This window comes from Zalophus californianus, chromosome 8 (assembly GCF_009762305.2).
Source record: "Zalophus californianus isolate mZalCal1 chromosome 8, mZalCal1.pri.v2, whole genome shotgun sequence".
NCBI classification, from domain to species: Eukaryota; Metazoa; Chordata; class Mammalia; order Carnivora; family Otariidae; genus Zalophus; species Zalophus californianus.
The window spans coordinates 43888596-43960684 of NC_045602.1; the positions used below are offsets into that span (position 1 = coordinate 43888596).

The following is a 72089-nucleotide window of genomic DNA, read 5'->3' on the forward strand; positions in this document are numbered from 1 at the left end:
GATTTTGACTTCTACTACTTAAAAATGGATTCATTTTTCTTATAAAAATATATGAAATACTGTATCTTAATGTCTATTTAGTCAAACCAAAGATAATACCTACACAGCCTTCAAAAGAAAAAAAATTGAATCTGAAAAATTTTCACTGTATTAGTTTTCTTGGTATTTTTAATGACGTTTGATCATGTTAACACAACTCCACTGTGTGTTATTTATGACATGTCAAAATGGCTTAACTCTTAAAATAATATTTTCACTTGTTTGCCCTGAATATGGTCTCTCTTGGTGAATGTCTCACCTTATTTAGGCACCAGAAAAAAAAAAAAAATTGCTGTTGTTAGGTGGAATTATCTGTAAAATGTCAGTTAGATTAAGTTTATTGGCTGTGTTGTTTAGGTCTTCTATATCCTTACTTATTTTCTGTCCTTAAAAGTTATCTGATTATTTAAATTACCCTATATCATACTGGCTGATTTGTGCTAGTTTGTACCTTTAGAGGAATTGGTCTTATTCATCTATGTTGTTATATTTATGTTTGTAGAATAATTCATAGAATTTCTTTATTATCCTTTTAATGTCTGCATTCTATAGTGAGGTCTCTAACACTACTTCTATATTATTTGTGGCTTTTTTTTTTGTCAGTCATGCTAAACGTTTGTCAATTTTATTGATACTTTCAGAGAACTAGTTCTCTGAACTAACAGAAATATCTGTTTCTATTTTATCTATTTTCATTAATTTCTCTTGATTTTTATTATTTCCTTTCTTCTATTTGTTTTTTCCTCCTTTCTATTCTAAGTTCTTGGGATGGAAGCTTAGAATATTGATTCAAACATTCCTCTTTTCAAAGGTATGCATTTAGCAGTTTGAATTTTCTTCTCAGTGCTGCTTTAGCTGCATACCATGATATGTTTTTTTTTTTAATTTTCATTCAGTTCCATGTACTTTAGAATATCTATTGAGACTTCCACCTAGCATCATGATTATTGAGAAGTGTGTGGGTTTTTTTTTTTTTTAAGTTTACAAATATTTACACATTTTCCTGTTATCTTTATTGGCTTCTAGTTCAATTCATAGTTGCTGGGGACATACTCTATATGACTTCTTTTTCTTTTTAATTATTCAAGTTTTTTTTAATGGCCCAGAATATTGTCTATTTTGATGTATGTTTTGTCACCACTTGAAAAGAATATTCTATTGAGTAATTATGTTTAATTATTGATATTTTGGTACACAAGCCTAACATTTTATTTTTGTTTTCTATTCTCTCTGTGTTTTATTTCAGTGTTTTCTTTTTTATGCCTTCCTTTCAATTACTTAAACACTTTTTTTAATTCTATTTATATTTCCATATAGTGTTTTTGGGTGTATCTTTCAATCAACTTTTATAGTGGTTGATATAGGTTTTATATGATATATACATAAAATAAGTCCAATGGTGTCATAATCTTACAGGTAGAGTGAAATACAGAAAGCTTACCTCCCTCATTTCTCCATACCCTCCTACATTTATATTTTCTTCAGTATTTTCTTTACGTATATTTAAGCAACATCAGACGGTTTTTGCTTCAAACATCAAACATGATATATAACACCCAAGAGAAGGTAAGCCTACTATATTTAACCCATATTTTTGCTTACTGTGTTCTTTCTTCATTCTATATTTTCTAAAGTTCCTTCTTTTATTATTTACATTCTTTTTAAAGAATATCCTTTAGCCATTCTTTTACAGTAAGTCTCCTGATGACAAATCTTCATTTTTCTTCATCTGAAAATTTCTTGTTTACCTCTTCATTCCTGAAGGTTATTTTCTCTGGGTATAGGTTTCTGACAGGTCTTTTCTTTCAACACCTCAAAATTATGCAATTTCCTTTTGGTTTCCATGGTTTCTAATGAGAAACCTGTTTTACAAATACTTTTCCTTTTTAGGCAAGTTGTCATTTCTCTCTTACTGCTTTAAAGAAATTTTTTTTAGGTTTTATTTATTTATTTGACAGAGAGATAGAGAGCACAAGTAGGCAGAGTGGCAGGCAGAGGAAGAGGGAGAAGCAGGCTCCCCGCTGAGCAGGGAGCCTGATGTGGGGCTTGATCCCAGGACCCCAGGATCATGATCTGAGCCAAAGGCAGCCGCTTAACTAACTGAGCCACCCAGGCACCCTATGCTTTAAAGAATTTTTATCTTTGGCTTTCAGTTGTTTGACTTTGATATGTCTTAGTATGGATTTCTTTGTGTATATCCTGTTTGAGGTTTACTAATATTTTTAAAAAATCTGTAGATTTATATATCTTGCCAAATTTGGAGTTTCAGTAATGATTTCTTTGAGTACCTTTTAAGCCCAACATCTTTCTCCTCTTTTTCTTTGATTCCAATGATACATCCATGTTAGAGTTTTTGTTATAGTCCCACAGGGCCCTGAGGCTCTATCAGTTTTTATCTGGCTACTTTCTCTCACTTTTTCAATTTGTTAATTTCTATTATTCTATTCTCCAGTTAACTGATCTTTTTTTCCTATTTCTCCTTTCTGCTGCTGTGTTCATCTACTAAACTTTTCATTTGGGCTACTGTATTTTCAAGTTTTATAATTTCCATATAGTTCTTCTTTTTGTCTTCAATTTGTTGATTTTTAAATTTCTTGAAGGGAACTTTTTATTCTTTTAAAATTTGTTTCAAGCCTGTTTGTGGTTTTTCATTGAGGTCTTTATACCATAATGATTTAATATTTTTTGTCAGATAATTCTGTCGTCTTGGTGTTTATTGATTTTTTTCTGGTCAATTTGAGATCTTGCTGGTTCTTGGCATGGTGAGTAGTTTTTCAATTGAATCCTGATCATTTTTGTATTATGTCATGAAACTTTGGATCTTATTTATACCTTCTGTTTTAGCTGACTTTTTCTGACACCATTCTGGCAGTGGAAGGGGATGGCTACCCCATTACTTACAAGAGGAGATAGAAGCCCAGATTCTCCACTTGGATGCTGTGGACATCTGAGGGAAGGGGGTTCTTCATTACTCTTGATTGGGGGTGAGAGTTCTGGCTTCCTATGTGCCCTCCACTGACACTGTAGTTGGGTTAACCTCATAACTGCTGGGTCATGAGAAAAGTCCTGACTCTCCACTAGGCCTTCTCTGACACTACTTAAATGGGGAGGAGTATGGTCCTGTTACTGCTCTGTGTGGAAGCCTAGGCTTCCCACGTGGTTTCCACTGCCACTGGATTGAGTGAGCAGTATTAGTGTCCAGAAGGAATGAAGGTCCTTGCTTCCTACTCATCCTTCTCACCACCCAGAATAGTTGGGGCATATTTTATTACAGTCTTCCAAGAACAGAAGTCTAGGATTCCCCCTTGATCTTTGTTGTCATGGGTACAGGTGGGACCACAATTTTTTTCTGTGATATTTGGCTGGAGTAGAGAATACTAAGGGTTTTCTTCCTTGCCAGACTACCACTTTCCTGGTCCTTGACTAAAGAGTTCAGGCTTTTGTTGTTTTTATTGTCATTGTTGTTTTTCCTCTTTGGTCTGTTCCCATTAGTTTTTCTGGGTTGCTAGCTTCTTTGGCTCCAAGTCTGGGTTATGTGTGGTAAAAAGAAATTTCAGAGAACTCACCACTGTGTCATTCCTGGGGTTCCAAGTTTCCTAGAAAGTCTGCCTTCTCCTCACTTTTCAGAGTCTTCTTTCTTGGTTTTATGTGTAATATTGAGAGTTTTTGTTGTATCTAGGAAAACAGGGAAATATATTCAATTTTCCCAAAAACAGAAGTTACAGATTGAATGTTGTGCATAATTATATTGTTTTGCCAATATTGGCTTATTATTTATAGCTCTTTTAAAATTATTGTGTAGGTTACCATAGAATTGCAATATATATCTTAAGTAGTAACAGTCTACCTTAAAATAATATTATACCACTTCATCTATAGAATAAATGCTTTATTAACAATTGACTCCCAGTTTCCTCTATCCTTTTTGCCACCATTATTTTAATATTTCACTTTTACATATGCTATAAATATACTGGCCATTGATAATCTTTTTATTTAGGCAGAAATGTTTTAGAGCAATTAAAATACCAAAAGAATATTGGATTCACCTTCAATTATTTCACTTTGAGCACTCTTCCATTTCTTTGTGTAGGTGAAATCTGCTCTTTGGTGTCACATTCTCTCTGCCTGGAGAAATTCCACTTAACATTTCTCAGAAGAGATGCTGGCAATGAATTTTTTTCTGTTATCGTTTATCTAAAAAATTAGTATTTCTCCTTTATATTTTGAAGATATATTTGCTGGTAGAGAGGTTTTGTTTTGTTTTGATTTCACTTTAAATACATTGCTTCATTGCCTTCTTATTTACATAATAATTTTTAACAAAAAGCCTATTGTAATATTTATCTTTTTTCCTCTATATTAACGTATCTTTTATTTCTGATTACTTTGCAGATTTTTTCTTTATTTTTAGTTTTCAACAGTTTTATTAGGATTTATCTAGTGGGGTGTGTGTGTGTGTGTGTGTGTGTGTGTGTGTGTATGGATTGATGTGGATGGGGAAGATTTATCTTGTTTAGTTTTATAAAAGATTCTTGAATCTGTTGTTTGATATCTTTCCTTAATTTTAGAAAATTATTTGCTCTTATCTGCTCAAACATCTTTTTTTGCTCTGTCTTGCTCTTCCTTCTGGGATTCCAATTACACATGTGTTAGACCAAATGAAACCGTCTCATATATCTTGGAAACTTCAGTTTTCTTCATTCATTTTTCTCTCCAATTTCCACTGTATCTGTTGACCTAGAATGATATTCACTGATTCTTTTTCTCAACTGTCAAGTCTGTTGATGAACTACTGAAAGCATTCTTCATCTCTGTTACTGTGTTTTTATGTCTACCATTTATGGTGACATTTATGTTTGATTCTTTATCATAATTTCTGCTGAAATTCCCTACCTGTTCATTCATATTATAGACATTTCCCAGCAGAGCCTTTAACATCTTAATCATAATTATTTATACTTCCTGTCTGATTATTCTAATATCACTGTAATATTTGAATCTTACTCTGTTAGCAATTTTGTCCCTTGACAAGATTTTTATTTTTCCTTATTCATTTGTATGTTTCATGATTTTAGTTTGAAAGAGGTATACCTTTTGTAGGGCAATAGAGACTGAGTTAAATCTTACTTATGCTTGGAAATAGGCTTTCCTCTTCTTTTTCTAGTTCTTTGCATGGAGGATTGAGTAAATTTAGTCAAGAATTGAACTGAGCTTATTGTTTTTGTTACTATGGTTTTACTCGGAACATCACTAGTCTTCAAATTTTTCTAGCATTGCCTTCTGTTTAGAGTGGCGCTAGAGAACTGTTTATAATATCTGCTCAATTCTGCATTTAAATTTCCTCTTTGTTCCTGTATCACAATGAGGGTATTGCTTCCTGCTTTTGCTCCTTCCCAAGCAGTATTTTGGACTGCTCTTACTTGTTCTTTCAAGAAGGGGGGGAAATGGGGGTAGGGTCACATGAAGGAGAAGGTCTTCTCTGTTGTTCTGATTCAGCCTTAGTCTTAGGTAGATGTTATGTCCCTGAATCTCAGGGATAATCTTTCTCAGTGATCCTTTCCTGTCCCCAGTGGTAGAGGATCATTAATGATATGGCCCAAGGATGTATTCTTGCCCCTTCCCCAAGGGAAGAGGAATTTTTTTGTTTCCTTTTGCCGGTTTTGATAGCTATTTATCTGTACTCAGAATGTGACAGAGTGCATTGTTCTTTCCTCAGTTGATTATGAATTTTCTTCTTTGGAGAGTTAGAGAAGTATCCAGGCAAGACTTCAAGCTTTCCCAATAGCAGCTGCTATTCCCCTTTCCCAGGTCTTCACCATAAGAGATATTCTTTCTAGTCTCTTGTCCTGCCCCCAGTATCTCTCATGATAACTTAGTGATGTCAGTGGAGAGGAGTCCATGAATTGGAATGAATTTCTCTTGTGTTTTCAATTTCCAGAATTTGCCTACTTTCATGCTAGCCCACAATCAACATTCAGATATTGATTTACATTTATTAAAAGTTCATAATGGCTCATATGGTAATTTGTGTCTTCCTTAGATAAGCAATCACTCATATTTACTCTCTCTTTGGAAAAGTATCTTTCTCATGTTTTGCATTAGTTGATTTCCTTGTGATTTCAGCTGTGATATGTTCAAGAAGGTTGTGATTTTTATAGATCTGTTTTTTATTTTATTATAAGGGTGTGAGTGGTGGTCTTTTCAACTTTCCATATCCCAAAACAAAGTTGAAAGTTACAGTGACATTTTAAAGTAAATTGTGTAATGGCATCTGTAACTCTAAGATATAAAGATATACTTTTGCCAAAATTTGGAAATTAGTAACTTAATATGAGGATGAAGATAATTCAGCCCTTAGTTTCTGAAATGTTATGTGAAGTTAATGAATATGAAACAGTATGTTTTAGTTCTTTCCAGAGTGATCACATTCATCTTTCTGTATTAAAAGAATGCTTCATATATCAAAGCTCTAAGACAGTCTCCAAAAAGGAAACTTACACTATACATGGCAGCTAAAACTCCCCCCATGTCTTACTGAAGAACAGGGAAAAAGGGATCAAGGAGGTGTTGGCAGCCATTAGAAAAATAATCTGACTCTAAGTGTTAACTAAATTCCTGAAATTAAATGAACTATCTTTAAGTTATATAGAGTGGTAAATGATGGAGTTATTAATTCCCAGAATCTTCTCTACTTGGGGACTTTAATTTACAACTCTCTTTTACAAAATACTTCCCTAAACTTCAGGGATTATTTTATCCATAGGCATAAGTAGAAAACCCACCTTTGGCTTATTTTCACAGCCCTGGCTGTTTTAGGACTTCTAACAGAAGTACCGTTTCTATTCTAGCAAGAGAGATATAATACAATTGTATTCTCAAGTATTTCTATAAACAAGTAGATTGTTTTTAAAGGAGGATAGCATGAATTACATTTCCAGTAAAACACTGGTCAATCCCAGATTTTAAGTAACAGTCAACATTATAAATATGTTCTTTCAAAATCAGTCTGCACTTATCCTTGAAAAATTCTTGCCCTCAGTGTATTCCAGAAATTATTACAAGAAAACAGAGAAGGAAAAGGGTGAAGGAAGATTGCTGAAACCTTGACTTTCATTTTGCTTTAACTTTGAGAGAAGCAGCTATTTTTATCTTGCTGATTTATTTATGAGACATAAGAAAGAAGCCTGTAGTGGAACATTTCTCCTGAACTGGATTTGAGCATCAAGGAAAACCATAAGGGACGCTTTGGTTAAAATAAGAACCGACCCTACTAGTACCTTGATTGTGAAACACAGCTTTTGTGACTGATGTTGTTGTTTGAAAGGGTTTCCTTTCTTGATTAGCTTTCATTCTCACCTGTTCTATACTACTTGGTCCCTGCTGAGCTGACCCTGAGAATAAAGGTGTTTTTGTAAAATTTTCAATTCTGTTCCCTGCCAGTTGGAGTTCAAAGTTTGTCTGAACTCCATGGAGCTTTCTTGATTCACATGCAACTTTTGGGCCTTTGAAATTTACCCAGTAAGAAAAGAACAAGGTTTGTGGCCAGTATCAGATGAAAATCCTAGGACAATTGTGAGATCTTGTAAAGCCCATTATGTATGGCATGTATCACAAATGTGACAGGAAGGACCGCAGCTGACATTCATGGCTCCTGGAGGTTGCTCTGTTCACAGTCCAGCATATATTAAAGAAAAATGCATCTCTTATTTACATGTCTTTACTGATGGGTTCTTTATATGGCCAAATATTCTGATAGATTTTTAATAGATTATTTTTTATTTAGTAAAACACCTCAAGGAGTTTCAAAATATGTAAATAATGGCCTTGCCTAGAGATAAAGAACTCTTAATAGGTTAACAAAGATATGTAGTTTTTTTTCCTAACATCTGAGGGAAAAGAATAGAAGGAATATAATACTATGGTGAGAGACTGGGCCTGAGGAGTTAATACATAAAGAGGTAACAGTCTGAGGTACTGTTAATGAAGAGAGAAATCTAGTATTAAATTTAGGGTATTTCTTTATCATGTACTGTTACACAATTTCCAACCCCTACTACCCCAAACTTTCAATGATTATCTGCCATACAATATTATGTGTTGTAATATTTGATGTTAGAGATGGGTGGATGAAGGAAAGAAAGACCATACTAATAGAAATATACAGCATAATGGTGAGTCAGTAGATGCAGGAGCTAAGTAAAGAGGCAGACTTAAAGGCTTCTGCTTTCACCTCTGGTTTTCTTCCTTGACTAACAGAAAAAGACCATTGAATGAATTGCTGATGCTTATGCTCAGAATCATGCTGTACACTAAGCATTGTGGCAAATTAAGATGTCTCTTAGGGGTGTCTAGGTGGCTCAGTCATTTAAGCGTCTGACTCTTGATTTTGGCTCAGATCATGACATCAGGGTCCTGAAATTGAGTCCTGGGTGGCTCCAGGCTCAGTGGGGAGTCTCTCCCTCTCTCATTATTCCTCCATCTCCTCTATCTCTCTCAAATAAATAAATAAATCTTTTAAAATAATAAAAATGTCTTTTAAAATGCTTGGTATTTAAATGAAAAGTGAGAAAAGAGATAACAAATATAGGGATTAAATGGGTCAAATTAGAAACTTGCTGGGCAAATAAGGCAGCATGAAGTTTGGACATGCTCAAACCTTTACTGATTTACAAGTGTGGTAGATATTAGTGCTGTTCACCAATATTTTCAGTTGTCTTTCTTATAGGAACAAAGGGAGATTGCAATGTCCCATTTTCGTGATGTCGATGTTATCTAAATGACTTAATTTGGTTAACAAAATTTGAGAAGTAAAATGTGTAATATGTAGGCACAAGCACTCTCTACCTGTTTCCATGAGCCAGGAACAAACATTTATATAAAAATGCCATCTTGATTCTTCATAAGGAGGATGGGTAACCTGGAAAAATGCCTAGACTCTCAACATATTTTAGGTAAGCAAGAAATCAGTCTTGGTTGTTTTAAACCACCAATATTTTGAGATTGTTTTCAAACAAATCCTAACTAATGCCATTGCCTTCACTCACATTGTGTTTAGTGATGTCTTAAAGTAGTTGTATGATACACTTACCCTATCTTAGACTTTAACAGACTCCTTTCTTGAGCATTTGTAAAACTTGTTTGAGAACTTTATTATTGGCAAGAGTATCACTTACATGTACTTAATCCTATCTCCCCAAACATCAAGCCATTAACATTATATAAGGCATAGATCAATTCTTCAGTTAATGGTGGATTAATGCAAGTGTGTTGCAATTATTCTGAGATATGTCTCAAGTGATCTATTACTAATTATTATTAAATACACATGTTCATGAGTGGAATAACATTTTCCAAATTAAAGTAAATTCAAATTTACTATATAACGGAAATTTTATTTCTTGCATTCTAATACTGAATTAAGGTGAAATGTATAAACATAATTTTAGTTCAGAGAAACCTGTCTATACCTACTGAACCACGTTGTACTCAGGACTGCCATCTTATCTTGTATGTATCATGATGAAAACAAGTATTCCTGTGTTCTGTCACTGGTCACAGAATACCAGAAGTGAAAGAGACCTTGTACAATTTACTTACTGATTTTATATTTTTTTTCTCAACTGTGTTTTATAGTCATGTCAAAGCCATAGAATAGGCAAAATTAAATTCTTATTGGGCAAGTATCAAGCCCACTTTTTCCACTCCACATAAAACACTTTCATTTGTGTTCACATGTATATCATCTGTTTACAATTTAATCTGAGCAGATGATTTTATAGTCAGGGGGAAATTCTACAACACAATGAAAACCCATGATAGGTCATCCTCTTCTTTACTGGTTAAACAAGCTCAAAAAAGTGAAGAATTGCTTAAACAGACAGTAAATTTTATAACTTGGACTTTAACTTTCTTAAACACTATTTAGTATTCTTTTATCTAAATAATATTTAGTTCAATAACATACAGCAAACTCGTTTTGCCTTTTTTTCCCTTTTCTCTTTTCACCTGCCATGGATGTATCAAAACCAGGCTATTTACAACGATGATTATTTTAATAATCATTTCTCTTTTAATAAGTGCTCTACTTTATCCCCATAGTTTCAGGTAAAAGAAAACTTAATTATTTTTTTTTTTTGACCTATGACCAAATTTCAGAAAACATTCAGAGGCAATGTAATGACATAGAAAGAACCAGGGCTTTAGAATGCACATAACTGAGTGGCCAGCTGAAATGTTAATTAAGATTAAAAAAAAAAAAAGGATCATTCAGAATCATTTTCTTCATTAAAAGGTGAGGAAAGGGGTGCCTGGGTGGCTCAGTCGGTTAAGCGTCTGCCTTCGGCTCAGGTCATGATCCCAGGGTCCTGGGATCGAGCCCCACAATGGGCTTCCTGCTGTGCATGGAGCCTGCTTCTCCTTCCCCCTCTCCCTGCTGCTCCCCCTGCTTGTGCTCTCTCTCTGTCATATAAATAAAAATCTTAAAAAAAAAAGTGAGGAGAATAATATCTATCACACATATGAATCACACAGGTCATCCAGCAGAGTGCCTTAAACATAGTAGACAACTCACAAATACCAAATCCCTCCTCTTGAAGTTTACCTTTGAAGGTATCAGCCAATAAATATATCAGACCATTTATTCAAAGGCAGAGTAGCATAGTGCTTAGGAAAAGTGGGCATAGGGCCAGCCTACCTGGGTTCGAATATGGCTTCAATATAGGCTTACCATTAGACTGTGGTCAAATTATTTAACTTCCTGTGCCTTAATTTCTTTACCTGTAGAACAGGGACGATAAATAAAATTGTCTACTTCATGTAATTGTTATGACAATTAAATCAATGTATACATTTAGAAAACTTTTCAAAAGTACCTGACATAGGTTATTTGGCCAATAAATTATGTGTTATTTTGTTGTTGTTAAGCATTCACAATGTGCACAGCCCTACCCTGTGATCTGGAGCAATAGGGAAGATGCAGATTTACTTAACTAACCATGTCAAAATGATTTTAAAGATAATGTACAAATTTCTTATAAGGATAGGCTGCTTTAAAGCTCTTTTGATACCTCGAAAATACCTCATGATAAGCTGGCATCTTTTTTCTAATCTATTGATTGCAATAAATATATTAAAATTCTAATGTTAAGTTATGATGGGTACAACTGTAATAAAACTGGTTTTATTTTAAAACATTTTGTTACTCAGCTTCGAAGGAATTCAAAATCTGCATTAGTATGAATTTACTTAAATTAGCCTTATTTGACACTTCTCTATATTTTGATAGACTTCACTGCAGAAAGAAACCCCAATTATTGAAGTTATATTGTGACTTAACACACAAACACACCCAAGAGATGAGGATTTGGCAGTGTGTTATCCATTCAGGTTAAATGATTTTGGGTTCCACTCCAGTAAAATTCTGCTTGAAGCATAACTGTGTTGCCAGTGTTCTCTCATATGATGAAAAATGAGTATACCAGCCAACTCTGATCTGAAAACTAAATTAGAAATGAACCTTGGAGAAAAAATCCCTCACTTCTAGAGAAAAAGAAGATCTTAAAAATGAATTAAAGCCTAGAAACCAAACATTGATAAGGGCCTTGTATCTATCAAAGCAAGTACTATTGAAATTATTCATTCATCTGAGTTTAAAATGTAATGTTAGTACTTTCAACCTAAAGGCCAGTTTCTTCCTTGATGTCTTGAAAATTTTCATTGGAAGCAGTGATAGCATTCAATTATAGGGATACTTTCCAAGAGAGCACTAACAATGTAACCCTCATTTTTCCAAAATCATGTAACATTTTTATCAGAAAATCATAGCTATTTGCTTCAGAATTTTTATTAACAAATAACGGAAAGAATGGTTCAGATTTAGAGTTTGATCTGTTTCCAAGTGTTAACTGTTGGAATCAGTGAAATCAAGCAGGAAAGAAGGAAGGAAAGAGGAGGAAAGAACAGTCATTAGAGTAAGTGGTAAACATAGAAAAGAAAATAGGCCAAAATGAATTGTCAAACAGCAGAAGGTAAGGGTTAGTGAAGGACAGGGACATAGCAATTTAACTATGGTTGTGAATGGATCCAAATTTTGATTTATCACCAATGCCAGATAAAGATAAGGACTCCCATAAATAGTATCCCTGTTATCTTTCAATAGCTTGCCAGGCCTCTTCAAATGAGAAGAGGGGAAAAAAAAAAAAGTAGACAAATAGATTATTCCTCACGGGATCAGAGAAGTGTAATCTGACAGAAAGTTCATGTATAAACTGTTGGGTATCAAGTTGAGATCAGGCCAGAGAACAAAGAGCAAACTGCTCTCCAGGTATCCCAAATATTGAGCAATGGACCTGGATACTGAGACCATGGAGAAATCATCAATTTTGGAGAAGTATTAATGGTTAACAAATCTTGAGTACCCACTTTGACCGTACAGTGCCGTTAGCATTTGATCTGTAATGTAGAGAAAAATTTGTACTTTGATGGAAAACCATGCATTGTCTAGAATACACCCTTTAGAGTTTCCTGGTTCTGATTTTATGGGGGGCCATTTTACAACTCTCTAAATTGTAGATAATTGATAACAATGAAAAATAGTTTCTGCCTACAGACATGTACCTTTTTTTTTATAGCAGTGGTTCACCAACTTCCTTAAGGTGGAAATTGCTAGTTTGACCTCCTTTTGTATATTCATTTCATGATTCCAGATCTATAAATATTTCTCTTCTTTGTATTCTCCTATAAATTGGTTATAACATCTTACCTATTCCCTCTTTTAAGTAATGAGTTAAATAATATACTTAACACATGTTCACTTTTTATGTACATGGGAGTTGTTTTTACTTTTTTTTTTTAATTAGCCTGAGATGAAAGGAAACAAACATATTCTTTTTGGATCCCATCATTCTATAGGTAAGTAAACTGAGTCCCAAAGTGATAAAATGACTTTTGTGAAGTTGCATAGTTATTTATTGGCAGAGCTAAGACCAGAACCAAGTCCTGTCCCCATACTTTTGCAGTCCTGTCCCCTACCACACTCAAAGCCGCATGAATTAGCTTTTTTCTTTTTTTAAGCTAAGACTTTACTTTTAAAGCAGTTTTAGGTTCACAGCAAAATTGAGAGAAAGGCACAGAGATTTCCCATACACTCCCTGACCCCACACATGCACAGCCTCCCCCACTATCAACATCCCCCACGAGAGGGTACATTTGTTACAATCGATGAGCCTGTATTGACGCATAATCACTCAGAGTCCACAGTTTACATTAGGGTTCACTCTTGGTGTTGTACATTTTATGGGTTTGGACAAAATATATAATGGCATGTAACTATCATTGAGGGAATCGTACAGAGTATTTTCACTGCCCTAAAAATTTTCTTTTTAGAAAATGCCTAGTCATCTCTGCTGACATACACACACAACCCCTGGCAACCACTGATCTTTTTACTGTTTCCATAGTTTTGCCTTTTCCAGAATGTTGTATAGTTGCAATCGTACAGTATATAGCCTTTTTGTATTGGCTTCTTGAATTCACTTTTAGTTAGCTTTCTAAAGAGAGAGCAGTTTATAGCCCAGAGAATGGGTGGATAATAATAACATTTCAGGCAACTATACACTGGTGTGTTTGGGAGCACAGGATTTTGAAAGAGAAAAGAACCTTCCTAGCCTTCTTTTTATGTCTGAAATAAATCTTTCAAGGTGATACCTAATTCACTTATATGTAAACGTAGCTCTGCGTGTAGAGAAAATGGCAAGACCTGAGAATTAACTGACAGTCTGGGAATCACTGGGAACTAATAATTATGCTGGCTTCCCCTCATGATTCCAAAGTGCAAACATGCTTTAAACAGATTGCCAGTTCCCCCAGGGAAGAGAGAAGGAAATGGCTGGATTAAAGTCAGAAAGCAGGGAGCCAAAAAAATCTAGTATTCATCACCATCCCCATCAATGAATATTTATCGAGCTCCCACAGAGAACCTAGTATCAAGGCTCAGGAATTCAGAGAAGTAAATACAATTTAGAGCAGTAAAAGTTCTCTCTATCCAAGGCTGCCACATGGCACTGGGGAAGAACCCTGGATGCCAAAGGAAGGAGAGGAAAGAGCCAGGAAAAAACAGACTCTCTCTTCCCTCTTCCTCACCTTTTAGAAAGGAATGAACCTGTCCTGTAGGCTTAATTTCTCATTTTTGTTTAATTACCTGAAACTAAAGTTGTGGTCCATTTTTCATCTTCAATGTTTATATTCACTATAGCTAGCTTGGTGTCTTTTTAAAACTTCCAAGTGCCTTCAGACTCTCCGGTTTGGTGGTATTTTGACCTGTAATGTGAAGAATAACAAAATCGTTATGATGGTAGATATTCCTGACAAAGAATTCCTTAATGTAGGGTCCTAACTTTCCAAAAAATGACACTTAATTGGAAGACTTTCATGCCTAAGCAAGATGGTGTTACTTTGTAAAAGGGTGGTATTTTGAAACTTACATGAAAATTCTATCTTTGAATTATTAGTGTGTGGTTTCTAGTACTATAATTAGAAGGGATCATTAGATTACTTTTGTGCAGGCAGCCATGCTTATGAAAGCCTACCAATTCTTTCATTGGTAATAACTGCAAACAGTTGTTTGCAGTTATTTCATAAAACATCAGGCTCTGTGGCTTCTCCTCCAGGGTTGCCTAGTATAACAAGGTAAATCCAGTTCATGCTGATGCTGGAAACTCCTGGCACAACTAGTGTCCCCCTTCTGTCTGGACAAGGTAGATCTGGTACTCTCTGGAGAACACAGCCTTCTCAAGTGATGCCCACCCTCCCTTCTCCAGTATGCCTATCAACTGTCATGGCCCTCAGCTGATTTCTGCTGGAGTATGACCATTATCATTCATCTCCCCCGGCCTAGCCATTGGACCTAGGTGGGGGAGAAGGTTTACTTTGATATTATTCATTCTTGGCAATTCTATGTTCTCAGTGGAAGAACACAGTCAATTTTAGGAGAAAGAACTTGCTTTTAGTTTCATGTTTGAAACCAGGTAACTAGAATTAAACCATTTTTCACAAGATAATTTTCCATGGAAATGCTGCCCCAGAGTGAAATATGCATCATTGGTGTATCTCATTTATATCCTCAAATGGGTGAGTAAAGAACATGCTGTTGCTGTGTGTCCCACATCTTTTTTTCTTTTCTCTCTACTCCTGTTTGCTCTTATTCTGGCTTCATTCTCATTTTCTGTGTTCTTTCTCCACACCAGAGTTTCTCAACCTTGGAACTATTGACAGTTAGAACTGGATAATTCTTCACTATAGGAGACTATGCTGTTCATTATAAGGTATTTAGTAGCATACCTGCCTTCTTTCCACTAGGAGCAAGTTGCACCCCCCAAAGTTGTGACAACCAACCAAAGTGTGTCTTAGATGTTGCCAAATTTCCCCTAGGGGTGAAATCTCTCCCAGTTGAGAATCACTAAACTAACCGTGGGTATATTTCTTCCAACTCTGCCATAACCAGCTGTGTAATCATGGCCATGGAACTCCACCACCGTGGGCAACAGTTTTAACATTTTAATATTTGTAGAATTTTCTACATGGCATCCCTCTTCATTCTTTAAGTCCATTTTCCTGCCCAGGCCTTAAAGCTTACCAGTGGACCCAGTTCATTTTTCCTTTAATGCCTCTACAGTATAATATATTTTATATACTCAACCTGCATTCTAGCCAAAGTTAAATCTGCTTTTCCACTAACATAATTTTGCCAGCTTTTCTCAAAATTGCAATAATATGTATTACAGAAACACTCACTGCATTTTGGATAATAAAGGAATGAGTGAAATTATGAAATGCTGAATTGTTGAATTAAGGAAAGAATATATCAATAATTTTAATGGCTTGAGTTACCTCCAAGTTACTGCCCACTCTCTAAAACTAATTTTTCTTCAGTTTGTTCTACTTAGATCCAGAGATTGAGTGAAAAGATTTTTAAATTATCACCTCAGTTTTTCCTACATTATTTTGTCCAAATATCAAGGCAACCGTATTGATAACTATAGCAGATGTCATCTTACTTTTGATCTCCATTATATATATGGCCTATGCTTCCCCAGGTTATTGCATTTTGATTATATAATAAAGAATCTGGATCAAATAATAACAAAAAGAAAAAAAAAACACATCTTGTTAAAAACTTACTAGTGAAAACACTGAAAGCGTTTTAGAAAGTGCCACCTCTAATTCACTAAATTATTACCGCTGTCCAGCTTTATATACATCCTGATTCTTCTCCCTCCCCTGCCCCCAGGGTTAAATCTTTCCCTACAAAATACATTTCTGAAGAGTTTATGGAGAAGCAATTGGTTCCACTGGGGCTTTTTAGCTCTAGAGGCAAGCATCATTTCTAGCTGGCCAAAATTGTCTGTCCTGTACAACCTCCTGAGATTTTTGTAAATATATCCTTAGCTGACATATCATTTAAGCCAGAAGAGTCATCACAAATTTTTAGTGAATCCATAGTTTAATAAATAAAACTTTCTTTCACAAGCATCAAATATAGGTTTGAACTAGATTATTTAAAATTGGCTTTCTTCCTTGGGACCCTGTGGTTTTATCATTTTAAGCTCCAATGAGTTTCAAAGTTGAATGATCAGATCCTGCTCTGAAGGTCTTAAAATTCTGGTACTTAGGTACCCATGAATAAACATCTAGTACTTCTCAGTCATGTAAAAAGCTGTAGATAACAAAAGGAATGGGCTCTCTTCCTAGGGGCAGGGAGATTAACTCATCTTGACTGAGAATAATGGGAAGGAAAACAAGATCAATGCTTAGATGTATATGAAAAAAAAAAGTCACAATCATGGCATAGGCTAGATTTGCTTAGCCAGGACCTTTGCCTCATGTGTTATAGTGCAAAGTCAGTAGGGAAAGATTGCCTTTGAAAGGACTGCCTCTCCACTGTTGAAGACCTTGTTTACCTCAACCAAGTGTTCCTACTTAGAAAATATGGTTGTCATCCTCATCAGTACTATTTGAGTTGTGTTAATGGTTTGAAGCATGAAAACATAGTATTTTTGAAATGTAACTTGTGGGTGATCTAATGCAATCATCTTTATAGTCTAGGAATATTTAATGGAGGAAAGTGACCCATAAACTATCTGTCCAGCAATATACTGGTGTTTTTTTTTTTTTTAATTTAATGTAAATTTCTCCTAAATTTGGCAAAAAGAATGATGAAGGTCACAGTGTGGAATTTTGACTGTTTGGTTAATGTCTATTAACTATTCAAAATCTTTTCTTATTTCCCTTATGAGCCAAAGACAAACAAGACATTATTGAAACATAAGCCTTTCCTAAAGTTCTATTATAAATGGATACTATGAATCCAATCTGGTCTTCTGTTTTTCCTTGAATAAGAATTCTGCCTTTGTACTTACTGCTTCCTTTGCTTAGAATTCTCTTCCTCTAGAATCTTCATTGATGGCTCCCTTATTTTCTTCAGGTCTCTGTTCAAATTCATTTTATCCCTGAAGCCTTCTCTGTCCGCTATACATAAAATAACATTCATGCCATTTCTGGCATTTCCTATCTCCTTATTCTGTTTTATTTTTCTCCAAAAAAATATACTGTATTACTTATTTGCTTGTTTTCTTCTATCTTGCCCTAAAAGAATATAGACTCCTTGAGAGCAGGGGCTTTGTTTTGTTTTCTTTTGTATCAATGGCACCTTGAAGAAGGACGGACACATCAGAGGTACTTACTATGTATTTGCTGAGGGAGTTAACCAGGTCATCAATTATCAAGTCAAACTAGAGTTGTCTCTTTTAAGGAACCAATCAGAACTGAAGAAGAATATCTAGTTAATTTAGATCTCTTATGTTTTAAGACTTTCCACCAGATCCCCAAACTTTAAATTAGAAGCCAAATTCTTCTAATACCTTATGATGAATTTACAAAGCATATTTCTTTATTTTCATCAAATATTAAGAAAACCAAGAAATTTCACATAAAAATAAGGATTTCTGGATTATTTTGAATATCTGAATCCCACTTTCTATAGTTGGAGCCAAATTGTGGCATGTTCACATACGTAAGTTTTATGCTCTGTTGATCACCACAACCTGCAGACTTCCTACTGTTTCTTATATCTGGTCATTTCTAGTTATGTTATCTGCTTGGCTACTGAAAGCATTTAAAATTGCAATTTTTGCTATATGAACTCCTGAGTGCTTTGCCTAACCACTTACGGGAATTAATGACTAATCATGGAAAAGGTGAATCATCACAACTAGAGTTACTACTAATGGTCACCAACACACTTTTAATACACAACTCAGAAAACAAAAAGCACTAAAGCAGAGAACTGTTGGAGTGGTTTGGGCAAGGTGGTAGACCAGGCTTGTTTGGCAGTGATCATATGAGTGGAGTCTGCTAGGCACTATTTAATAATTCTGTAACACATCTGTAGCATCACCATCTTCCCTCATTTAGCCCCTCTTTAAAGTTTACACACCCAAACTCCCAATCCTGAATAGAGCTAGCATACTGCTCTTGAAATGTTAACTCACAGTCTTCAGCTATGATTATTCCTGTGAATTATATAGCACAGTGAAAGGAGACATGACACAGGTTAAAAGGACACAGAGTAAGAAGGCAGTAAGGGAAATTTCAAACTTCTCAATTTGGTCAAGTTAAACTCTGCCTTGGATGCTACACCTGTGAAAGAATAACTGGCACTTATTGAGAGCTCCATACACATAATTCTAGATGCTTTACACATATTGTTTTATCTTTGCAACAACCCAATAAACAGTTAAGTAACTAGGTCAAGACCTACAGCCAGGAAATTGTGAACCAGGATTTAAACTCAAATATTCCATGGGACACCTGGATGGCTCAGTTTGCTGTCTGCCTTCGGCTCAGGTGGTGATCTTGAGGTCCTGGGATCGAGCCCTGCGCCGGGCTCCCAGCTCAGTGGGGAGTCTGCTTCTCCCTCTCCCTCTGCACCCTTCCCCTACTCGTGCTCTTTCTCTCTCTCTCTCATACGTAAATAAAAAAAAATTCTTAAATTAAAAATAATCCCAGATATTCCAGCGTTAGAGACCATTTTGCCACCACATGCCAGAGCATTGTCTCCATAAAACTCATTAATCTATGTAAAGTTCTTTTTTTAAAAGATTTTATTTATTTATTTGAGAGAGTGTGTAAGGGAGAGAGAGATCAGGGGCAGCGGGGAGGGGTAGAGGGAGAAGCAGACCCCACTGGGCAGGGAGCCCTATGCAGGACTCAGTCCTAGGACCCTGGAATCATGACCTAAGCCAAAGGCAGATGCTTAACTGACTGTGCCATGCAGGCACCCTATAAAGTTCTTTTTAAATTAAAAAAATTATTTTATAAACTTGACTACCCAGTGTTCTCCTACAAATGGACGTTGAGAGTTTGCTTCTAGCAGTGGAGTGCAGCTACTCTTACACACTGAGGGAAGAATGATCTTCCTCTACTGGGAAGGCCTCTTCCTGTTTGACTGAATGCTCAGCTTTGGGAGGGAAGCACATGAAATGGTGTCTACACAAACTGAACAAACCTTTTAGAACTTCTTTAAAAAGGAAGAGAGTTTTATTCAAGCCCAAGTTAGGACAGCTGCCCAGGATACATAGTCTTCACAAAGAAGAGAGGGCTCTATAAGGGAACATTTGGTATAGGGTTATATACATTTTTTACATTGAAAGTTACAAATTATTAGACAATATTTCAGAAATATAAATTATAGAGCTTAAGTTTCTAGTGTATGCAGGGCTTTATGACTTAAATCTTATAGAAACCAGGGAAGTTTCTTACTTTTTCTTATCTTTTTGTTCAGAATGCTCCTTTTTGGTCATTTTCTTTAATGAAGCGGATGTATAATATGTGTTCAGGGCAGAAATGGAGCCCATGCTTTGAGGTTTTGTTGAGTCATTTTTACCTTGGTAAATGTTAAAGTATAGCTTCCCTAGGAACCTAGGAGCAGAGCCCACAAACATTAAAAGTTGAAAATCAGTGGTGAGAGAAAAGGGAACATTTGCCTAGCCAGACAGGTCATCCATATCAACCCCGATAATCAGTGAGGTGAAGGATGTCACAGTCAGATAGCCCTTACATCTCTTATGTAAAGTTCTTAGCATAGCTCCTGACAGGTAAATTGTCAATATAGGCTAGTTATTATGTAACCTAGAACTTTGAAATCCTAGTGGCTTTCTTTTTCCTTTCATTTTCCTTTTTCTTTCCTTCTTTCTTTTTTTTTTTTTTCAATATAGTCTCCTTTGCTCCATTTACAACATTCCCAACACAATACTCTTGTTAAAATTCAAGACTCCTCCATTGGCATTTCCTGAGCCAGTTGTTGAACCTGAGTCTCTTTCCATCTGCTTCTAGCTTCTATAACTGAGTTTCTGTTTTATTTTGGTCTGCTTTCTAAATTCTTCATCCAACAACCTGTCTAATACCCCCAGCAACACCTGCATCCCTGAATTAATCTTGCTAGGCCCTTCCCAATTTCTGGAGTCCTGCCCCTGTTACTTTGTGTTCCACTTGGTAAGTGGAATTCTGTAACTGGTCCAAGCACTGTTCTGTAATAAAATATGCAAGCTCAGGATGCTATTAATGAAGCTAATGCAAAAACCCAGGGATTCTACCTCCCAGCTGCTGTCTGAATCAGTGGTTAAAACAATCTAAAATAACCAAATCTAATTTTCCTACTCACATGCTTATATATCACAAACAAGTATTTTAGAATGATGTGGGTTTTAGATATTCTCCATCAACAGAATATTAGACAACAGGAACATACATATTTATTGTATAAAGAAGATTCTTTAAGTTATTCTATCATCTCCTAACTATACCATTATATATTTTGTACTTCATTTTTGTCACATAAAACTAAATTTATAAAAACTAAAAATTTATAAAAAACAAAACTAAGGCACCTCTAGGAAAAAAAATGGCAAAATACTTTCTCCATTAATCACCTAGCTCTGACATCAGCAGGTGATTTCTCAGTTCCACTGGCTTTAAGTGAGCTTGAGGAGTGAGTTGTCACAAAAGACTCCTCGGGTTGCTTCCATATCTTGGCAAATATATTCCATATCTTGTAAATATTGCTGCAGTAAACATAGAGGTGCATATATCATTTTGAGTTAATGTTTTCATTTTCTTTGGGTGGATACCCAGTGGTGGTATTACTGGAGTATATGGCATTTCCATTTTTAATTTTCTGAGGAACCGGCATACTGTTTTCCACGTTGGTTGTGTGCATTTATTCCCACCAACAGTGAATAAGGGTTCCCTTTTCTCCACATCCTTGCCAAAACTTATTACTTCTTGTCTTTTTTATTCTAGCCATTCTAACTGGTATGAGGTGATATCTCATTGTGGTTTTGATTTGCATTTCACTGATGATCGGTGATATTGAGCACATTTTCATGTGTCTTTTGGCCATCTGTATGTCTTCTTTGGAAAAAGGTCTATTTAGGTCTCAGCCTATTTTTTAATCAGATTGATCATTTTTTTATGTTGAGTTGTATAAGTTATTTGTATATTTTGGATATTAACCCCTTATAGATATATCATTTGCAAAAATCTTCTCTCATTCAGTAGGTTGCCTTTTCATTTTGTTGATGGTTTTCTTTGCTGTGCAAAAGCTTTTTATTTTGGCATAGTCCCAATAGTTTATATTTGCCTTTGTTTCTCTTGCATAAGACATATCCATAAATATGTTGCTAAGGGTAATGTCCAAGAGATTACTGTCTATGTTTTCTTTTAGGAGTTTTATGATTTCGTGTCTCTCATTTAGGTCTTTAATCCATTTAGAGTTTATTTTTGTATATGGTGTAAGAAAGTGGTCTAGTTTCATTCTTTTGCATGTTAATTGTACTTTATTTAAAAAACTATACCAAAAAGAAGAAAAGACATAAATGATAGATAGCAGGAAGTAAACAAAATGTAGTATGGGCTGGTAGTGCTGAGAAATAACAAGTTGGTATTATAACAACAGGGGGAAAAAAGTCTCCTCAGTATGTACTGTTAAGTCTTCTCAAACCAAAGCCAGATCTCAATTGATGATCTAAACAGTTTGGGGGAACTTCGTAATGTAGGAATATAATCTTTACACTGTGGGGACTAAATTGTTAAATAGTAAAATCTCAGGCAGTTTTCAAGAAGGAATATTTTATCCACTAGCATTGCAACCAGGGCAATAGGCAGTATTTTAGAATTGGACACAAAAAGAAATGAGCTAAGACACAGACATAGACGTGGAGGGTTAGCACAGTAGTGGATTGTGGAGGGAGAAAATCAGTGAAAACCAATGGCAAAAGCCAAATGTATTCAGATGTTGTAATGTGAGAACAGCTCCCAGATGAGCATTCAAGAAGTAAAAAGTCTAACGATTTTTCAGAACAGATTGAGGAAGTTCAGTCAAAGGTCAGTTTTGTCCCATGAATTGTTCACTGTTCTAATTCTCAGAGGCTGTGGGACAATATCAGAAGGATACAGAGGCAGCAAAACTAGGGTCACAGCATTAAGACAGTTGAGATTAAAGAAGAGGAATGGTGAGACGGAGGCTTAGGCTTTACAAATTCACAGTGAAGAACTTACAGTTTTTAAGGATCACTCATAATATACAAATAATATTTCTCAGTTCTTAATAGCTTGAGAATGGTTTTGAATCTGGAGACACATTTTCTTTCGGTTCTTTTCCTTTTTTATCTAAGAAGGTATGTGGATAAGGAGGGAGTTAATGATATTTGGATCAGGATTTCTTAGAATTTTAACCAAGAACTAGAGTTGAAATAATTTTGAAGTTTGAAATTTACCTGTGACAGCCATGACTGTGGATCATTCAAATCTTCCATCAGGAGAAAATCTGCTGTGAGAATTGTTGCTGACAGATGACACCTGCCACAATTTTAGGATCCAACAGAACGTTTTTGATAAAGCTACCCTAACCTTAACTGCTCCCAACCAATGACTGCACACGGTAAGGAGGCTAGAGATGGGCAGTCCCTGCCCAGAGCAGGTCTCCCCTGATGAGAAGCTTTGTTTTGGGGGCTCTCGATAAACCTGGCCAAGACTTTGTCTCCATCCATGGTCCTCCCTCTTTTCCTTCTCTTTTCCAGGGCCAGACTGCATTGTCATCCAAAGGCTCTGCTTGAATGCTCCTGCTTCTTTCGTCATTACAGTCAGAAATGTTTCCCCCAATAAATCTCCTGAACTTTAAATCTGTCTTAACATCTTACCTTTTGGGAGACCCAAACTGACACATTAACTCATTTATAAAAATACTGAAAACAGATCTGAGGAACTGTGTTTAATAAACGGATATGTCTGTGCTCCACATCTGAAACCTTCGAGGTCATGGCACCTCTATCTACGAGGAGGCAGGAAGAAACCACATTGATCCAGAGAGGTCTCAAAAACTTCCTTGGTCTTTTCTTAGAAAAAAGGAGACACAATAACTCACATCCATATAAGTAGATGTATCTAGGACCCTCTTGTAACAGCCTGGATTATCTACAGAGTGATTCCAATTAATTTGGAACAAGTCAGTGATGATTGATTGCATTTTTAATCTTCTCTCTTTTTTCTTTATATCTACTGGTTAAACACAGGTATTAGAATATTATTTTTGCTTTATTTGTCTATAAGTAAATTAGTGATTGTTTTAGATATCTTCACAAACATCTTCATATTAATTTCCTTTTTATAAGGCCAATTCCTTTTGTTCTTTTAGTGGTGAAAATTCTTTATGTTCAAAAATTCACTTAAATATTGTGTCAGAAAATTTGGCAAGGAAAGGCACTCTACTTCCTACATGCAATTAAAAGTATGTTATACCCCAAAGTCTGAAACTACAAATAATAAATCCTAGTAGTAAACATTATAATTTCTTGATACTTCAGTAAACAAGTCAGACATTATCAAAAAGAGCTTACACAGTCAATGAACAAACATATTAACAGCATTAATTGTGATGATTAATATATATTATAGTTAGTAGAGTGGGCCTGGATGCTTATCTAACCATTTGGAGGGGATATAAAAAAGTCTTAGTTTTAAGGAGGATATATTTGGAATTGAGATGGCATCTTAGAACCAAAGACAAATACCAGGCAATACACTATGAACATACCCCAGTATTGCACCATATCAGATAACTAATGTCATGTTCTGGGAGATTCCAATTACCTTTAGACCCATTATTACTGCTACTCTTAATGCTTCATCAGGAATACATTTTTTTCCCCTTCAAGTTTATTTTCAATTTTGTTACTGTATTCTTCAGTTCCCTTTATTGAGCACCAACCAGGTATGAAGTCTTGTGGATATCAACAACAACTAAATGAATAAGATACAGTTTCTGACCTCTGAGATCTAATATTATGATTTTTAAATATATCATAGAGTATACGTCCCCTGTGAAAAAGCAAATAGTTCTATAACTACAGACAAAGGAGATGTGTTATTGCCTCTTTAACCAAAGTGACAGTATAATGTATTATTTAGATTGAGACACTTTTGAGAATGAAAGGAAGAGCCATTAATTATTATTCTGGGTCAAAGGGCATTCCCTGGGACTGACCAGATAATTCAGGATATTTAATCATCCATCTGAAACCAAATTTTCTGGAATGCATCTTTTTCTCCAAAGTATCATATGTACTCTGCTCAGTATCCACAGTTCTTAAGGTTGGCAGATTCACCTCAAACTGAGATAGGAGAAGATCAGGCCTAGGTATTGGTGCTTAAGTAGTATCCTCCTGAAAGTATGGGGAGAAGTTAAACTCATCTGTCTTGTTAGTATCACTTCTATGAAGTGTCTAACATATGTGACTGACATATGTTGGACATGTGATTTGTTATTTTGTCACATCAGTGATTTCATTACATGAGTGATTAGTTATTTTATTCCTATTCTATATTATTTTATTAGATACATATTCAGTGGTGAGACACCAAAAGGTAACCTACCAGCAATTTCAATATGGTTAAAATTTATTTACTTATTACTTTCATTCTCAAAGAATAGAGATAATAAATCTTTGGGCTGATCTACACTTGTCGCCAATTGAGAGATCCAGTGTGATCAATTTCCCCTCAGAGACCTAAGTAACAGCATGAATGAAAAAGCACCTTTTATGACAATTTCAACCCTCACCAAAATGCCTCTCACTTGAATTCCACCAGACTTTACAGTATTCTTTTGTACCTTTTAAAACTTATCTTCATGTGTTTCTTCCCAATTTAAATACAAGCTCACTTAGGTCAGTAATAGGACTCAGGGCTCACATAAAATCTTTCCTCTCTAAATAGTATTTTTGCTCCACATGTGGACATTTAATTCTTTCCTTGACTATAAATAGTCAAAGTTTATAACTTACCATAGCTGTTCATAAATTGAAGCTTTGGTCTGAGTTGCATCATTCATATTATTTCTCAGAACTAAGTCCACATAAAGTCAATTTTTACATTCAGATGAGCAAGAAGGGTTTCTTTCCACATGCTGAATAGTTACTTTACTGCTGTGGTTCTATGCCTTAATTACAACTGAATGTGTAAGATGAATATTATCTTAAGTTCCCTAATAGCAACCATGATAGCACAAACACTGGGTGAATTGTGGCAGCCCTGAAAGTGTACACTTGGCTCTCTTTTCAAAAAACAATTTATTATTCAACTGCAATGTAGTTAGCTGACAGCTTGTAGCCGTGAGTGCATTTAGGATCCACCTCAGCTTCTGGGTTACGGCCATGTATTTCTGGGGCAGCTCCCAGACAGTGCGGTAGTGTATCTTGGATCTTTCTGTCTACATTGAAATTCTTCTAATAGGCAATCTCTTTTCTGGAGGCCCCCAGTTGAGTTGGCTAAGACATTGTGAGATCCGTATTACTCCTGCCCAACCCTGCTTTCTCCCTTCTGTTATCTTTCACAGGCATTAATCTCCAATAAATCTCTCCACTCTCAACTTCATCTCAGCACGTGTTTTCTAATAGCCCCAACTAAAACACAAACTATCTGTGTCTTATGTCTGGTGCCATCAGTTCTTGATAAATTATTTCAGTGTCTACTATGTAATCGTTTTTCAATAAGCATGCTCTTGGATTATTTATCCCTAAGCTTTTTTGGACCATAATCCTCACAGGGAGTTTTATGAAGGCTGTAGGCCATCTGTCTTAGAAAGCCCTCACATAAAAATGAAAATTGATATGCATTGTTAGGGGTTCATGGCGTCATGTTTTAAAGTTGGCCAGTGGGCCTCATGCAATAAGAATCGTTCTCTAGGGTACCTGGGTGGCTCAGTCTTAAGCATCCGCCTTCATCTCAGGTCATGATCTCAGGGTCCTGGGATAGAGCCCTGCATCAGTCTCCCTGCTCAGCAGTGAGTCTATTTCTCCCTCTTCCTCTAGCATTCTACCTGTTTGAGCTTGCTCTCTCTCATTCTCTCTCTCTCAAATATAAATAAATAATCTTAAAAAATATCAGTCTCTAAAAGGAAACTTCAGATTTTATGTGGTTTGGAATACAGAGGAGTTGAGGGCTTCTCACTTGGTAACCATGCCTTTAGAGTTTAAATTGCCTGGTGTGTTAAGTATCTGTTCAATATCCTATTTGTTGGTCAGAAATTTTCAGTGGCTCCATATTGTGCACATATAGGAAAAATTATTTTTTCTTGTCAGCCATAATTTACTTTATATAAGGCCAGCCAGTGTTTCTTGCCTGTCACACCCTTTATGTTACTCTTCTTCAGTCATGCCAGACTCCTCACAAGTCCCTTTCCATACTTGGAATTCCCCAACTTCTAAATCTTTTCTCATACTAATACCTATTCATGGACTTCAGTTTATACCACCTCCTCCCATTTCTATCTATCAATTCCTATTCATTTTTTTAGAAGAATTTCTTTTCTTTTTTTAAGATTTTATTTATTTATTTGAAAGAGAGAACAAGCAGGAGGCAGGGGCAGAGGGAGAGTGAGGAGCAGACTTCCCGCTGAGCAGGGAGCCTGATGCGGGGCTTGATCCCAGGACCCTGAGATCATGACCTGAGCTGAAGGCAGATGCTTATCTGACTGAGCCACCCAGGTGCCTGTCCTATTAATTTTTTTTTTTTAAGATCAAATGCAATCCATCCTTCTTCCTATGGCTTTCCTAGAATTTACACATCAATATGATATTCTCCCAATTTATCCAGTTTTTGTATATTAAAAAAGAAAAAAGTGGAAGGCATCTCACCCAGTGTTCATCTCCACAAATAGGTTATATTGAATTTCTTTTGCCAGTATTTACTATTTCCCTATCCCCCAGAAAAAGGAGAAGGTCAAGAACACAGAATTGGAGTACATTAGCTGCTTAGGACCGCAAACAAATGACATACCTCTACTTCTTCTATTACTTTTTTTCCTGCTAGTGTTTTCTCAGTAATTTTGACTATGAAATGGTCTTTTTTAACAACAAGCCAAGGAAAAGTAAGAAGAATTGCACACTAGGCACCTCATGGAAAAATAATTTTATTATATAGGGAGACATTACCATACATAAAGGCATATATGTTGTTACATTTTGCTTCACTGTTTTTCATTTTGCCTACAAGGAAGTAATCTTACTGAAGAAAGGATTCCAGAAAATCACTTTAAGTTTTTATAACATAACGAAAGAAGTTTCAGAAAGAAGTAGAGGTATGCCCATAACCCCGTCTCATAATAAATTCATGTACAAGATAGTGTAAAACTAGGTCCATTTTATTGACTATTCCATGTCAAGAGGAAACTGTGTAATCGATATTTGGGGCTCAATGAGAATGAACTTATCATATCCTCTCCTAAGTACAGTTTTATTAAGATATTAAAGGAAGAAAAAGTGAAGGTTCTGGATAGGGAAAGAATGGGCAAGCAGAAAGAATGGAGAGAAGAAGAGTGGGAAGGAGGAAAAGAAAGAAAATAAGGGATAAAGGGAAATTCTAGCTGTGAAAATAGGTGGATGAAAATGAGAGCAGAGTGAGAAGAATGCAAATATTGATGACTATACATTTTTCCTAATTAATGTAGATATTCTTATATTCTAAATCCAAAAGAGCTGAAAATTTCATCAAGTTCCACTCAGGCAATAGAGGACCAAGAAAAACTTTCACGTCAAGAGCAATCAAAAAAGCTTAATAAGAAAAAGAACATGTTTAAAATCACTAGAGAGTTTCTAAGGTGGTAGGAATGCACAGGATAAAGATCTCAAAGAATAGAGAAGTCAGGTGACTTAATCTTGGAATTTGGGCTCTTTTCTTTCTGGGTAACTGGCAATTATGTAAGCAAAAGTGGTGGTTGAAAAGCTGAAATGCTGAATTAACTTTCAATAATCCCAGGACTAGAGAGCTAAATTGTAGTTAAAGAGAGACCCTGGTAAACACCTCAAGCTTTTAGTTAGAACCAAATGTGCTGTCTTCCAGGACTTATGGTAAAACAAAATAAACAACCCAGGAAAGAATGAGCACATCTCTGTAAAATCTTAACTCTTGGAAAGTATAAGTGATCTGCCCTAGAAAAACTGCCTGCCAGAAGTAACATTTAATTCTCAATGGAAAATAAACTCATGTAGTATTTTGCTTACAGTTTTTAAAAGAAAATGTCCAACATTTAATCAACAATAACCAGGCCTAGCAAAAGAAAATAAGTAACCAACTGCAAAAGAAATAATATAATACAAGCAGACCAAGAGTGTGGAACATTCTTAAAACATTAAATGTATACCTACCATAGGACTCTACCATTCCACTCCTATAGATGAATTTGCATTTTCTAGAATTTTATGTGAATGGAATTCTATAGTATGTACTCTTTTTCATTTGACTACTTTTACTCAGTATTAATTATTTTGAGACTCTTTTATACCACTAAGTGTGTGTAATCCATTTCTTTTATTGATGAGTTTAATGTTTCACATTTTTTTATACATTTGTGCATGTATTAATATACCACACTTGTTTATACATTAAACTGCTAAGAGGCATTTGATGGTTTCCAGGTTTTATCTATTATAAATAAAGCTGCTATGAATATCTGTGGAAAAATATTCATAGAGTATAAACTTTCATTCTCTTGGATAAATAGTTAGGAGTGGCATGGCTAGATCATCAGGATATCTATTCTCTCCACTTTTAGTCAACATAGTATTGGAAGTCCTAGCTACCATAATAAGGCAAGAAAAGGAAATTAAAGCATACATATCAGAAAGAAAGAAATTGAACTGTTCTTAATTGCAATGACATGATGGTCTATATAGAAAAATCCCAAAGAATCTACAAAAAACTCCTAGAAAAAATAAGTTCAGAAGTTTGTAGTATACCAAATCATCATAGAAACTTGTGTTTCAGGGCACCTGGGTGGCTCAGTCATTAAGCATCTGCTTTCAGCTCAGGTCATGATCCCAGGGTTCTGGGATTGAGCCCGGAGTCGAGCTCCCTGCTCAGCAAGAAGCATGCTTCCTCTCACCCTCCCCCTGCTTGTGTTCCCTCTCTCGCTGTTTCTCTCTGTCAAATAAATAAATCTTTAGAAAAAAGAAAGAAAATAAAAGAAAACTTGTGTTTCTACATACTAGTAATAAACACTGGAAACCAAAATTAAAAATAAAGTATGATTTACCAAAAAAATAAAATCCAAGAAATCTAAGAAGATGTAAGCTGAAAACTTCAAAAGGCCTTATTATGGTGGCTAGGATTTCCAGTATTATTTTGACTACAAGTGAAGTTCTCTGTCTCTAGTTTCTGGCAGGTTTTTTTTTTTTTAAGATTTTATTTATTTATTTGAGAGAGAGAGAGAGCATGAGCAGGGGGAGGAGCAGAGGGAGAGAGAGAAGCAGACTCCTGCTGAGCAGGGAGCCCAATGTGGGGCTCAATCCCAGGACTCTAGGATCATGACCTGAGCTGAAGGCAATGCTTAATGGACTGAACCACCCAGGCACCCCAGTTTCTGACAGTTTTTATCAGGAGTGGATATTGAATTTAGCCAAATGCTTTCTTCTGTATCAATTGACAGGACCATGTGATTTTTTTGTCTTTATTGTGTTAATGGGATGCTGTGCAATTGATTGATTTTTAACAAATGATCTAATCTTTAATCACTAAATTATATATATATATATATATATATATATATATATTTAAAGAGTTTATTTATTCATTTGAGAGAGAGAGACCGAGAGAGAGCACAGAGGGAGGAGAAGTAGACTCCCCGCTGAGTAGGAAACCCAGTATAGGGCTCTATCCCAGGACCCAGAGATCATGATCTGAGCCAAAGGCAGATGTTTAACCATCTGAGCCACCCTTGTGTCCCTATTTGTTAATATTTTGTTGAAGAGTTTTTATCTATATTTACAAGTGATCTTGTTCTATAGTGGCTTTTGTTTGTTGTAGTGTCATTGACTGGTTTAATGACTAGTGTAATACGGGCCTCATAAAATGATTTCAGAAGTATGAGAAATGTTTTTTCTGCTAGTTTCTACAAAAGATTATTTAGAATTAGTGTTAATCCTTTTTTAAACATTTAGTAGAATTCTTTGAAATCATCTGGGCCTAGAGATCTTTTTCAGGAGTTTTTGTTTTTTTTGTTTTGTTTTGTTTTACTAATGAATTAAATGTTTTAATAGTTACAAGGACATTTAAATTATGTATTTCATATTGACTGAGCTAGTTTATGCATTTACAGGAATTGGTTTATTTCATCCACATTGTCTAATTTATCCTTAGAGAGTTGTTCATAATATTCCCTTATTATCCTTTTGATGTCTGAAGTGTCTATGGTAATATTTTGTATTACATTTTTGATATTAGTTATTTATGTCTTCTTGCTCTCTCTTTTTTTCTTTGTCAGTTATGCTAGAAGTTTTCCAATTTTATCTATTCTTTCAAATAAGCAGCTTTTTGTTTCATTGATTTCATATATTATTTTTCAATTTCATTAAATTCTACATTTATTTCATTTCATATTTTTTCCTTGATTTGAGTTTTTATTACTCTTTTCCTAATTTCTTTTTTTAAATTTTATTATGTTATGTTAATCACCATACATTACATCATTAGTTTTTGATATAGTTAGAGCTTAGATAATTAATTTAAGACCTATTTTTTTCTACTGTAGGCATTTGGTACTACAGACTTTTTTCTCAGTACTGTTTTAAGTGTGTCCCACAAATTTTTATATATTTCCATTTGTATTGACTTCAGTGTAATTGTTTTATGTTGCTGTAGACTTCCACTTTCATCAGTGGATTATTTAAAAGTATATTGTTTACTTTCCAGATGTTGGAGATTTCTGGTAGATCTTTCTATTTTTATTTAATCTGACAATTTCTGCCTTTTAATGGGAATGTTTAGATAATTATATTTAATATGATTATTATTTTTTAAAGATTTTATTTATTTATTTGACAGAGAGAGGGAACACAGCAGGGGCAGTGGGAGAGGGAGAAGCAGGCTTCCCGTGGAGCAGGGAACCCAATGTAGGGCTCAATCCCAGGACCCTGGGATCATGACCTGAGCTGAAGGCAGACACTTAAAGACTGAGCCACCCAGGTGCCCCTAATATGATTATTGATATGCTCAGGTTTAAATCTGTCATTGTTCTATTTATTTTCCATTTATCCCATCTGTCTTTTCCTTCCTTTTTCCTATTTCCTTTCCTTCTTTTGATTGAACACTATTATCGTAATTTTCTTTATAGGATTACTAGGTATAATTCTTTATTATTTTAGCAGTTGCTCTAAGGTTTAGAATATACATCTTTAACTTATAGGTATAGTAACTTATTATACTTTCCTCCTGGTCTTTGTGCTATTGTTTTCATACAGTTGTGTGTATATATATATATATATATATATATATATATCTTATAAACTACACAGCAAATTATTATTATTATTTTAAAAGAGATTTTAAATGTAAGAAAAATATCTCACGTTTTTACTCATGTAGTTACTATCTCTCATGTTCATCATTTCTTCTGCAATATCTAGAATGCCATTAATTGCAACCAGTGGATTTTTACCTTTGATTTTACAATTTTCATATTCAGAAATTCAAATTTTTATATTTTTATATTGTCCATGTCTCTATTTAGTTTTTAACACATAAAATGTAGTTGTAGTAATTGTTCTAATTTCCTTTTCTACTAATTGTAACATCTCTATTAGTTCTGGTATGGTTTCAGTTGATCAATTTGTCTACCATGTTGGGTCATATTTTTCTGCCTTTTTGTGTACTTTAAATTTTTTTATTGGATGCTAGATATGAATTTTATCTTGTAGGTATGGATTTTTTTGTATTTCTATAAATGTACTTAGGTTTTGATTTAGGATACAATTAAGTTATTTGGAATCCATTTGATCTTTTCAGGTTTCTTTTTAAAGTTTTGTTAAGTGAGAACAGAGCAGCATTTAATCTAGCATTAATTATTCCCCATTACTGAGGCAAGTATCTTCTGAGCATTCTACCCAATGATCCATTGATTGTGATGTTTTCCAGCCTGGCTTACAGGAACAGGAAATATTCCTATCTTTCTGACTTCTGATTAATGTTTCCTCTAATCAGTTGGCCTGGATCTTTCCTTAGCTTCTTATTATTTCTTTATATGTATGCACTGATCAGTATTTAAATGAGTTACTTTGTCCTACCCAGGGTCTCAGTTTAAAAGTCCCCTGAGAGAAGTTCCATAGTCTGTGAACTCTCTCAAGATAGTAATCTGTGACAATTGAAAACCTCACCCTATTTGTTTTGCATACCTTAGGAATCATTCTCTTTAATGACCCGGTGTCTAGTGTCTTGGTAATTATTTTTTCATATTTAGATTTTTTTTTTGTTACATGCAATAGAGTAAATCTTGTCCCTGTTGTTTCATCTTGAAAAGAAATCAGAGTCCTTTGCTTTAATTATTCTTACCCATACCTCATACCATATAAAGAAATCAATGTTTTTTGTTGATTTTTAAAAAAAATTTTCGCCTTGTATTGTCTATATTAATTAGTATACTTATTTTTTAAAAGATTGAGACACTCTGTGGACATAGAAAAAGAAGCTATGAAATCCACATCAGTGTAGAACTTCTAATATAATAGAGAAGACATAGAGAATAACAAAAGTGGTATGACCCGTTTTCTGACTTATTTAACAAATATGAATAAAATACCTTTAAAAGAAGTGCTTTGGAATAACAGAAACTAGATAAATAAGGTCACTGTTTTCTAGAAACAGCTTATTTAAATAAATAACAGCTATATGAAAGACTTTTTAGGTGAGGGGTAAGCAAAATGTTAGCTTTCAAAGAAAAGAAATGCCATTATAGTTGAATTGATCAAGGAAATAGACATTTAATAGAAGAGGTGGGTAGATAAGAAGCCATGAGCAAAAACGTGTCTGAGGAGGAATTAAGGTGATTTGGGGTCAGAAATGGATGTAATATCATATCAAAGATTTTGGACTAGAAATTATGCAAATAAATGTGTAAATAAATGGATCGATCAGAAGCACATATACAAAAATTAAAGGGTTTTATCTCAAATGTAATGGTTGGAGTTTTACAAGCTTAATCCAGTTGAGCTTCAGTGGGAAGCTGATTTGATATAGGATTGATAAAAAGAGGAGATTTTGACAGAGAACAACAGAAAGGGCATTCGGGAAATGAGAGTTAGAATTCACAAATGATGATGTAGAATTACAAAACCAAAAATAGTTACAGAGTTTGGACGCCTGGGTGGCTCAGTCGTTAAGCGTCTGCCTTTGGCTCAGGTCACAATCCCAGAGTCCTGGAATCGAGTCCCATATCGGGCTCCCTGCTCGGCAGGAAGCCTGCTTCTCCCTCTTTCACTCTCCCTGCTTATGTTCCTGCTCTCGTGCTCTCTCTCTCTCTGTCAAATAAATAAATAAATAAAATCTTTAAAAAAAATAATTACAGAGTTTGGAAATAGCAAAAAAAAATATCTAATTAAAGCAGAGACACAAGGTAAAAATACACATGAGATTAATCAATCAAGAACTATTAATTGAATGACAGCTACATATTTAGCACTTGGCAAGGTGTGCTCTGGGATATAAATGTGTCCTCATCAATTTTATTCAAGAATTATTGATGCTTATGATGTGCAAGATAGAACTTGTTCAAAGAGCTTAAATCAAGACCAGTAAAGAGGGGTATAAATAATTCAGAGACAGAAGCATTTTAAAGTAATATCAGCTAGGTCCAACTGAGAAGTGGGAATAAATGGTGCTGGGGGTACTTAGAGAGTGGTGCTGGGGGCATTTTGCTTAATATTTCCAAGCTTCAGTAATTTCTGTTTATCAACTATAAAAATGAGTAAAAATGACTTTATCATTCTCCTAAATGTTGATAATAATAATATTAACACTATCTATACCCTATCTTGCTTGAGGGTTAAATGAAATGACTGGTATAAAGCTTTTGTGAGTGCAGTGTTTCGAACACACATCACTGCCATAATTTTATTCCCTTGGCACCAAGTGGAATGATATTTTAGGTTGTATTTTCTCCCAAAATAGAAAAGCCAAACAGAAACATATACCTGCTCAGCTATAGAGGAATTGTTCTCTTAATTATGGTATAATCACTCAATGTAGTAATATAATTTTTACATTATAATTATAATTAAATTATATTATTCTATAATTATGCAGCCATTAAAAATCACATATCTACTGGCTATATAACAACATGGGCAAAAGCCCAAAATGTGGAGCCAGAACAAAAAGTGGAGTACAATAGGGTTCTTTAACCCATATCAATGTTTTTATGATCTAACAGTAAAAGTTAGTAAACTAGAAAGTAAAATAACATTAACCGTGATTCTATTCAGATGAAAACTTTGTGGGTAATTTTTTTATTCTTAAATATTATTTTTATTTTCCAAATTATATTATTCAATAAATCTGCATTACTTTTAACATAAAAAAGAATACAGTAAGTATCATTATTTTAAATGAATACTACTTGCCCACACCATGCAGCTTGAGAAAAGCATCAGAAATATAATTCTGTGTTGTTTCTACCATCTTCACTGCTAAACTTACACATCACTTTCACTCTTCATTCACAGGTAGTCACTTAGTTCTAGTACATACTTTAAAATGCATCTGCAGGTGTAATTGAGCAAAAAAGACAATATATGTTCATTTAAGCAAACAATACAATGTACTCAAGAAGTATGCAAAGTATCCAAAAATCTACTAATGGCATTGTATCACAATAGGCTTGGAAGCTGTGTAAACTCACTTCTCTGATCTACCCTTTAAACTAATTAATTAGAATTCTTGCTGACATATGTTCATATCGAGGACCACATGTTCACTGTTAATATTCTCACAATAGCTAGTCACAAAGAGTTTCTCACCTGTCTCTCCAGGTTAGGCCACAAGAGAAAGAAAGTTGAATTCCACAGTTTCCAGGTGTGTGTGAGGCAAAGCTAAAATTAGCCACTCAAATACAAGATTATTAGGAAAATTTAGAAAGTAGCAATCTATAAAAGAGAGATGAATTAAAGATGCATTTATTAAAGACATGGTTTTTGAAATTGTTCTTGTTCAAAAATATCCATATTGTATTTGAACACTGTCTAAGTGAATGAAAAGATCTGCATTTTTCTGTTAGGTAAAAAGAGAAATCATTTGAGTTCTTTCTTCTTTACACCTATCCATCAGTGTTTAATGAGCAAATGTCATGTAGCAAGAACAGTTTAAGTACTATTAGTTCTATTAATGTATTTGTGAACTAAGTGTTCATATTTCTCATTAACCTTTTAGTTTCTCTCATTATATAATAAAGTCTTCTAATATCCCAGTATTTGTTTTGTAACCGTGTTTCAGGAAGAAACTATAGTATATTATTCACAAATATTTCCTAAAATTTTAGAACTCTATCTATTTACAAAGTTCTTCCCAGAGAGAGGAATTCCTCATATCTCTTGTTCTCAGTGATGTTATGAGTGACACATTGAAAAAAAAAAAAAGCCCCAATTAAATGAGTTTTGTAAATACGGGGCTAAAAATTGGCTAAATTGTTTCTGGTTTTTGTTTTTTTGTTGTTCATGCCTATCAGAACTTTAATTAGTTAACATTCATCTTGAATATCTAAGAGGAAATTGTAGTAAGCAGGTTTTCTCATATATATTTGACCACTTTGCTGCAAATCCCTCACCTTATTTTATAATTTAATCGATATTATTGATATATTATAAGGTGCATCCACTTGAGTTTTGCCAAATGTACACAACTATGCACCACCATAATCAAGAATAGAACATTTCTTACTTACAAAAATGTTCTCTGGTGCCCCTTTCAGGTCAAATGACTCTAGCCATCCATGAATACCTTGGGCAACTCCTGTTTTGTTTTTTTGTCATATAGATTAGTTTTACTTTTTTTGTGGTTAAATAGAAACAGAACTATACATTGTGTACTCTTATGTGTAGTTTTGTTCCCCCAGCATGTTTTTGGGATTCATCCATACTTACCTTTATTAACAATTCCTTCCTTTTTATTACTAAGTGGTAATTTATTACATAGATATACCACAGTTTGCTAGCCTGTCACCTGCTGATGGGCATTTAAGCTGTTTTGAGGTTATAACTTTTATGAATGAAGGTACCATGTACATTTGGGTATTAAGACATTATGTGGAAACATATTTTTTTTCTTGAATAGACACCTAGAAGTGAAATTTCTGGGTCTTGTGGTGAATTTATGTTCATGTTTATATTTTTTGGCACTTTAATACTTGACATGATGTGATTGTTTATGTATACTCTGGGTTCTGTTACATTGTTCTGAAAAATATTGATGGTTGCTTTAGCAGGCAGTTAATTTGATTAGACACAAATTTAAAAATCTCATGCCTCTGGTGTATGACAGCTAAAATCTCAATTCTTTAAGACTTATTTCCAAAGAGTTTTGTTTTGCCTTCTACAACTGTGATTCATAGATGAACTAGAAATTTGGGCTGGGTTTAAACACAGAAATAGGAGTAACTATTCTCTTGCTTTCTTATTTCTGATGTTTCCTTTGCATACTTCTGCAGCCAGTCTACTTCCTCTGGTTCTTCCAGGCAGAACTGGTATTTCTGTGAGATATCTAGCTGTCTGACACTGAAGACTTTGAGATTATCTCTGTCCTTGGGATAAAGTTATAGAGAAGGGAAACTTATTCCATGCTTGTCACTTGTTCTAAGCTTTGACTCCCTCCTTAAAACTGCCTTTTCCCTTCAGTTTCCATGCTCTTAAGGTGCTTCTGGAATTTTAAAATATTTGTGGGAATATTGGCTTACTAAAATGTCATACTTTCATACCTATAGGGAGGATTTTTAAAATGCAACTTCTTTAAAGCTTCATATAAGGCTATATTGATTTTCTTTTTCCTCTTGAAAATTCACTTTTGATAGTTTCTGGTTTTTTAAGGACTTTTTCTATTTTATCTAAATTTATTATCAAAATGTTGTTGAAAACACTTCCCTTTTATCCATTTAATATTTATAGCAGTGGTTTTCAACTGGGAGTGACTTTGCCCCCCAGGAGACATTTGGCAATGTTTGGAAACATTTGTGATGGTCAGGACTTGGGTTGCTACTGGCATCTAGTAAATAGAGGGCAGAGATGCTGCTAAACACCTTAAAATGCACAAAACAGCATTGCCACAACAGATAATTTTCTGGTACAAAATACCAATAGAGCCAAAGTTAATAGGATCTGATGTGATATTCCCTCTTTGATTCCCAATATGATTAGATTGTTATTTTATTTGTTTATGATCAATCTAGCTAAAATTCATCAATTGTATTGCTCATTTGAATGAACAAGTTTTGGTTTCATTGAATTCTATTGTCATTTGCTTTCTAGTTCATTGAATTCCATCCTTATTGTTTTCTCTTCCACTTACTTCAAGTTAAATTTGCCCTTCTTTTTCTACCTTTTATGGTAGAAGCTTACATAATTAATTTTAGATCTTTCCTTTTCTAATATTAACCTTTAAAACCACATATTTCCCTGTAAGCCCTGTTGTAGCTGCATCTCACATATTTTTTCATTCAATTCAAAATATTTTCTGATTTCTCTTGTGATAATTGTTTTGGCCAACAGATCATGAAGAAGAATGCTATTTAATTTCCAAATATTTGGGGAATTTCTAAAATATTTTGTTGGTTGAGTTCTAGCATAGTCTATTCAGAGAACCTACTATATATGATTTCTATGCTATCAGAGATATACTCTATGATTTCAGTCTTTTAAACTTATTGAAAATAATATGAAAATAATAATTCTCTTGGGCGTGTGAAGTGTTCTATAAAATGTCAATTAGGTCAAATAATTGATAGGTTTGCTCCACTTTTTTATATTCTTATTTTCTTTCTTTTATAACTTACTAAGGGAGTAGAGTTGAAACCCCAACTATAATTGGAGACTTGTCTATCTCTATTTTTTTTAAAGGTTTTATTTATTTATTTCAGAGAGAGAGAGAATGAGAGATAGAGAGCACGAGAGGGAAGAGGGTCAGAGGGTGAAGCAGACTCCCCGTGGAGCAGGGAGCCCGATGCGGGACTCGATCCCGGGACTCCAGGATCATGACCTGAGCCGAAGGCAGTCGCTTAACCAACTGAGCCACCCAGGCGCCCTTGTCTATCTCTATTTTTAATTCTGTTAGTTTTTTGCATGTATTTGAATCTCTGTAATTGTTTCTTAAACATTTAGAATTGTTGTCTTCTTGTTGAATTGACCCTTATCATTGCTAGATTGTCCTTTTATCCCTGGTAATATTTCTTTTTCTGAAATCTGCTTTGTCAGATATCAATATAACCTCTGCATCTTTCTCTTTTTCCATTCTTTTACCTTAAACTTAGTTTTATCTTCATATTTACAATGACTTGTCTGTAGACAGATTAAAGTTCTATTTTACTTTTGTATTCATTGTGAGAATCTCTTCCTTATATTTGTACCATTTATGTTTAAGGCAGTTATCGGTGTTGTTGGTTTTTAGAGATCAAAGTTTTTAATTGTTTTTAAATCACCATAATGCTTTTTGTTTTTGTCATCTGACTTTTGTTCTTTTATCCTCCTTATCCTGATATCTTTTGGAGTAATTGTGTATTTTTTTAAGATTACAATTTAATCATCACTATTAGTTTATTTGGTATATATTCTAATTAATGGTTACTCTGTGGTTTACATTATGCATCTTTAACTTATCAAAGTCTACCTTTAAATAATATACCACTTCACATACATAAAACTTTATAATAATATACTTCCATTCCTCCCAGTTAGTAATCAGTTATTTACTTGTTGGTAGTGGAAAAGCAAGTCTCATAGAGGTTACATCCTTATGGATTGAAGCAGATTTTGTTTCTCTTTTTTATGGCTCCTTATTCACAAACACCAATTAATTTTACAATGCTACCTAACTTTTCTTTTAATGCTTTAGCCCTTATTCTATTGTTTCAGAGAGTGCCATCTTATACTCTCCAAACCAAGTGAATTTATAAGCTCTCATTTCAAGAAGTTACCATTAATATATTTCCAGATATCTGCAAGTTTTATATAATAAGATCCACTAAATATAATATTTAAAATATAGCAAGGTGATTTGTGGAGATTTTAATATTCTGTAACCTTTGTATTTGCATGTTATTCTAGAAATCACATGTTCTACTGGCATTGAGAATTTGGAGGTATAACTTCATATCCCCAAAGGGATATAAGCATATACACCTTGCATATATTCTACTTTAGTTGATGATTCCTAAATTTACTAGAAGAAGGAAGCCCTCACCTGTTTCAATTCTGTTAACCTGCCATAGCATTCAACTACATTAAGGAATGAGCACAGGTTTTTAAAACTAGGAAAAACATCCTATTTATTGAATGTTGTTTACTTCAAACTGAAGAAAGAGTTTTGGTTTAAAACTATGTAAAATTGGACAGTGCATGATGATAATGACGGAAGTTCTCAGTAGGCTAAATAATGACTGCTTCATTTAGCAGTTTTGTTGGCCACATAGACCTACTGAGAACTCCTGACGATACCATCATTCAGTGTCAAATATACACATTTTGCTACATCCCATTCAGTGGGTTCTCAGCTACATTCTTAAAATTACTGTGCAAAAAGAAAGTCAGGACAGGAATCTTTGAATCTGCTACCATCACAGGAGCTTTGATTTTGTTTACTTCCAGTACAGTGGCCAACTGTAGAATGACTGTTAATAATTGGAGCTAATAGCAAAAATCTTATTTCTATGCCAACACTAAATATAATTAAATCAATTTTATAAAATATTTGAAAGATATATAACAAAGAGCCATATACAGAATATGTAAAGAATTTATAGGAACCTGGGGTGCCTCGGTGGTGCAGTTGGTTAAACGACTGACTTGGTTTTGGCTCACGTCCTGATCTCAGGAGGGTCGTGAGATTGAGCCCTGAGTCAGGCTCTGTGCTCAGTCGAAAGTCTGCTTGTGATTCTCTCTCTCTCCCGCTGCCCCTTCCATTCGTATTCTCTCTCTCTCAAATAAATAAATAAATCTTTTTTAAAAAAGGATTTATAGAAATCAAAAAAATGTAAAAAAACCCAGAAATTGAACAAAGGATAAAAACAGAAATTTTGCAATAAAAAACATAAATGATGTAAATTTATCATGGTGATCGAAGAAATGCGAATTAAAATAGTAAGCAATATCAGTTTTCCCTCAGTAGATCAACAAACTTTTAAAAAAGAAACTGTATTATCAAATACATGGGAAATGGTTATCTTCATCCATTGTGCTTTAGAAAATAGTTTGTTATAGCTTTTTTTAAGGGCAATTTGGCATTATAAAGCCAAGTGAAAAATTGAATTCTGTGTTCCCTGGATGGTTTGTCCAAAGGGAAAAAAATGTCAGGTGCAAATGAGGTGACACAAACTATAAGGAAGATTTTAAATGAAGACTGACCAACGTCTTGTTTAGTTAAAAGGGAAAAATAATAAAAAATCAAACTTAGAGCATCAAAGATTTCAGTTATTGAATGATTTATAGATACAAACAGTATCCAACAATTGCACTTCTGGCCCAGTTCTGGAAAACTACCACCTGGGCTTATATACCCTGACCCCATCTCTTTTTACCAGATTGGCCTTGCTCTTACTACTTATCATGTCTGAACTGCAGTCTTTTTATCTATAAAATGGACTACCTTACTCTTATGGTTATTGTAAAGACTAAATGAGACACAAAATGGTTAACATAGAGCTTGACACATAATGAGCATTAAATATATGTTAATTATCATCATTATTGTTAATATCCTATAGTAATGTTCATTCTGTGCATAAAGTTATATGTGTAAAGATGCCTCTTGAATCATTGCTTATTATTTGAAAAATGTTAACAAACTAAGTGACCATGAATAGGTCAATAGGTACATAAATGACCATACATCTGTGAAATGTTTCTTAAAATACCACGCAGTCATTTTTTTAAAAAGTGAGTTTTTAAGTGAAAACATCAAGTCGCAAAACAAAATATGTAGTATAAAGAGGATGTTTATATGAAAAAATGTTTGTATTCATACATAACTTATATGTAGTGCATAAAGAATCATCAGGAAGGGTATGCCTCAAACTGTAAACACTAGTTAGCTGTAGACAAAGGAGGAATGAAATGGTGGTTTAATATCAGGCTTTATACCCTTCAACATAATGAAAATCCATTCATATATCATTTGTGTAATTAAGAAACAAAATAAGCCCAACATTCCTGAGCACTACTACTGCTCTCTCCTCTTGGTTTTCTGATGCTCAGATTGCTTTTGCTTGGGTCATAAACCTCAGCTCGTGTTATGTGCCTCACCCTTGTTTGATAGTTATGTTTATAGTGACTTATCCAATTCTGACCCCTTCCTCAGTACAAGCTCTGAATGTAATTCTGGGCAAGGGCCTCATGAAATAACTTAGCTAACAGTGACCAACTTGTTCTAGTTTGCCTGGAATTTACTTGGGTTTAGCACAGAAAGATTGTCATCCTATACCAGACCTTACCCTGGTATCTGTATCTCCAATAGCTTCATGTCAAAGATGATAGTAATCATATATTTTCAGAAAGGCATTTTAAAAAATTAAATATATCTTCTTTGGATACCATCTCGATTTCTTCTTTGCCCACTATTTTATAATACATACATATATATATATATATATATATATATATATATATATATATATATATATATATAATGATATAGTCTGCATCAGTTTGCAGCACAGCAAAATGTGTATATCTAACTTTCCTATAGGATTTCACAAGTTTATCAGAGATTTGGAAAGTGAGTGCCCTGGAAGATACATATATAAAATTGCTGCTTACTGTGTGTGTCTATGCGTGGAATGGAGCTAGAATGACCCCATGGACCAGTGGTAATAATAGAAAGAAAGAAGAAAAATGTCCTGCCAAGTAGAAATAATACATTTTGCAAAAGTAGCTTTTAGTAAATACCCACTTCTTCCCAATTTCCTTACCTGTAAAATACTTTGACATGAATTTGGTCCCCAGAAAGCCAAAAATCTACAATTATGTTCTTTGGCTGCTTCTTTGAAAGGTGAAATGCCAGGTGCAAATGAGATGACAAGAGAAAGCACAAGTTTTTCAAACATTCTGTTTAGTTAGGAGAACTGTATTGTTCTTTTTTAAGGTTTCAGTTACATTTATTCTTTCAATAAATTCTCCATCTGTGTTTACTGTTTTCTTGGCTTGTGCTAGATACTAAAGATACAACAAGAACTATGATTAACATGGTTCCTGACCTTAACATACCTAAGGTCTAGTGGAGGGGACAGGCTTTTATAAGCAGTTATAATATGCTGTGGAAAGTGTGCTGATATGCCAAAATACAGGGTGTGTTGGAGCTTATAGGACGGGCACCAAATTCAGACTCTACCAGACCTGTCTTTAGAAGCAAAATAGAATATTTGGGATGGAAGGGATTTTAATGAACATATTAGTCTGAGTTACCCAGAACCACACATGTTCTCTCTCTCTTACACACACACACACACACACGCACACACACACACACGCTTATACAATTATGGAGTCCAAGATCTGCAATTGGCAAGCTGAAGACCCTGGAGAGCTGATAGTATAGTTCTAATCTGAGTCCCAGGTCTGAGAACCAGGAGACTCAATGGTATAACTTCTAGTTCGAGTCCAAAGACAGTAGTAGACCAACATCTTAGTTCAAAGACAGGCAGAGAGAGGAATTTCTCTTACTCAACCTTTTATTTATTTAGGCCTTCAATGGATTGGATGAAGCCCACTTACATTGGGGAGGGCAATCTATTTTGCTTACTCTTCCAAATTTGAATGTTAATTTCATTCAGAAACACCCTTACAGACACACATAGACATATTGTTTACCCAAATATTGGTGCACCCTGTGGCTCAAGTCACACTGACACACAAAATGAACCATCATAGTGATCATATGGCTTAGATACCTTGTTTTGCTAATGAGGCCCAGGTAGGATTGTAACTTGGCCACTGACACAAGAAGTTGGGCAGCAGGTTTTCTACTTCCAGCTAGTGCTTGATCCATGAAACCACAGAAAAACTTTGTTTTTAGTATTATGGTCTCTGTGGGTTCAGAACTCTTGACCTCACAGATTCCACTTCTTTAGTGCTCACCCAGAGCTTGCTTCTTTGACAAAGCCCGTATTATGGACCAAGCAAGGGTGATGTGTTTTTTATCATCATCCAGTCATGAGTTCTAAAGCCTCAGGACTTTGCTTTCTGAATGAAAGTTATCATCTAATCTGTTTAGTATTAAGACCCTAAGGGTCTAGGAACTTTTTTCAAAAATATATATTCCTAGTCCCTATGTCTAGTAGTTTGGTTTAAGTCTGATAGATCTTTCACATACCTTTCTTTTTTCTTTTTTTAAAAAATATTATTTATTTGAGAGAGAGAGAGTGCATGTGCACTGGGTAGGGGAGGGAGGGAGAGGTGAGGGAGAATCTCAAGCACATTCCCCACCAAGCCCACGAGCCCAAGGTGGACTTGATCTTACAACCCTGAGACCATGACCTGAGCCAAAATCAAGAGTTGGATGTTTAACTGGCTGAGCCACCCAGGCGCCCTAATATGTACCTTTCAAATGTACAAACAGATCAGGTCATTGCCTCTTACTGGACGTATGGCTGGCTCCAATGAAAAACTTATGGGATTGGGCCCCTGGGTGGCTCAGTTGGTTAAGCGACTGCCTTCAGCTCAGGTCATGATCCTGGAGTCCCGGGATTGAGTCCCACATCGGGCTCCCCGCTCAGCAGGGAGTCTGCTTCTCCCTCTGACCCTCTTCCCTCTCGTGCTCTCTGTCTCTCATTCTCTCTCTCTCAAATAAATAAATAAAATCTTTAAAAAAAAAAAAAAACTTATGGGATTCATATGTAGTCCTTGCTGAAGAAATGTTGGATCCCTAAAGCTTCAACATTTTAGCATTTTTGCTCAAAGTCCTATTATGCTTTCTCTGCCCTAAAGATGAATTATTTTCTTCTCTTATGTGCTCCTACAACAGGTAAGAATAAATACATTCCTAGCCGTCGACTTAATAGTCAATGATCTCTACCTTCTGTCGCAAGGATTCAATGCTAGAATTTTATCCCTAGTGGGATTCAGACATGACTGATTTCAGAGAACCTGATGTGATGGGCCTATCAGAAGTGGCTTAGCATGGAAACTGAGATGATGATTCCTGCTGTTTGGCAAAATTGGGGTGACTAGCAGAGCTATGGCAATAGTAGAGGTATTCTGGACCACATATGAGAATGCTTCTGTGGACCTTGAGTAAAACTTGAGGAAGAGGCTCTGTACAGACTGGGGAATGTGAGGCAGTAAAATTGTGGACGCAGTGCATTGAAATCAACTTAAAACTATTACAGGGGTGCCTGGGTGGCTCATTTGGTTAAGTGACTGCCTTTGGCTCAGGTCATGATCCCGGAGTCCTGGGATGCTGTTTCTCTCTCTCTCTCTCTCAAATAAATAAATAAAATCTTAAAAAAAAATCTTTAAAAAAAACTATTACAAATATTGGAAAAATGAAATAAAGATATATATGTGCATATGTATAAATATAGTGGATTTGCATCACATTGTCATTTAAATTGTACATAACAATCAGGGAGAGAGACATTTAAACAGTAGGGGTAAATTCACACATCTTTGTATTCAATGAAAATTTTCCTTAGAGTGCAGGGGAGATAAAGACATGAATCTGCTCTTTCCAAGTTGTTCTCTGTATTTACAGTGTGAGCATCTCACTCTGCTGAATATCATTTTACAATTCTCATATAAATCATGTCCCCTAACCATAAACTGGCTACTTTAACTGGTACTCAAAGCCATCCTTTAGGGTTTATTTTATCTCTATGTTATCATTTCCTTATATAATGACTTTAGAAACTTACTCTAAAGTAAGATTCATCAACGCATGTGTGTGAACACATATGTCTCACAAGGTCCCTACATTCCAAGGACTTCCTATCTAGTTGCAGGAAACCAGCACATAAAACATTTAAATAACAACAGAAGTGTTAATATGTTCCATGAAGGGAAATGTGGTCAGAATGCCCTGTTGAAGTTCAGATGATAGTGAGAATTGCTATTGCTGTGCTTATCAGAAAAGGCCACTATGGAGGAGTCTATCACATAAACAGGTATTGCTTTATCTCTACTGTGTAATATGCAACTTATATGTTAATTTGCTTTGTGTTTTAATCTGAACTTTACTTACAATGTTTTAGAAGCTGCCATGTATCATGTATTGTTCTAGTTTCTTTTTTTTTTAAAGATTTTATTTATTTAAGAGAGAGAGAATGAGAGATAGAGAGCACAAGAGGCAAGAGGGTCAGAGGGAGAAGCAGACTCCCTGCTGAGCAGGGAGCCAGATGTGGGACTCAATCCCAGGACTCCAGGATCATGACCTGAGCCGAAGGCAGTCGCTTAACCAACTGAGCCACCCAGGCGCCCTGTTCTAGTTTCTTTGTAGATAACAAATAAGTGCTATTAGGCAAATTTATTATTATTATTATCCTCTATGGTACTTTATTCTCACTTTATTCTCACAGAGACTCTGCAAAACTCTCCTCTGGCCTTTGTCAAGTTAGAAGTGAGATTATGCATAGGTGGAAGCAGAATAGCTGACTGCCTGTGCCTTGTAGTTTATAATACCTAGAATGATATTTATACCCCCAAAAAGACCCCAGCTACTTCCACAACTATGATCTCAATTCATTCTCAGAATGCTCATTAGTGATTTTCCCCTTATTATAGAGCTTTTTCTGATCTATTTACTGATCTGATGTAAAACAGTGTCATAGTTATTTACACCTCAAAGTGAAGGAACGATCTGACAAGTTGTCTTGGAATGGATGATAAAAACCAGAGTCGAAGAGTTAGGAGTACTTGGTGGTAGGTATGATCTGACTTTGCTAAGGGAGGAACAGGAAAGAAAGAGTAAATTTGGGACTTAGCTCTAAAAACTCTTTTCTCTTGCTTTACATTTACCAAGAATTCCCTTGCTTAAAAACAAATGCAGTTAGACTTTTCAATGGATACAACTTAAAAAACCCTGAGAGATAGCCTGCAATAAAATAATAAATGTCAAGAAGATGATGGATGCATGAGGAGCCCTGAATCCAAATGGTACCACATTCCATTTATCTGAAATGATTCATAGTCAGGATTTCCAAACTGTAACAGGTGGCTACTTTTAAATACAGCTGCTAAATGTCATACCTGCAGATGGTTCATCAGTAGAACATGTAAAAAACATCTTAATTATATATTATGAAGTCTTTTCATAAAAAATTAAAAGATAGGCATTCATTATACTTGTTTGAGTTATATCACTGAGTACAGATGCTGTTATGAGTTAGCTGGTGCTTTAATCAAAACAAGTATCAGTGGATCAATTTAATGATATGAAAGTTCTGACTTAGGTTGGAAAGTTTCTGGCAATGCAAATTTCTTAGTTTCCTGATTTATGCATCAAAGGAGAGGGCTCTCCTTCACCAGAATCCCACATCGGTATGTGTTAGAGTAAAGAGATACTCAGCTAGTCATCTTTAAATAGAAGCATTTCAGATTGGCTTGGAATGCTCCTGGAGGCATATCACACCTGAAGCTAAAACTGGAAACGTTTCATGCCTCACATGGACTTTGGAATCATTGTGGCTGATTTATAAAAGAACAGAGGTAATTCATGCACACATACACTTTCTAGTCAAATGATTTTTTGTTTTACTATATCTAGCCAACTTATACAATAGACGTTGCTGGAATGACTTACTACTACCACTCAAAGATGGAGATTTAATTCAATTTAGCATATTAAAAAAGTGTCAGACTCTCAGTGTGATTCCCCATAGAGATAGCTTACCAAATGTTTTGAATCTCTGCAAATCCTCCAGAATTATATATGGCCCCAGATGATATCAATAGTGTATTTGTTAAATTATTATTCTCATTACCTGATATATTCATATCCCATTTCATCATAATGATGAATGGATGTTCAAAGCCTGCCTATAATACTGTGTTAAATTCTCTAGATCCACTGACTTATCTGAAAAATGAGGGGAAAGTGAAAGCTGTGCTATTGTTTAGAGGTGTATGTGTGTTGTAACTTTAGACATATTTTCATAAACTGAAAGTGCCATTTAAATGCAAGGTTTACTGTGATTGGTTTTGACATAAAATCAAATCTAAGGGAACTTCCTTAGAGCTCTGAGCAAGCTGATTTGCAAGCAGGAAGCTCAGAATCAACCCTGCCAGGAATTAAGAGCAAATGCCTGGAAATTTCTCTAAGGGAAGTTCTATTATTTCTTTCTTGTCCTCCTATTTTTAGTTAAAATGAGAAAGCAAACAGAACACTGCATTTTTAATTATGATGATATAAACAATATAATGACATTAAAAAATAAAACAGTGTAAAATCTAAAAATAAAAAGTAGAAGTACTCCAACCTCATCATTCCCACCTCCAGCAGTACCACTGTATAGTGTTTCTTGTATATCCTCCTTGTAACTTTCTTTGCAAAAACAAGCACATATATTTACATATCTATCGACATATATTTATAAATCTTTCCTTTACACATACAGTAGGATGCCTTACCAGAAGAAATGCATGCCAGAATTTAAATTTGTATTTTTTAGTCTTATTTGCCAAGAGAAGTACTAGCTATTTCCCCATATTAACATAAACAGATAATCACCTTATAATCACAAAGAGTGGGTGGATGTACCGTGAACTGATTATCCAAGGAATTGGGGTATAGTAAGAACTTCTTATACCTTGAAGCTACCCCACTACTACTTTAGTAGTTATGGAACCAGATTGGTTTTCTAGGTCTATGAGGTGGCAAATTCTGGATCCTGTTACAGTACAGCCCTCTGAGGTCCAGCTGGTACTTGGGGGGCTTGCAGTGAATTTTAGAGAAAAGAGCTAGACTATAACCACTCAACTTGGGGAAGTCAGGCTTATCACTGTTGAGGAAGAGAGATTGACATGTGTTCATAGTGGTCTTATATAAGCAAGCTTTGTCTGTTGAATCATGTTTGTTCAGACTTAAAGTAAGATAATAGTGAAGTAAATGAACCCATGTTTTCACTGTCTAACCCCTACAGACCAAATTAGCCCAAGTATTTTTAGGACTTCTATGTGGGGAGAAATAGAGAGTAGCACAGGCATTCCAAAGGGAAATCCTAGACTTCGTGCTAATAGGATATGTGAAGGATTGTACCATTAACTAACAAAAATAAGATTTCAACTTCTCTCTTATGGGCAACTCTATCTATCATGAATGTAAGTAACAACAGGCATCTGTTTATTCTGACCTATTGCTAATTCTCTTAACTAAGTACATACATTTTAGCTTTAAAAGTTAAAATTTCTGTTCATGTTTGTGCAGCAAATTTGGGATCCTATTCTTTTTTTTTATTAACATAATGTATTGTTTGTTTCAGGGGTACAGATCTGTGATTCATCAGTCTTACACAATTTACAGCGCTCACCATAGCATATACCCTCCCTGATGTCCATCACCCAGCCACCCCATCCCTCCCACCCCCCTCCACTCCTATTCTCCTCAGATCATTACAAGTTTCTTTTCTTACTTCAGATATCTCCAGTATCTTCTCACACTAGCACATGCACATCCATACTTCTTTATTCTCAATTGCTGCATAATCTTCACATTGCATAAAAGTATCATGAATTACTTTTGAAAATTCCTGATTGTCATTTAGATTGTTTTTGGTTCTTTGTGAATACAAACAATGCTACAATGGCCACGCCCATACATGTATTTATGTTAATGTAATCCACAGACTAAATTCCCAGCAGATGAATCCTTGAGCAAAGAGAATGCATTTTCAATTTGATAGCTATTGTCAAATGGCACTCAAATCATGGTATCCATTTATACAACTAGCAATGATATATGAAAGTCAGGATTTCTTGTAATTAGTACCACATTGCAGATGTGGTCTCAAAGTTCTGAATAATGTTACTTAAGGTCAAGACTACCCATCTCAAAACACCAACACTCCCACCCCTCCATAGCACTGATCCTAGTCAATTCTTTCTGCACTGTGAAGAGATTAAGTGGACATTTTCTCCTTTCATTTTTATCTCTGAGGGACAAATTTAGTCCCAAAGTATATTTTTCCTATGAAAGCTGCTTCTGGGTTTTTTTTTGAGCACCTTACACTCACAGTTTTGCAGGCACAAATGTTAAGGAGGTGTGTGGTATACCTGCTGATTCATACCTCCGTTTGAGAAAACCACCTCAAAGCAGTCTAAAGTGCTGGCCCAGTCTACTTGCACCCCACCCCATTCTTCCCCACTCCCCCTTAACACATCCACACACAAATGCTGCTCACACCTTCTCATCTGTGGCATCTCAAGTTAATCCTGCCGATTCATTTACTTATCACGTAGGCATGAGATAATGACATCACTAAGAAAGAAACATTTATTAAAAGGGAGGTAATACATTTCCAGAGGCTAAATTAGCAGGGGAAGAGGAGAGTTTCAGAATACTTGCACAGAAAAAACTTTTATTCTTTGAGATTAAATTTCGCCGAAATGACCTCTCTTCTGTCAAAATCCATCCAGATTTAGCTGCTTCAGACATGATTATTGTTCATGTCACATACTTTCTTTTCCACCTGGAATCTGCCCCTTTCACTTGATGGTAATCAAAAGAATAGCTATCCTATGTGTAGAAGACCATATAAAAGAGATTTGCGAAAACACTGCTGCTCTTGCTGTTTAAGATCTTAAGGGTGAATCTGCAATGAAGACCATTTTTTTACCTTCTGTCTTTGACTTGACCTATTTGGCATCATTATAGTGCACTGAAATTCTTACCACAATGCTCTACCAGAACCCAGGAGTTCGATGGCTGATGTTTGAAGTCCTGCTACATCTTTTTTTTTTTAAGATTTTATTTGTTTATTTAAGAGAGAGAGCATAAACAGGGGGGAAGGGTAGAGGGAGAGGGAGAAGCAGACTCCCCACTGAGCAGGGAACCCAACGCAGGACTCAATTCCAGGACCCTGGGATCATGATCTGAGCTGAAGGCAGATGTTTTACCAACTGAGCTGCACAGGTGCCCTAAAGTCCTGCTATATACTTACTGTATCTAGGATATTAGGGAGTTATTTCATCCATGGTCAGACAAAATTTTGTTGAACAAGACAGACAAGTTTTCTCTCATGTGAAATTTATACTAGAGGAGTAAGGGCATAACACTAATGAGTAATTAATGCAGTTTTACATAGTGAAAAGAACATGAAAATAAAATAGGATAATATAATACTTTGGTCCAGTCTGTGTAGACAACCACATTAGCGTGGTAAGAGAAGGCATCTTTGAAAAGGTATCATTTGAGCTGACACCAGAGTGATGAGGCAATTGAAGCACATGGGAAAATGAATACAAGCAAATAAAACACATCTAAGTTGGAAATGAGATTGGTATATATTTTTTAAATTACTTTTAACCACATCCTCGCCCACCAACACTTGCTACTTATTGTCTTTTGATACTAGCCGTTCTGACAGGTATAAGGCGATATCTCATTGTGGTTTTGATTTGCATTTCCCTGATGATGAGTGAAGTTGAGCATCTCTTAAATGTCCAGTTCAACATCCAGTATGATGAGCGGTGGTGAAAGGGAGATGGCACGTTAGAAGGTCAGAAGAATAGTTGGGTCAGCACATAGAGGACCACAGTAAGGTGGGTGGACATTAGCCATTATGAATACACGTTCATAATATTGTCAGCTCCAACTGGAACAGTCTGGTAAAAACCTGCATATTCTCTTGCCTTACAATATTTTTAGGCTATATTCCTTATGATTAATATGCAAGCTTTCTGTCTTTTCAGGTTCATATGACCTATTTATTCTGAACATGGGATCTAATCCAAGTGAAGTTTTGGTACCATTGTGATGACAGAAATTTAATCCATCTGGAAAGTCTTTATATTCATTGGCTGATACCATGGAGCACAATATGCCAAGAATCTATCAAAAATTAAAAATTTTTGATGATACCTCTGAAAACAATTTTTCTCTGAAGTCTTTAATTTGCTAAAGAGCAAATTAGAAGATTCATATCTCCACTCTTTGTTGCCATTTTATCATGAAATATGTATTGCTAAGGAAAGAGTAAGGACTGAACTGGAAAGTTATTGTCAAATGTTATCCAAGGTGAAAAGTTATACTCACTTCAATCAAAAGACACTCCATTGAGCTAGGTTTGAGCCACTGGTCTCTTCCCATGATGTTAGTCATCATCATATGGTCAATAAATTATGTATAATCTTTCGAGGCAGTTCTTTCTTGATCCTTTCTATATTATTTCAGGCCCCTAGGAGTACAGAGTAATAAATATAAAGTTACTAAGTGGCCTGTTCTCTGCCACCTTCTACTGAGTACTTGTCACTCTTTACTTCTCACTGCTTATATTATGGTCACCATTAATAATATCCTAATGGGTGAATATCCTATATAAAAGGAAGATACATATCATATCTTTTCATAATGTTTAGAAAACTACAAAAGTGTAGAAAACCAAACTGACTACTTAATGTTTATCAGACATTCTCTAAAGAAAATGCAGGGGTACCTGGGTAGCTCAGTCGTTAAGTGTCTGCCTTCGGCTCAGGTCATGATCCCAGGGTCCTGGGATCGAGCCCCGCATCCTGGGATCAAGCCCCGCATCTGGCTCCCTGCTCCCCAGGAAGCCTGCTTCTCCCTTTCCCACTCCCCCTGCTTGTGTTCCCTCTCTCACTGTGTCTCTCTCTGTCAGATAAATAAGTAAAATCTTAAAAAAAAAAAAGAAAATGCACATACTCTAGCAGAGGTTGATGCCTTTCTCCATATACATGTCCTTCTAAACTACTGAGTTTACCAACAATTACATAGTATTTTCAAGAGGCTGATGGCATCCCACCTTATGCCTGTGTTACTCCCTTCTCTACCTAAGCCTCATTTCTGTCACCATAGGATCTTTCTCCATTGCAGTCAATCACAATTTAGAAATTCACAAATGTAAGGGAGTTAATACTGCAGAAATCAATAGTCACCCAATAAGGAATGGAAATCACTCAAATATCTGGCTGTTGGCTCCATGTTAACTCTGGCAATGGGGGGTAACTTCGCCGTGAGTCAGCAGGCTAAAGTGCTATTTGCTAAAGAAGAGCTCAGATCCAAGCCCCAATTCAAGTGGTGGAGAAATAGATCACACATTTCACCTCTTAATGAAGGGAACTACAAAATCACATGGCAAAGAGACATGCGTACAGGGATATGACCAATTTGTGGCCATTTTTTACCATATGTCATACTATTAGGGCAATAATAAGATAAAATGTTTAATAAAAATGATAGCAAGCACCATTTTCCTCATTTTTACTTTAATAAGAATAATTTTCGTTTTTACTGTTGTGTATGGTATTGGTTGTAGGATAAAATATTCTCTCTAAAATATCTCCCTGATAATTTAAAATTCTCTTTTTCCTTCTATGACTACTGTTTCTAAATCTAACTACTTAATTTATCTTAGTCTTCCTTCTATTTCACTAAATGTGGGTATCTAGTTGGTTTCTTCCTTTGCCTTTTTCCTACATAGGTTTTCTTGAAGGGTCCTCATTTACCGTAAGGCTTCAAATGCCTTATTTATAAATTAATTTCCAAATAGTCATCCTATTCCAGATATACTCTAATATCTAATTTTCAAAACTACTTGATAGACATTTCTGTTTTTATAATATTCTATTAATTAAAATTGAACAAATCCCAAAACATGTTCATTTACCTTATCCACTTTGTTTTGGGTCATTATTTCCAGATGCTGTTATTTAAACTTTATTCATATTATTTTCTCTTCCACTGTAGAGGCTATTTTTTCTGTCCCTTTCATATACAATTTCACCTATTAAGAAGTGATCAAAGGATCTACTTTGGGCATTGTTGGAATAGATAGTCAATGGAGCTGACTTACTTTAGAACAATGTATGAGCTCCTGAAATTGAACCCAGAAATGCCCTGGTCCAAATCCTCACCAATATTTTCATAGTCAACCTTCCTTTCATTTATTGGTAATACCCTAATGTCTTTCAAATAATAGCTGTCCCAACTTTTTCCCTCTAAATTAGTAGGAGTCCATTTCTGTTGCTTTTAACCTAAGAATTCTGGCTGACTTAACAACTGGTACTAAACAAGTGGAACAGTCTTTGAGGAACAGTCCTCAAAGACAATATAGATATTTTCTATAGGTTGGGATTTAAAAATAGGTGAAATGCAATGAAAATCCTATTTATATAGTGAAGCTAGGAAAGTGACAGTCCATGATAAATGACTCTTACTTGTGTGAACCTAAGATAAGTTCATCATTAAAGGTTAAGACTGAGGGGGTAAGGTAAGTGCTCCCATTCCACCAACTTAAAGGAAATAAGGAATTAAAAAAACAAAACAAGAAAGAATGGTTTTCTAAATGGCATTGAATAACTGGGCAAGAAAAACAAACTTTAACTTCCTTGCCTCAGGTCAGAACTGAAACTGGGAAAGTATGTGACATTACTGAAATAATTTTATTCCTTATAACTACAGGCTGGCACTCCCAAAAACCAAGGTCACAGAGTCATTCTGTGGGTTAATGAATTACAACTCCAGCTGAATGCACAACATTGTCAAATCTCTTACATGGAAGTTGAGATCCTGATTTTTTAAAAAGTTATAACCTAATAATTGTAATCAGAATTTCTTGGAGGACCCAGAGGACTTCTGAAATGCTGTCCAAAAGAGCTGCCTTGCTTGAGGAAGTCATGACCCTCTTTTCATTACTGTTCACTTGGAAACAAAAATTTGCATTCAAAACTGTATTCAGAGTAAAAGGAGAATCAAAGTTATATCCAAGAAGAAATACAGTTATTTACTAATATGTATTATTAAATATAATGGAGGATTGATTTAGTGGATACTTAATCAAGAAAGTAAGGGCATTATTTTTAATCAGGTTCAATTTATTGAGATATCTGCACTCATAAGACATTCTGTATTAATAAGGTGTTGCATTTGGCTGGTTTTTTTTTAACAGTTTGCTAAATTTGCCAATGAAACTTCAATTTAGAGCTAACCTATGTTAGTGACTTATAAGGTCAGAGAAAATTTGGCATAATATAAGCAAAGATATTTAAATGTTTGTGAAATAGAAGTATTGTGCTTCCTGCTTTCCTATATTTCTCTTCACTGTGTTATCTGACAGTGCTTCATAAGACCTTTATTTTCCTTATCATCAGGAATAAATTGATATGGTAAACATGAAAATGTTTAGAAAACAACTTATAACTGTTTTCTATTGACCAGAAATATTGGCAGGAAGGTTTACAGTTAAAATTGGATACCTCTTCTCAGTGGAACTGAGGGGAGTTTAGGATTGTGGAATGGAAGTGGAAACAATTAACTTCTAGAAGCAAAATGGACCTTATCAGCATTATAGGCCTAGCTGATGATGGAATGTGGTCATGCTGTTTACAGATATGATCAAGTAAACATATCTTTGGAAATAGGTTGATCTATAGAGATCTCTAACTGAAGTTGTCATATCATAAATGACTGAGGAAAGATACCAACAGACAGCCTATAAAGGTTTTACTTAATTTACTCATCTAAAACTACTTTGGCTACAACATTCACATAATTCCAAGAGCTGAGTACGTTCACAGATACTAAGGCTTGAATGAACTTAGTGTTTGTTGCTTATAGTCAGTGAACCTTATTTGACATAATCACACTATACACCATTTTTAGCTGAAAAGATACTTTCTCACTCTCATCTGATGATTTCCAGTTGGTCATTTGATGAATTAGCTATTTATAGGGTCTCCTTCCAAAGAGTCTGAATAGGAATTGAGGAGCGGTCTATTCCACTACAGAATTATCAAGTAAGAAGGACATCATTAGCCTTAGAAGCCAGAGAATGCTAGTATATAGAGGAAAAACCTTAGATCTTAGATTTCAGTAAAAATAAGTATAGTTATGTGCAAAAGATGAATATTAAACTGCACATACAATCGGGAAACTGCCAACATTTATTGCTGCTCTTCTAGGTACTGGGGAATGAACAAAGAAAAATACTTAGTTTCACTATGAGGCAGTAGTATTGCTGACAGTGAGGACTATTTACTATTAGTAGCATATTACCATATGCACTATAACTGTTATGTGTAATATGAGTATGTGCCAAATTAATTTTGAAAATTTTTATTTGATTATAAATCTAAACACTGCTCCCTGTGTTCAGTTTTCTGTTGCTAGACTGGAATGATCACCTGATCACACTATAAAAAACAGAAAAGAACATTGAATGTAACATTTTATAAATGTTTGCTGAAAGCAATATGCCTTTTTTTCCCCTCCCTTAGCATAGGCATCAGAGGCAGTTTTCATTTTTTAAATCCTAAGTAGAGTTCTAAGCTGAAGGCTCTGGAGGAGATGAGGAGGGAGAAGACATAAGGGAAGTTCCATATCTCATTGGCCTAGTATAGCTGGGTACAGGTATATTTGAGATGGGGCCCTGAAGGCCACAGTAGGTTGGGTGGGATTTGACTGAGGCCAAGAAATATTAAGGTTGGACTCATATGTAAAGAAAAAATGAAAGGGATCAAAGCTGAGAAGTCAAACCTGTTGTCAAATCCAAGGGGAAAACAACTGAGATTAGACAAACAGGTCAAAAGTTTAAGAGGAAGTAAGTTTCATTTATCAAACATTCTGAATGTCTGCAGTGTTCTTGGTGTCTGAAGATAACTACTTTGAAGTGTTTATAGCCTAGTGGGAGAGACATACACATAAATAGGTCATTATAACACAACCAAGGGAATTTAATCTTAGAAAATGGAACATAGTATTGCACAAGGTCATTTAAGGCAGCTGGAGTGGAGGAAACCAAAAGCTTTCTGGGAAAAAAAAAAAGCTCAAGTTGAGACTTAAGGAATATATATAGGAGTTAGATAGATAACTGATACCTGTGTGATAAATTTGGGGACATTCCAGGAAGGAGAGTTAGGATACCCAGAAGAATAAAGTCAAGACTGAGCACAAAGAATGCTAAAAATTATAGGCAGGTAAGTGCTGCTAGACTGAAGTGCAAAAGAATATATAGCAAGAGTTGATGTTGGAGATGGTGGAGGTCAGAGGATGTGGATAGAAGAAGGTGATGCTGTATGCCATGTTGAGCAAATTAGATAAAATCTTGTAGGTGATAGGTAACCATTGAAAATTTGGGGAGGTTTTGTTAGAAGATAAATAATTTTCTTTGATCTAGGACTGCCTTTAAATAAGTGTCCCTTGCTTATTTCTTTGTCCCTTACTACTTTCCACTGAATTTAAATGGGAGTTTATCTAATTTATGATTCTGAGGGAAAACATCTGATTCTGAAGTTATCTTTTGGATATGCCTGCCTTCTAAGAAGGTGTCTTCTGATTTGCCCTTCTAGTGGGTGGTTCAGCTTAGAAGAAGAAGCTTTGACACTATGGAGGAGAACTATTCACCCCATTGTGCCTCTGGGCAGAATTGTCTACCTAATTTAGAGGAGAGTGTTAGCCTGCCCTTTTACTCTGGATATGAAGCCACATTCTACAGTCAGCTGTTCTATAATAAAGCTAACATTTTGATCTCTAACTAATTTGTTTCAACACAAGTGGGGAAGAAAAACAGTTGTGATATCCAAGTGGAAATATCTGGTTAAATTTGGGTATATGAGCCCAAGAGCCCACAGGAGATGATTTGGTTGGGAGGTGGTAAGTGAGATCCGGAGAATGAGCGAAGTTACTCAGAAATACATAGGGCATGAGAGGAACAATGAATAAGGACAAACAATGGACAAAAACAACATTTATATGACATGTGACAAAACATGATCTCACTTAGGATACAAAGATCTATAGGAGAGGGAAAACCAAGAGATTGTCACCTAAGCAAAGGGAGCAATAGTTTTAAGAAAAAAGGTATAACCAAAGATATCAAAATTTATACTAACAAAAGTCATGTTCATTAACAAAAGTATTGAAAAATTAATTGAATGTAATAATTAGTACCTCACTAGTGGTATTTTAGAGTAGTTTTAATTTTTGATTAAAGATGACATAACCAGACTCCAAAAGAATGCAAGCTATAATGAAAAATCAATCCAATTATATTAAAATTAAGAACATTTATTTATTCATTCAAACAAATAAAACATAATAAACAAAAAGGCCAAGCTCATGCATAACAGAGAATGGATTGGTGGTTGCCAGAGGAGAGGGAGTTGTGGGGTAGGAGAAATGTGTCAAGAAGTACCAACTTCCAGTTATAAAATACGTATGTCATGGGAATATAACATAGAGCATAGTGTCTATAGTTAATAATACTCTAGCATATTTGAAATTTGCCAAGAGAGTGAATCTTAAAAGTTTTAATCATAAGAAAAAAATTTCCAACTGCGTAGGGTAATGGATGGTAACTGAATTTATTGTGATGATCATTTCTCAGTACACACAAATATCAAATCATTATGTTGTATATCTGGAACTAATATGTTATATGTCAATGACACCGCATTTTTAAAAATAGAACTTTTGTTCATTAAAATGTGTCATAAAGAAAGTGAAAAGATAGGCCACACTCTGACAAAAGATACCTGTAGCACCTATAGCTAATAAAGACTTAGTATCCAATATACATAGAATGTATATCCTCATCAACAACAACAAAAAACATGACTCATGGGAAAAAATGTGAGCATTTAATTACATAAGAGAAAATATGAATAGTGGATAAACATGAAAAGATGGTGAAACTTACTAGTAACCAGGGAAATGCAAGTTAAACTCAAATTAACATACAAAAACAAAAAATTAAATGACTGATGAAATTAAATGTTGACTGGGATACTTAGCAAATTAGTAACTCTTATTCCCTGATGATAGAAGTGTAGACTGATAAAATCCTTTTGGAAACATTTTGGGCTTTCTAGCAAAGCTAAATATATGCACAAGTCCTGTGATCCAGCATTTCAACTCACAGGTGTCTCAGTATCTAGAATAAATCTTGTACAAGAAGATATGTTTAGAAAGGTTATATCCGCATTTTTTTGGTAATGGAAAAATGTATAATCATAATTTCTTTTAATGAACTGATAAAAATGATATACCTCACATAAAAATCATAGCTACACATGTCAACATGAAATTAAACATTGTGATAATGTTAAAATCAAGAACAAGCACAGTTACATAACACAATAAGATGAAAGCTAAGCAAAATATGACAATGCATTACTTAGGGATACATACACAGGTGGTACAACTATAAAGGAATATCAGGGAATTATTCACTTAAGGGTGGGCACCTGATGGAGGAAGGGGTTTGGATGATGTTATGATGGTCGAGAGACATAGAGGGGCTTCTTGGGCGCAAGTGATGTTATGTTTATTGATCTAGGTACAGAGGTGTTCACTTTATTTTTCTTCAAAATGTACTTGTGTATTTCATAATTTAAAGAAAAATCCTGAATGAAGATAAATAGGATGTTAGAAGGAGGTAATTGCTTTGCAACATCTTGAATTTATTAAAAGAAATATTTTTAGAAAAGTCACAGTAAATGAGGCTACTATATTTTGCAATCAGACAGATGAGATATTTTGGAATGAAATAGCTCCTGCTATAAAACAGTTAGAAATGCAAATACAACAACATTATTTTACATGTACAGCTGAGCTTGCAAAAGAAGACAAGAAGAATTCATGGAGACCTAAAACAAAGCTGCAACTGAAATCTAGAGTGATAAGCACAATAGAGCCAGAACTACTGTTCTACTAACACTAGATTGGAATGGTTGCTACAGGGACAGGAGACAAGTCAATGAACCAATACAAGAAGGGGTGGTGGAAATGAGAATCTTGCATCAAATTGGAACTCTCAAAAAGCTACATATTTCGGGGTGCCTGGGTGGCTGAGTCAGTTAAGTATCCAACTCTTGATTTCAGCTCAGGTCATGATCTCAGGGTCATGAGATTGAGCCCTGTGTTTTGCTGTACCCTGGACTTGGAGCCTGCTTAAGATTCCCTCTCTCTCTCCCTCTGCCTCTACAACCCCCCCCCACCCAACTCACATGTGTGCACTCTCTTTCTCAAAAAAGAAAAATGAAACATAAAAAAAATAGAATTAAAAAAATAATGAAAAAACTACATATCTCAGTGAAAGTCTGAATGAGGGGAAGGAACAATAACAAAACAAAACAAAAATACTCTGAAATATAATTTCTTTGTCTCTGCCTTGAGTCAGGATGGGACAATTATATCAAAGAATTTTACTCTAAAGAGAACAGAGATTTGGCTTGAGCAAAACCAATAAGCAGTAAAGAAAATAATGTTATAATACATTATCTACCCTTCCCTAGGCCCAGGTGATTTTATGTGTAGGCTCTAGCAAATGATCAAGCAATACATATAACCTCAATTTCATACAAGTTGTTTCAGAAAAGAAAAATATGGTAGTCTCAACAGATGCAGAAAATGTGTTGTCTGAAGTCCAGCATTTCTTTGTATTTTCAAACTCTCAAAAACCACGAATTAAATAAAAACCTCTTAATTTGATAAATGCTGTGTAACACAACCCACAACCTATTCAATGAAAAATAATACATTTGCCATATATCAGAAACAAAACTTGGAATGCTATTTTTTTATTACCATATGGTTCATATTTCCTTTATATTATAATTCAAGGGGAAATAAGGATATGAGCTTTAGGAGAGAAAAATAAAATTGTTAATAATTTCAGGCAAAATGATCATCCACATAGAAAATCTAACAGAATCTACATCAAGCCAGGAATTTTCAGTGTTCTGAAATCCAAGCCAAGTGTTTCAAAAAGAGAATGATCAACGGAATCTAATACTGGTAGGTCAAGTGAATGAAGTATAAACAATGAATGTTTGATTTGGCATTGTGCACACGATTGTTATCTTGGATAAGATGAATTTATGTGGAATGTTAGGAAGAAAGGCAAGTGTATATACTGAGTTTTTTCAATTCTCTCAAGGAGTGCTGTGTTAAAGAGAAATCAACTGTGAAAGCAGGTAGAAGGAATATGAATTTTGTATTTTTTAAAGATGAAGAGTGATCTGACATAGGAAATAATCCTGGGGATGGGGCAGGGAAACTTGAGATATAAAAGAAAGAAGAGCAAATAGCAGTGAAGTCCTTGTGTTGTCGCAAGAAGATGACATTCATTTTAACAGGAGTTAATGTGGACTTTATACATTCAAATATATAGTTGTTAACTTTGGAAAAGGCAAGGGGGGATAGGGTTGGGGAAGAGTGTACAGGGGAGCTCAACTATCTGAACTATTTTAATTACTAGTCTTAAAAAATTGGAAGAGAATAAAATGGGGTTATGGGCACATGTGTGGAAGTATTTTCCTTGAGTTGACAAAAGGAAAAGAGAAACAGAATTAACAGGTGGAAGTACAAAAAGTGGTTAGATCCTTTCTAATACACTGATAGCTAACAGACACATAAAAAGATGCTCAACATCACTCATCATCAGGGAAATACAAATCAAAACCACAATGAGATACCACCTCACACCTGTCAGAATGGCTAAAATTAATAACAGAGGAAACAACAGGTATTGGTGAGGATGTCAAGAAAGGGGAACCCTCTTACACTGTTGAAGGGAATGCAAACAGATGAAGTCACTCCGGAAAACAGTATGGCGGTTCTTCAAAAAGTTAAAAATAGAACTACCCTGTGATCCAGGAATTGCACTACTAGGTATTTACCTAAAGGGTACAAAAATATCGATTTGAAGGGTCACATGCACCCAATGTTTATAGCAGCATTATCAACATGCACCAATGTTTATAGCAGCATTATCAAACTATGAAAAGAGCCCAAATGTCCATCAACTGATGAATAGATAAAGAAGTGGTATATACACAGTAGAATATTACTCAGCCATCAAAAAGAATGGAATCTTGCCATTTACAAGATGTGGGTGGAGCTAGAGTGTATTATGCCAAGTGAAATAAGTCGGTCAGAGAAAGACAAATACCATATTACTTCACTCACATGTGTAATTTAAGAAACAAAACAGATGAACATAGGGGATGGGGAAAAAAAGGGGGGGAACCAATCATAAGAGACTCTTAACTATGGAGAGCAAACTGACGGTTGATGGAGGGAGGTGTGCAGGGAATGGGCTAAATGGGTGATGGGTTTTAAGGAGGGCCCTTGTGATTAGCACTGGGTGTTACATGTAAGCAATGAATCACTAAATTCTATATCAGAAACCAATTTTACCACATATGTTAACCAAATAGAATTTTTAAAAAACCTTGCAATCAAAATAAATAAATAAATGAGTAAATAAATAAATAAATAAGCAAACTCCTTCTTTTGCCCATCCAGTAGGAATCATGGTCCTCTGAGAGTAAGATGTGGAAAAGCTGGATAGGAGACTTTTGAATACAGTCATCAAAGTTTAAGTAACATGAATTTGTAGTGACATGGATCAACTTTGTTGATGCTTTTTCCCAGCAGTATCAATGAGGGAGCACTGAGGTGTTGGGGTTGAGTTGCAATTCTGCTGATGAGCTCCACAGTGAATGAAGGTATTGAGATGAAGGAGTGAGGGGAAGAAACTAGGTCATGCACTTCTCTGAGTAACAGAGCAGCACTCACTAGATTACCTTATGTGAGAACATTAATTAGTGACATACCAGCTGGGACACAAGCATGCAAAATTACACGGAATTCTAAGTACAATTTTACCCTTATATTTATAATGTAGGTTTTAATTCTCCTTTAATTATTAAGATAAAAATGCTCAATATTGTAAGCACATAAGGATCCCCCAATACATCTGAGAATTATGAAGTCTGCATTTCTTCTAGTTCTCTTGTTCCAGTTTCCTTCTTCCAGTGAATTCTCAATCTTAGAATTGTAGTTATTTCTCCCACGAATGGCAGGTTGCAAATAAATTGCACCTTTGGAATTATGCGTGTAACGGCCTTAATGGTTATTGTTCTTTTTCTGGGGTGTTTTGTTCTTTATAGACTTCATCCTGATTTCTTTATTCTATCTAAGTGCTACTGACATAAAGCAGTTGCATGAATAAGACTTTCAAATGTTTAGCTTAACTGAGGAGGACTGCTGTGGAAGAAACACTTAGAATCGATTAATAAATATAATTACTATAAAAAATCCATCTGCCATTTCCTCCAGTGGGAAATGATCACTGGCTCTGTCCAGAGCTACTTTTGCACCTAGGGAGAGAATAAAGGATATAATTCATTAAGCTCTTTACCAAACAGAGGACCCCCCCAAATCAAACCTCTGCCTAAAGAACTTTAATCATTTGCAGCTGATTTAACATGACATATTTTATAAAACATAATCAAAGTTTTATGCGGGATCCCTCCTTCTACTTTTCTCTCAAAGAAGAATGGGCACTATTAAAATTTATTCTCCCATAGTCCAGAACAAACACGCATACATCATGATATTCATTTCTTTCTTTGAATATATGTGAATTTATGTATGTGCATGTGTGTAAAAATTTTTTAATGTGATCAATATATTCATACCATTTGTCAATGTTTAGGGATTGACTTGGGTTTTGTGGTTTAATGATGTATTATGAATATCTTTCCATGTCAGATTTATATCAACTTATTGTAATGATGACAGCATTCTATAATGTGGTATATAATACTTTCTTTAACAACTTAGTAATTAAGGGGTTTCCCCCCCTAAAATTTTGCTAATTACAAACATGGCTGCAAATAACGTCCTTGAAAATATATTTGTGAAGGTTTATGCAACACTATCATGATTGGATAAGGGACCAAGTGGGTGGGGCTTGGTCTTTGACTGCCCCCAGCTTCAATCAAAGGAGCACCATTTCTTCGTGTTTTACACATTGGACTTCCATAGAAGCTAGTTGGTAAAACGTTGTTACAGATTTAAAAATGTGTAATTTTTAATACATAATAAACAATAAAAATGAAAGTTAAACAACTTCATTGTAACAGAAAATCTTTTATCTTCATGTTAAATGGGTAAGAACAGGACTGTACTGAAGAGATTTCTATGCTTTCCTCAGGTGTGTCCCATAGACTTTAGGGAGTCTTAATACCTTTATTATTTCACAGTTGCCTGCTTATTTGTTTTTGTGATACTTTGTATAAAGTCTCCATTTACCATTTTTCCCAATTTGGATGAAGACTTTCCCAATCTCAGGTAACACTACATTCTGCTGTCAGATGTGATCAGAATTGGAAGCATTGAAATGATCTCAACTGTAGAACTTTTAGAACCAACCATCTCACTGTAGTAGGAAAGGGAATCCATCCTTGAAGCTCACATAAATGCATTTTGACACACTTGGATACCACATGTGAGGTTTACCTCTATGTGTTGTGTGTGTGTGTGTGTGTGTGTGTGTGTGTGTGTGTGTGTGTTATAGTTAAATATGCACAGAAGGCCTTTTGGTTAACAATACTAAGTGACTTTAGATATAAAGCTATTCTCTCTTGGTCCTAGCATCACACTTTTTGAATTTGTGGACTTTACCTTAAAGGTTTCCCCAACTATTTTTAATTGTATCTGACAGTGGTATTGAAAAAAATGCAGGCAGAATTGGGCTGCAAGCATACCTGCCATGGAAAACAACAAAAAACTGGTTCTTAGCTTCCCTTTGCTAACTCTGCCTTGACTTTGTCCAGATCATTCTCCCTTCAGTTGTTTTAAAATATAGCCTTTGCCATCAAATACCAACTTGGTAGTACTTCAGTATATAAGCAATTACTAAAAGCCACAGAATAATGTGAAGTCACCTGGCCTGTTCTTAGATCTCAGAACATGTTTTATCTGCTCAGTATTGTGTGGTTCTTGATGTGGGAAAAAAAGACAGGAAAAAACTTATTAAATTTCCTACTACTTACAGCCCATTGACAAGTCCTTGAAACAGGCAGAATGACATTCCTCTAGGGGCTCAGTTGCCTTCATGTTAATACTTTGCTGAGGGCAAAAGGCAATCTTAGTTCAACCCCCAGGGTCCTGTAAGTCTACTTTATTTTTTTTATTATGTTCAATTAGCCAACATATATCATTAATTTTTGATGTAGTGTTCAATGATTTTTTAGTTGCATATAACACCCAGTGCTCATCACCACATGTGCCCTCCTTAATACCCATCACTGGGTTACCCTATCCCCCCACACCCCTCCCTTCTCTAACCCCTAGTTTGTTTCCCAGAGTTCAGAGTCTTTCATGATTTGTCTGCCTCTCTGATTTCTTCCCATTCAGTTTTCCCTCCCTTCCCCTGTGGTCCTCCACACTATTATGTTCCACATATGAGTGACACCATATGATAATTGTCTTTCTCTGCTTGACTTATTTCACTTAGCATAATCCCCTCCAGTTCCATCCATGTCAATGCAAATGGTGGGTATTCATCCTTTCTGATGGCTGAGTAATAGTCCATTGTATATATGAACCACATCTTCTTTATCCATTCATCTGCTGAAGGACATCTAGGCTCCTTCCATAGTTTGGCTATTGCGGACATTGCTGCTGTAAACATTGGGGTGTATGTGCCCCTTCTTTTCACTACATCTGTATCTTTGGGGTAAATACCTAGTAACGCAATTGCTGGGTCATAGGGTAGCTCTATTTTTAATGTCTTGAGGAACCTTCATACTGTTTTCCAGAGTGGCTGCACCAGCTTGCATTCCCACCAACAGTGTAAGAGGGTTCCCCTTTCTCCACATCCTCGCCAACACTTGTTGTTTTCTGTCTTGTTAATTTTTGCCATTCTAACTGGTGTAAGGTGGTATCTCATTGTGGTTTTGATTTGTATTTCCCTGATGGCTAGTGATGTTGAACATTTTTTCATGTGTCTTTTGGCCATTTTTTATGTCTTCCTTGGAGAAGTGTCTCTTCTCATGACTAAGGTTTTATTAGATGGTAATAAATGATCTTTCCCAACAATAGCTAGCCCCTTCAGGATTCTGGAAACCTTTTTTCCAAAATACCTGGGAGGCTTACGCTATCCCTAACCCCCTCCCAACTTGAAAGTCTGTAATGGGCCACTCCTCATGACCCCAGAGCAGCTCTTCCTGCCCACGGGTCCTGACCCTATGCTTTAATAAAATCACTTTTTTGCACCAAGGACATCTCAAGAATTCTTTCTTGGCCATCGGCTTCGAATCCTAATGTCTTTCCTACATCAGTTCTTAAATCCAAACTCTCTTTCATATAAATAGCAAGTGTGTTGCACACATCACAACACAGTTCTCTCTCTGTTTGCTTCAGTCTGTGCTTATCCCAGTATGCGGAACTCGGGCTTAAGGAGCAAGGGACACATTCTCTCAGGGAAGGGAATAGTTTGACATCATTTACTACTAATAAGTAGTGAATTAATCATAATTCACTAGGGTAAAGTTCTGTCCTAAAAGCTGTCTTGGATTTCAAGTGAGAAGCCCTGTTTTCTAGCTAAGAGTTGGCCTCTTTCCAACTGTGAAACTTTTGAGTTTTCTTCTCTGGAATGAGAATATTCCTATGCTCTTGCCTCAGAGAACTATATAATATGGCACTCAGTGAATGCTTTGTAAGCATGGAAGTGGTCTAGAAACAGAGGTGGATTTTCTTTTTTCCTTTAGAAAAATTTTTCCATCCTACCATGTTCCTTGGAATAGTAGTTTGACATGTTTTAGTCATCAGAGATTTACAGTTCTCATTCTTCATTCTTTAAAATGGCCATTTCTGTTAAGGCTTAAATAATCTTATATAGACAAATGAAGGCATTCATGCCTCCAAGGAATTGTTTTCCCTTAACCTTGGTTTAGGAGGGGCTGTCATCAAGCAAGTTCTTATCAGATGGGCAATGAGAACCCATCTATAAGAGGAAGGGATTTGTGATAGAAATATAAGAAATGTCAATCTAACTATATCAAAGTCCAGCCCACAGGCTTAACAACTCCAAAATCTAGCCCAGTGTCAGGCATAAAATAGGCATTTGAATAGTCCTGAGCTGTAAGCTAAATAAAAAGATGATCAAGTCATGGATTCTGTCATTGGGAAGCTCTAAATGCGGTCACGACAACTAACACATGGAAATATAAGATGTATAGTGGCTATTATAATATTGGTATAGATCTATATGATGTGATACAGTAAAGAGAAATGTGACAAATGTTAAGGGAACAGAAAAGAATAATTGATTGTCTCTGCCTGCTGAAGTTAGACAAATGTTCACCAAGGGTCATAGTCATTCCTTGGACCAGCTGTGGGTCACCTAATGACCTTAAAATGCTGACTGTAGCTTCTCCACATACCCTCATATTCTTTCTCTCCAGACAGGAAAAGAAAAGAACAAAGACGATTCAAGATTCTGCATAGCAACATTTGGAATGGTAAGTTTACAAGGAAATGCTTTTCTTATATGTTGGAAAAAAAATGTAAGTCCCAGATCAGCTACCTAGTCTGTCCTTGGGGATGTACATGTTCTCAGCAAGTTATTCCTATTACTTGAAAGAAATACCACAAGGACAACAACACTCCTTCCAGTTTATCAGTGCTGATCAGTGTGCTTAACTGTCCATTGATTTGCTGACAGCCTGTAATAAAAATTGTTAAATCTACCCCATGGCTTGAAAGGGAAAAAATGTCTACATTATCTTTTTCAGTCTTGAAGGGAATACATTTTAAAAGTATAAACTTTAGACACCAATAAGCTTTACAAGGTCATAGTCTGGCTGCATATGCAATGTGTTGTGAGCTTAATTGAGAAGAATCCACCCACAAAAATATTTATGACTAAAATTTTAAAAAAGGAAATAATTGTCAATGACAATTCATTTTCAGTTCTTTTTCTTAAAGCTTTTATTAAAATTTCAGTTAGCATTCGTGTAATATTAGTTTCAGGTGTACAATATCACCATCTTCAACACTTCCATACAACCCCTGGTGCTCATCACAAGTGCACTCCTTCATCCCCATCACCTGTTAAACCATCGCCCCCACCCCCCCTCCTCTCTGGTAACCATCAGTTTATTATCTATAGTTAAGAGTCTGTTTCTTGGTTTGCCTCTCTCACTCTTTTTTTTCCCTCTGATTATTTGTTTTGTTTCTTAAATTCCACATATGAGTGAAATCATATGGTATTTTTCTTTCTCTGACTTACTTAGCATAACACTCTTTAGCTCCATCCAGGTCATTGCAAATAGCAAGATTTCATTCATTTTCAGTTCTTGGAGTTAAACATTGCCACTCTCAATTCTTTTTTCTTTTTTTAAGAGCAAGATGGGAAGAAATGCATTAATTAAATCTTTTAAAGGGAATAAACTTATGTGTTCACCTAACATTTATGATCAGAGACAATCTTCTCTCCATTATAGTTCTGTGACAGGTCAAAAACCTTTTTTTTCTCTCCATTTTTTTCCAAAGCATCTTTATGGTGCCTTCATTTTAGTACACATCCCAAAAATATGAATACTATTATTAAATAAATGGCAGGTATAATAGGTGACATGTACAAGAATGTTCATAACAATACTGTTCATAAGAGTAAACATTTAAAAAGAAAGAGAAACAATCTGAACACCTCTTAATAGAAAAGTAAATAAATGAAGTTTATTATATGCACACAATCGAATATTATACAGCATTAAGGACGAATAAGCCATCAATGTACATGGCAGTATGGATAAATATTAACAATATACAAAAAAGAAATCTCAAAATATTGCATATACCTTAATGCTCTTTTTCTAAAGTTAAAAAAATGAAAGTAAGAAATAAATTTAGGGACACATACATATGCAATGAGAAACTTATACAAAGGAATGTAAGGGAAAGATAAACATGGGTTTGGGGTGATTGTTCTCTTGGATAAGTAGGGGAAGATGAGGGATAGGTTGCTGAAGGAGTATCATATGGTTAAATAAAGATTTTTGTAAAGCTCTAAGCTTTTGTTTTGAGTGGTGAGTTCTAATAGCCAATTAACTGAATAAACAAAAAAACTTAAATACCCATTATGAGTGGGTTGTGAATGAAGATTATAGTTGATTTAATTCTGTGACCTGAGATAAGTACACACTAAATAAAAATGACCCTCACATCCAATCTGACGCTGTCTTGAGCAGAATTTAAGCTAGACTCTAGCACCAAGTATTTTATAGCTGATTCTAAATGGATATAGCTAATGGTACTTCAAGTACTTGCCTGACCAGGGTGTTTTTCAATCTAACTAGTGTTATTTCTTTAGGTTTTTGTTTCCCTATTTCTTCTTTAACCTATGTTTTCTTTCATTGCTATAAAGTGATTGCACTAATGGTATCAGGCTTCCTGAGGCAGTAAACAGAGTCTGATCTCAGGTTACCTTGGGCTTGCTGACACACACTTAACCTCTATTGCTCACTGTCCTGTTTTCTCTGCCCTGACGTTTCCTAGCTTATAACAGCACAGTTCTCTGATGTAACTTCTCATCCACTTCCCATAATTTGTGAACTCAGGAGTGTTTTGGTTCCAGTTATAACTGTGTCTAAAATAATCTATCATCAGTCTCAGCCTCATTTCTAACCTGGGGTCTAGAATCTTATCCATTGTATTGCCAGTTTTGTTACTGACTAGGCTTGTGAATTCTAGGATTAAACTTTGGTGCTAAACATGGGTTTTGGGGGGAATCCAAGCCCTTAATAGTTCTACCATGTTGTTCACTCCCTACTCCTTCCTGCCAACATGATACAGTGCATTTCTAGTATAGCATTAGACATTTTATAATTTGATACCAACAAATTATTTAAAATCTTATTTCACAAGATTTACCAAGATGAAGGGTTTTCTCTAGCCAGGTTAAACTCATCAGCTCCAAAGCCAAATTATAATTTTCTTTCTTTGTTTGGACTGTTCCTTGAATGCTTTTTACTCTGAACAGCTGAGTATCTCCATCAGTTACTCAAGAAATACCTGTTGGTTTACACCTGTGTTCAATGCATTAATTCATTCAATGAAATATATATTTTATACTTACTATGTTTTAGGCACAAGAATATAGCAGTTAACCAAACACAGTCCTTCCTCTCAAGAAAAATACATCCAGGGAAGGGATAATTAAAAATAAGTTTATAATGTGTTGGATGTTATTAAGTGCTATAGAGAAAAATCTAATGGGATAAAGTGGGGGAAAAAGGAGGAGAGTGCTATTTTAGATAGAAAGGCCAAACTTCTTTAATAAGGGTAAATTGACAGACATGAATGAAACAAAAATGAACATACACAAATACAAGGGGAGAAGTTTCCAGGCAAGAAAAAAACAACTGGGAAGGCCCTGAGATAAGAGTGGTCATTGTACTTGAGAACAAGGAAGGAAATGAGGAGTGAGAGGAAGGGTTGTTTGGGGAATCAGCTATTACAGCATAAAGAGTTATGTGGTAAGACAGCTCCTTCTCACTCCACACTACTACCTGGGAAGGACAGGTAGATATCTGCTCACTGAAAAAGAAAAGGAAAGGAGGAAGGAAGGAAGGGAAGAAGGGAGGAAAGAAAAAAGGAAGGAAAGAAGAAAAAAAGAGAAAAAAGAAGAAAAAAGATTAGTTTGTTCTCATATAGAAATGATAATTCAAATGAACCTGAAATTCTTGAGTCATAATCTTTACCTGCTACCCCTTTTAAAACCTCTTCACATTTTTCATGGCTTCTGGCATTTAACGTTTTTATGATTTAACCCTTATCCTTTATATTATAGAAATTAACCAGGATATGTGTAAGTCAACTTCATTAGCTCTAGTAGCTTTCTTCTGGATTCTTAAGGATTTTGTATATATATAGAACTGTGTCATCTTCAAATAGAGAAAGTTTTACTTCTTTCTTTCCAATTTGCATGCTTTTTAGTTTTCTTACCTAATTGCTGTGGCTAATATTTCTGATAGAATATTGAATAGCAGTGGTAAGAAAATGAATACTTGCCTTGTTCCTGATCTTAGGAGGAAAGTTTTAGTATTTCACCATTGACTATGATGGTAGCTATGGGTTTTTAATAAAGGCCTTTGTAATGTTCTAGTTACCATTTATTCATAATTTTCTGAGCATTTTAATCATGAAAGGATGCTAGATTTTCTCAAATGCTTTTTGAGCCAATAGAGATGATTATGTGAATTTTTCCTTTATTCTATGATGTGGTATGGTATTACACTGACTGATTTGCTTATGTTGAACCACCTTTGCATTCCTAGGATAAATCTATATTTATGAAGATTTTGGTTTTTCGGTATTTTTGTTTTTGTTTTGTGGAGGAGACTTTGGCTTAAATATCAGGGTACTTCTGGTCTTACAGAATGAATCAGAAAGTGTTTCCTTTTTGATTTTTTGGTAAAGGTTTAGAAGGATTAATAATAATTCCTCTTTAAAAGTTTGGTAGAATTCACCAGTGAAGCCAACTGTTCCTGGATTTTTCTCTGTTGGGAGGTTTTGATTACTGATTTAATCTCTTTACTTGAAATAGGTCTGTTGAGATTTTCTATTTTGTCTTCATCATTTTGGGTAATTTGTGTGCTTCAGGAATTTGTTTATTTCATATAAACTACCTAATTTGTTGGTATGCAATAATTCATAACATTCTCTTATAATCCTTTCTATTTCTATGAGGTCAATAGTAATGTCTCCACTTTTATTTCTGATTTTAGTTCTTTGTGTTTTCTCTTTTCTATTTTTAATCTTTATAGCTAAAGGTTTTTTGATTTTGTCGATATTTTCAAAGAATCAAACTGATTTCATTAATTCTCTCTGTTGTTCTTCTATTTCATAACTTTCTGGTCTAATTTTTATTTCCTTCCTTTTGCTAGCTTTGGGTTTAGTTTAAAATGTTTAGTTTAATTTCCACATATTGGTGAACTTTACAGTTTTATTTCTGTTACTGATTTCCAGTCTCATTCCTTTGTGTTTAGAGAAGATACTTTGTGTGATTTCAATCTTTTTAATCATAGAGACTTTTTTTGTTTCATAGTATATGATCTGTCCTGGAGAATGTTTCATGTGCACTTGAGAATAATATGCATCCTGCTGTTTTGAGTGTAATATTCTATATGTCTGTTAGGTCTAGTCAGTTTATAGTGTTGCTCAAGTATTATATTCCCTATGGATTTTCTGTTTAGATTTCATATCCATTATCAAAAGTGGGGTATTGAAGTCTCTATTATTATAGAATTATCTCTCACTTCCCTTAATGTTGTCAATGTTTGCTTCCTATATTTTGAACTCTTTTGTTTGCTACTTATATGTTTAAAATTGTTATATATTTTTTGATGAATTTACCCTTTAACGAATATATAATACCCTCCTTTGTCTCCTTAACATATTAATAATTTTTGTTTTAAATTTCCATTCTAACTCCAGTATGTCTACCATATATTTGA

General features: G+C 35.1%; 1 long non-coding RNA gene across 1 annotated transcript; it reads left to right on the plus strand.

The window, feature by feature from the left end:
- The first annotated feature begins 22561 nt into the window (after nucleotides 1–22561).
- LOC113936896 lies at nucleotides 22562–51756 on the plus strand. Its single transcript, XR_003524407.1, has 3 exons — nucleotides 22562–22772; nucleotides 22914–23035; nucleotides 51510–51756. It is a non-coding gene; the product is annotated as an uncharacterized LOC113936896 (long non-coding RNA).
- Nucleotides 51757–72089: the final 20333 nt, after the last annotated feature.